Below are 70548 nucleotides of genomic sequence, written 5' to 3' on the forward strand. Positions count from 1 at the left end.
TCCAGTTTTTCTGAAAATAAAACACCTGAATGTGTTTTATTTACGTGAACACATTAGTTGTGGTGTGTTCCCGATTTAGAGTAAATTACATTTACACTTCACTCGTAAAAAGAGTAATCGCTGCTCCTTTAAGACAGCTGTGATGTAGTTAATTAGTACGAATGACATAACAAAACAATAGGAAACAACCCTAAATCCAAAGCATTTGGGGGAATCAAGAGACAGATGTTAACATCTGGCAATTCTTCATGTGTGGAAAAGCTGAGCACAACGAAGTGAGCTCAGAATCCAAACCACCGATGGTCAAATTCAGCTTCAGAGTGCAAACTGTCTCTCAGTGATCTTTAACCTTTGTGACATTTATTTGAATCATTAGAACTGCTTAAAACTACAGTAGAGAACATCACCTTTACAGCTTTTTACCCCTTTTTTTTTTGCAGTGGACTGGCTGGGTTCCAGACACGGGTGTCAGTTAGTTGGAAACCTGGCTAAACATCGCCACCGTGTGTTGAACCTATTGTACTGCGGTGAGATGACATTAGTGCCCTACTTGCATTCTAGTCAGTTGGATTTCAGCTGTTTATTGAGTTGTGAGTATTGTTGGAGATTTCACATGCATAATACGCACAAACATGCTGTATATTTTATTATATATATATATATATATATATATATATATATATATATATATATATATTTATATATTGTGAATTACTGTATGCATAAAAAGGTATTTGCGCTGTGCTCACGATCATGTTATGTGAAGGAGACAAAGAAAGAAGCAAACAGCATTGCATTTGCAGTGCAGCCATGCTTGATAATCAGATACTCAAACTGAAGAATATTACTCATGCAAATATGCAGAAACGGTGAATGAGAAACTGTGGAAGCAGCTGTGTTGTTAAGAACACAACAGAGACCCGGGAGCAGATGATTCCCCGATGACAAACTCCAACAGTGACCCCACTCATACAACTGTGTGTGTGTGTGTGTGTGTGTGTGTGTGTGTGTGTGTGTGTGTGTGTGTGTGTGTGTGTGTGTGTGTGTGTGTGTGTGTGTGTGTGTGTGTGTACCATTTAAATGACAAGAAACGTATACATGTGTATACATACTTCCAGAGCTGTGGATTTTTCAGTCAGTTTGTTGCTTATTTTTTGTTAATTGTTCCAGCATTCAATAAGCTTGTTGACTTTTTTTGCTTTCAAATCTAAAGCAAGTTGAGGTTCAAGTCTTCAAAAAACATCAACGGTTTATTCAAGTCTACAGCTCTGTAACTGCTCACTTGTATAACCTACATATGGTTATTTTGTCCGTTTTCATGGCTTCGGAAAGCATTTCTGTAAATGTTAAAATGGATTACTTGAATAGTAATAGTGAAGTGTGTGTGTGTGTGTGTGTGTGTCTAACAGATTGCTACAGCTCATTACTGCAGGTCAAGGCAGGTTGTGGGAAGGAGGAAACACATCACTGGCCACATTTAGGGCTGTTGATGGCTGGATTTTAATCGATTCATTCCAATTAAATCTGAAAGTTGACTCTTTATTCCATCTTCATGCTTTTTTTCTGAGATCTTATCTTTTTAACAGTCATTGAAATGCTCCATGTGTGCAGTGTTGGCAGGGAGATGCATCACTACTGCGTGGCCTTGGACTATCTCTCACTGTTGATGGCCAGAACAGGTGGAGATGATCTTTATTGTGGAAGCTCCAGAAATCAAGTGAATACATTTTCCTCCCTTTTTAAAGAGACAAAATTCTGTCTGCAAACATACTGATAGTATGACAATAAAAAATATACATGTAAAAACAGATGCAGAAAATAAAGTAGTTTTAGGGACATGCACTTTAATTGAATATGTGAATGAATATGAGATGTAAACAAATAAGATAATTCATATTTAAATACTGGAGAGGTCTAAGCCAAGCACCCAAATTAAATCAAATACAAAGACGTGACACTCATGCTCATTCATAATCCTTTCTGGAAAATAACTACTACAACATAGTCATACATTCTTTCTTGTAATGGATAATTAAAATGTTTAATCCCTTCATTGTTAAATTGAGCTTTTGGGAATCAGCTGTGCAGCAAGCTTCCTGTAGGCATGAACCAATAACGTTCATTTAATTTGTTCTCTTCATGGAATTCAGAGGTTTAATTGCCTGCATGGTCTCCTATCTAGGCTGCAGCTAGTGACCTTCACCACGGTGAAATTCTACACTAACAGCATTATTATTAACGCCATCAACTCATTCGTCTGTGCTGCTCAGTTAATTAAAACAGTTGGTTATTACCATATCATGCAAATACCATGACTTTGTTTCAGTCGCCTTGTAAATAAGCAAGCTTGTTACAGAGCACCAGAATCAACCAGTGGATTTAAGCAGTAATAATTTATTGATCCCACATACAAATACAATTGGCATAGCTTGGAAAGTATAGATTTGATTCAGTGCTGAGAGGGGGGGGGGGGAGTGAGAGGCACAGAGAGATGTGATCAGACAGATACAGTTGAGGAATTTTCACCCAGACCAACTCTTTTCTTTCTCACTCCCTGACTGCAAAGAGAGAATAGGGAAGCAAACTATTGGAAAATATTGGTTAAATTGGGAGAGAGAAAATAATAACAAATGAAGGAAGAAAAGAGTAATGGTAGAAGGACTTGCATACGGAAGAAAAGGATCAGTCTGGGTAAAGATTGCATCATAAAAACTGTATATTTCACAAACTCCTAGTCATTTGCATCTGTATGTAACTGCATGTCAGATTTGAATGCAGCACAACCAATTATTTTGAAAGGTGGTTTACTCACAAAAACAAGGATGAACAAATGTTACAGTTCACAGGCCTGTGTATTTACAGTGCAGACATAGGAGGAGATGGAGGAATGAAGCAGCAAGGACTTTCAACTGGGACCAAACCAAACGCCGTCTAGTGTACTATTTACAAAGTTGGTGGAGGGCCTCATTTATAAAACATCAAAACTGTCTCACAATTTATTTCCTGCAAGTACACTGTTGCATAAACATTTCATAAGAGCAAATACGATCTCCTCAGGATTCACACAACTCAGATGAGTCATTGGAATAAATCATTTTAGCTAAATTGAAGCAGAAATGAGATGTAGCCCATCGAATTTGTAATTCAAATTTTTCAAGAAGCAAATGTTTGGCTTGTAAACAGCCATAAATCAGTGACTGCCTTTTATAAATGAGGTCCCGATCAAAAGCAAGAACTCCTAGGGAGATGAAGGCATGGGAATGGAGGAGAAAAAAGGGCGAAGACAAATGGCACGTCACATTACCAGGGTTGTATCTACAGCATGTGCTGTATATCCAGGCAGCGTAGGGCTATTGTTGGATCTGTGTGGCCTCAGGGCGCTGTGCTGGAGCGGAGCATGAGGGGATTTATCTACAGAATAACTGCATGAGTTGGGTCATCTTTCAGAGACAAACACACAGCGGGAGAGTCTGTCATGGTTATTTTAATTCTGCAGACAGGAAAGACACAGAAACCATTGACTGACAGATGCGTGTGGGAGACAGATTATTTACATTCAGATGGGCAGTGAAGATACTTAAGGGGTCCGATGTTTATGTAGAGATTTTTCAGGATGATGAGGACTGTCCTATGAAGTTGAGCTGTGAATGTTATCAATTACAGATTTATTTTTGTTTGTTTCATTTTCAGAATTCAGAAAACTGACGACATCCATCACTAAGCTGTACGCAATGAGTAATTAATTCTTCCCTTAATTATTTTTACTCCCAATTGTTAAAAGCATCCATCGTTTGGTTTGGTTTCACGCTGAAAACTCTTAATAACAAGATTTTCCAGCATGTCCATGGAGAAATTGGATAGGAAAGTACGGGAACTTGCAAAACCAGTGGCAATAAATTAGGACAGACAAGACAGATTAAAGGGCAATAAGTGCTGTTAGCAGGGAGATAGGCATCAGGGTGGCAAAGAGTAGGGAGAAAAGAATGAGAGATGAAGGTCAGAGATGTTGAGACTTGAGGGGTGAAAACATGGCAGCAAGAGAAACGCCAATAGTGAACATGCTGCATCTATTATATACAGACATCTGTTTACAGATACAGGGAGACAATTAACAGCAAAAGGTAGGAAAAAGTCCCTCACTCTGCATCTCCCCTGCTTTAATAATGTGGTCATTACAGCTGTGGTTAACAAGACACTGTAAGTCACTGCAAATAAATCTGCATATTGGAAAACATCTCATTCCCTTTTCTACAGAAAGTAAAATGTAAAAAAAGTCCATTAAAAATCCATTCAGGGACGAGCAACATTTTGCAGGGCAGCTCAAACATGTCATGCAGTGAGAAGTGAGTAAGATATTTGATACTTGTATCCTAAGTTTTGTCCAAGTTGAGATATTCACTTTAAAAACAAAAACAAAAAAACACCAATTTACAAAATCATGTGCGGCAGAAGGTTAAAAACAAGTTATGGCACATTTTTAACAGCTGAAATGGAAACACATTTCACATTTCAAGGATCAAGTTGAGGTCATTACCAAGATTTATAAATAACATTTTTGGCATAAAACTCTTCATATATATTACTTTCATGCCATTTCATGCATTTCCCAACGTTATGGCACAATGCCCTAAATACTGCTAATGTACTGCTTTTCGTCAATAACTTATGAACACCTGATGCTGAACATTTGTGATTTGTCAAGCAGGGTAACTGTGATTGGAGGGCTCTGAATAATCACATGAACACAGCAATTAAGACTCTTATGCAGAATAAATATTCTGTGCCTTTTTTTTCTTTTTAAATAACTATTTGTGATATTTGTGTGGCACTGATAAATACAATGTGGCTAACATAGTTGAAATGGGACTGAAATGGAACAGTTAAGCGAGGCTTAATAAAAGCACATTTTTTTCTTGATTGTTGAGGCAATTTTAAAAGTTGCTTCAGTTGTTGGAGTTGGAGATGTGGCCTATTTGGCTGCTGCGCAAAAAAATCCTTAAACTTAAAGGAATAGTTTGACATTTTGGGAAATAGCCTTATTTGCTTTCTTACAGTGAGTTAGACAATAAGATCGAAACCCATTTCATATACATATCGTACATATGAGCAGCTGAAACTCAATCATCATGACAACACTATTTCTCGACTAGGACCATTAACTTCCCAGTGTCCAGGAAACTCATCCCCGTCACAAATTGGTCCAACACATATTTTACAATTTCAATTTTAGTACAAATTACAAGATACAATGTGTTAGTTAGAGTTGTTGCAATACTGATACCCCTATCTGCAACGGCTTTGACACAGCCTAAAATGCTGAGTGAGTACGGTGAGTCTATGCACCTATCCGGTATCATGTTATGTCTTTTATCGGCTCACTTGCGCCACAGAGGAAAAACAACTACACGTGTCACTCACTACCCAATCCGACATCCTGCCCGATCAAAACCGTGCATGTGCAAACTACTACTACACACCTGAGAGTAAAAACTTTTGTGTACCCTATCCCCCCCCCCCCCGGTAATGCTACATTGTGAACAACAAATATGTGTTGAAATTGGCAGGAGGAGAACTAGTTAACGTTTGCAGTTGGCTGCACAGTTGGAGCTAGTTAACATTAGCAGTTGGCTGCAAAGCAAGAGCTAGTCAACGTTAGCAGTTGGCTGCACAGTTGGAGCCAGTTAACATTAGCAGTTGGCGGCACAGCGAGAGCTAGTTAACGTTAGCTAGTTGGCTGCACAGTTGGAGCCAGTTAACATTAGCAGTTGGCTGCAAAGCAAGAGCTAGTCAACGTTAGCAGTTGGCTGCACAGTTGGAGCCAGTTAACATTAGCAGTTGGCGGCACAGCGAGAGCTAGTTAACGTTAGCTAGTTGGCTGCACAGTTGGAGCCAGTTAACATTAGCAGTTGGCAGCACAGCGAGAGCTAGTTAACGTTAGCTAGTTGGCTGCACAGTTGGAGCTAGTTAACGTAGAAGTTGCCTGCAAAGCAAGAGCTAGTCAACCTTAGCAGTTGGCTGCAAAGCAAGAGCTAGTCAACATTAGCAGTTGGCTGCACAGTTGGAGCCAGTTAACATTAGCAGTTGGCGGCACAGCGAGAGCTAATTAACGTTAGCTAGTTGGCTGCACAGTTGGAGCTAGTTAATGTGCTAGTTAACGTTAGCAGTTGGCGGAACAGCCAGCGCTAGTTAACGTTAGACGTTGGTGGCACAGCGATAGCTAGTTAACGTCAGCCGTTGGCGGCACAGCCCACACTAGTTGACATTAGCAGTTGGCTGCACAGCGAGAGCTAGTTAACGTTCAAGCTAACCCTAACCCCTATTCAGACTAAATGAGTATTGGCCAAAGGTAAATTATAACAATATCGTGATGTGTTCAAATCTTGCTGTAGATGAGAGTGGTATCAAGCTTCTCCTCCAAATCTATGTAAGAAACAAATAAGTGAACTTTCTAAAATCTCAAACTTTTTTTGTAGCATAGGAGGAGCTTAAATTTTCCAGAAAAATCGATCTGCCTACTACAAGCTGAACTCGCAGCGTGCCGAGTTCAGAGTTAACTTGCATCACATTATTTATGGGTATTGACCGTCCTTTAAATATTTTAGGAGTTAGTGTGCCAAACTACAGTAATCACTGACAGTGGGCAGGTAATACAATATCTCATATTGACCAAATTGAGGGAACATTGAATGTGTCAGTTTAATGAAGTTTAATAAATGTGTATGTGATAAAGCTACCATTGAAAAACATAGGCGAGTGTGTGAGATGGAGGTCGGTGGTCAGTGATCAGAGGACGAGTGAATTGTGGCTATAGTTGCCTGATGGGGGGAAGGTTAAGGGTGTCCAGAGCGCTGTGGTAGAGCTCTCTCAATGCTCTCAACAGATGCAGACGACAAAACATCTGGTTGAAGAGATGAGGCAGCGGCTCCTGTAAAGAAAGGCAGAAAGGGGCAGTTAAGAAAGAGGAAAAAGAAAGGAAAATTGCAATGTTGGCGAAAAAGGAGTTGACATCTCCTGTTCTCATAATCCCTTTTCAGTAAATAATTTAACACACTGTAGAAACAAGACCTATTTTAGTTATGAGCGTATATACACAGTAAATACATCCTCACCCCGAGCACATGGACTCTGTTGTAGTACGAGCTGAAGTCTTTACTGAGAGACACGAGAAATTTACAGATCTGAGGAACACAAACGCATCCGTACGTTAGATAAACATCTTAACAGCTGGCTTACATCTTTGAGCAGTAATCGGCGGTTCTCAACCCTCTGACCTGTTCAGTCTTAATATTGACTCTTGCTCCTCCCCCTTCGCAGTCTAACGCTTGTCCTGATTGGTCCAGCAGCTCGGAGAAGGGAATGAGGTAATTGAACAGGAGAAGCCACTCACCCTGTCAGTCAAAAGACAGAGACGGCACGGTAGGATTAACACCGAAATGTTGCTGTGACGGTTTAACATATTTTTGATGGAAATACCGGTAATATAAAAACAAAGGACATCTAAAGAAATGACAGAACAGAATAAAATGTTATAGAAGAGAATAACATGAAACCTCTTCTTTCAGAGAAGAGAAGTCAAGCTGGGAGCCCTCAGGGATTTCTGGGTATAAACCTGCAAATAAGCAGAAAAAAAATACATTAACAATACAGTATGATACAATCATAATTGTTAAAGCTTCATTATTAAATTCTATTCTTTTTTTTTTTAAAAGGAGAAAAATCTGTGAAACTTTAATTTAAATAATTAATCTACAGAGTCAAAAAATGTAATATTATATATTTTTGCTCTTACATGAGAGAAATCTGGTTATAAATGATCACACTCCTGCTAACTTTTTATGATTCCCGCAATTGCTTGCTCCAATCAATTAAAATATGGATTTTCCTTTATTAAGTTAGTCTAAGGGAATACTGCCAGACCACAGCCATCTGGGTTATTGGTTGATCGAAGACATGAAGCATAAATCTTGTGCAGAGCACAACTCTCACCCTTCTCCACTCCTCTCTCATAGCTGTCGAACAGAGTGTGTAGTCTGGCACAGTTATACATCACAAACACTCCTCCCCTTGGCCCTTTCGTGGACACGCCCCCTTCCCGCTGGACGTCCAGGGTCACCTAAAGTACAAAAACAAGTGTATCAAGTCAAATACAGCCATTTTTAATTAATCAATATGGCCATTTGGGACAAGCACACACATAGCACATCGACAATTGCATGCAGAGTCTGAAACCGTCCACCACTTTCAGACAGACTCAAGAAAAAACGCACAGTTAGGTTAGTATTTGATTACTTAAGGTTGACTTAAAGTAAAATTCAGTTGTAATGATGACTCACAGGACTGGTGTGGACCGTTGACAGCAACTCAAATCTGACAGTGGCAGAGGTCATGACCCTGATGATGTCATCCCACGTCTGACCTACAAGAAGAAAAGAAAACGTTATTTCAAACCAGTTTACTCATTTCATCTGTAGTTAATGGCAAACAGTATCAGTCAGGTCAGTGAGATGAGTAAGGAGCATATAATATAATATAACCATGAATATGAACACGGCTCCACACACCTTCTACTTGATCTCCGTACTTCATCTCTGAGGCCTCCTTCATCTGACCTCTTCTCAGCCTGGAGGAGGAAAGAATACACAGACACCTCAGCTAAAAATACACAGCGATAACACAGAGATGGAGACGGCACCATCAACGCCCACTATTGCTCTTTTGATTCAGCTTAATTAGAACTGTCACTGTGCAGACAAGATGCTACTGCGAGTATCTTTTTGTGGTAAAAAAGAAAAAACACATCGGTTGGTGGAGAGGTGGTTGGGGCCAGTAAGATAAGTGGAGAGAGAGAGTGAAGATGGAGAACCTAAAGACAGAACTATTAGAAGACAAGAGAAGAGACACAAGAGTGAACAATGAAAGTGTCTTACTGCAGATATTGTGCAGCAGTGAGGTGAGAACCAGGAGTCTTAACAGGCCCACACACCAGATGTCTCTGCAGAAACAGAGAGCAGAGCAGGTAAAAACAGGAAGCCGTTGCAATACACGCGTTTGGGTGGTGGTGGTGTTGTTGTTACCTGTGTGTGCGTCGCTCCACTGGCTCTCCACAGCACTGCTATCTGCTGCTGGCGGAACTCATCCTGACAGGAAGTCACATGCAATGCTGTTGCCATGGCTACCTATAAAAGAGGCATCCAAGGCCATATGAATCAATACTTTGTTTCTGTCATTGTTAATGAGAAAAAAAAAGGAAATCATCAGTGTCTGTTTGAATATTGCATAGCTCTGTGTGTGTGTGTGTGTGTGTGTGTGTGTGTGTGTGTGTGTGTGTGTGTGTGTGTGTGTGTGTGTGTGTGTGTGTGTGTGTGTGTGTGTGTGTGTGTGTGTGTGTGTGTGTGTGTGTGTCTTACTGTGCAGTCAGCAGTGGCCAGGTCCAGTTGAGCCAGGTGGGAAACACTGTCTCTGTTTACTGAAACAGATACACCAACAATGTCTTACCAGTAAATATATAGTACCAACTGTCTATTAAAAAAACCCAGGTCAATGGATTTCTGCTGTTCCACTGATCAATATGTGGTGCTAATGCTCAAAAAATATGGTACAGCAATATGCCAAAAAGACTGCTAGCTGGTAAACATGGTTGTAAACAATGCAGGGTTCAAAATCAGCCTTGCAAATGTCTAATGAGGAAAGAAACGCAGCGGCATGTGTCAACCCTGTGATAGACTGGTGACATATCCAGGATGTACCCAGCCTTTGTCCAATGTTAGCTGGGATCGGCTCCAGCCAGGTGTTTCATGCTGTAAATATTTTTTTCTTTGCCTGGCAACCCCATGGTTACCTCACTGGGCTGGCCAAGAAGGAGCTCTAGCATTTAATTCCTTGTAAAAACAGCAACTTGTTTTTTTTCTCCTGTCGAGTTTCTAAAACACCAATTTTGAGTTTGAGCACTATTGGCTCGATTGTTTAGCAAACACAACTCTCAGGCAGATATCTCAAAACATTGGCTCATGAAACCTCACCTACACAGGTACCGAGGCTGGGGTCGTATCCCAGCAGCCCCTCCTCCTGGAACACTTGTTTCAGGTTGACCCTGAGCTCTCCCTCGTCCTCCCCTTCCTCAGCCTTCCTTCCTCCTCCACTGGTCCTCCTGCCTCTCTCCGTTTCCCTCTCTCTGTACGGGGAGTTCTCCAGCGCCTCCTGAATCTTCTCCTCCCGCTCCTCGTTGGTCCAGTTGGCTGGAGCGGTCGGCCATTCGATGCCCAGAGCTCGGAGAAATGGGATGATGTCGCTGTCTTCGGGAAGTGTTGGGCAATAGGACACTGAAAATCTGAGCCAGGTGAGGAAATTGGTATTGATTACATAAGCAGTTTTGATATATGGCTTCAATTCATAAGCAATTTATCACCCTAGTACTTTTTCCAATTAACCGACTAATCATTTAGTCTTTAATTTGTCAGTGTTTTGAAAAATGTCCCATTCAGTTTTTTTTATGTTATAGCAACATATCTATTGTTATAAACAGGTAAAAGATAAAGCACAAAGGGATTTATTTAGGAAGAGAGAAGTGGATCTGTTTGGATTATTTTGACATTGGCAATTAACACACAGACTCACCCCTGTCTTCTCAACAGCGCCCCCATGTGGTCAGCCAACAGGACAGTCCTCAGCTGACCCAGAGTCAGTGTAGCAGGAGTGGGTGTGTTGGGTTTAGGGTGCAGCGCAGGGCAGTTGAGCACCACACAGCCTTTCCTCTGACTTGAAGGCTTCAGGTACTCTGTGGCTCCATCGGCCATGACGGCCCTGAAGGCTGCAGCCCGGTCCACCCTCACCCTCAACCCCTCACCCATTACCTCCCCACCAGCCACGGGGAGAACACCACCGCCACGGAGGGACAGGACTCTGGACATCACAGCTGGAGGGACCTGGGCAGATGGAGGCAGCAATTAGAAACCTGTACACATGTAACAAAAGTGTCTTTTAGAAGGGAAATACATATTTACCTAGAAGCTATGAATAGATTTTTTCCAAGTAGGGTTATGTCATGTAATCCACCTAGCTCTTGCCTTAAGACATGAAACATTTTGCACACACATTTGTGCTTCTTATCTTATCTTACAAACATGCACATGTGTCATGTGTTGGTATCTACTCAACAAAAACACCAGATTATCTGTAAAACCACAATGCTTCCGATGGAAAAATAAATATGAGCATCCTCTTACACAAGTATGCATGAACACACCGGTGTATCAAGATACACAGGACATGACATCATATAATGTATGAGAGACTGACATGTACAGCTATGGAAGAGGTCTCCGTGTGATTTAGTTGCAGCACAGATAGCTGCGTGTTTGTCTGACCCATATTGCATCTGTAACTCATGGGTTAATAATTAGTGCCGCAGGCTGTTAATGTCTGGTCGATCATGATGAAGCAAAGTCAGCGGCCATGGGATTTAACAGAGTTACACTCGATCATCTGGGGGATTTTAAGGATTCACGTCACCTTTTACGTTGTTTTGGAGCCTTGTGAAGCAGGTAGTTCCGTTGCCCTGTTCCTATTGGTCGAGTCACGTTCGAAACCATTAAAAACACCTTCCGACCATTTATATATTACTGCGCTAAAAACAAACCCACACGCACGCCACCTTTTGCTACTGTCCAGGAAGGGACTATATTGCTTAGTGGAAGAACACCACATGGCAAAGCGTGCGGAGTTTTACGTGTTAACCCCAGTAATGTTTAACATTTGCCGTTCACGAGTCAGTCCAGCGATGGCTCTGGTTTTTAAAGATGTCTCCCTCGTGTTCGGTAAGATTCAGGTACAAAACACCGCGAAATTAACAATACAACCCGTGAAAATACTGAACACAACCCCAACAGGTACTACCAACCTGTCCGTCCGCATACAGCGTGTTAAGCATCGTGGTCGGTGACAAGAAGTCCCTGTTACGCAGGTTTTTAGCACTGCTCTCCTTGAACCAGAGCTTCTCCGGCTCGGGGAAGATCCGGTCCCCGTTTAACCGACTGGAATCGGGATTTTCACGCTTGCCCCGCAGTGCGGAGCTCAGCGCCCGGACGGTCGGGGTGATCCGGAGGGGCGAAGACTCCTCGGTGTTCTCCATCGCCAACACGAACGGGTGAGCTTGCTACCAGGCTATCGGCACATCCGCACCCTGCTCATCTTCTGGTCGGACGCCGTCTCGCTGATTGGGGGCTGATGCCGGCTACGACGAGCGTCAACGCTGCCGAATTACACGCCGGTTTCCGGCCGCGCGGTTAATCACGGATCGATGTCAGATATTGGCTGTAAAGGAGGACTGCATTAGCTGTTTTTCCTCTTTGCGGAACTAGCGAAGGGCAGTCCGTGTTTCTTCCGGGATGGATTCCCGTGTTGGACCAGCGGAATGTTTTCTTGTGTTTTTTTTTAGATACATGTTTTAATCCATTTGAACACGTTGCCAGAATGATTACTATCACGATATTTCTCTGTATATTATTTTACTGACCGTAACTGTTAATTAACAAGGAATCTTGAACATTTAATAATTAATAAATATTTCGTATTTTTTAGCTCTACTATCAATTCTTCCACGACTTGTTATTGGTCATTGGTACTTTATTTAAACGACACCAATTAGCACTTTGTCGAAAGCAGGAAACTTCGTTGAACAAAATGTCAATACAATGTGTCATTTAATTGATTAAATGAAAGTTTAACATATTTATATGTAGTGGTGTAAAAGTGTCAGATATCTGGTATTACCACTATAGTCTGTATTTTTTAAATAATAACAAAAATAGGCCCAGAATTACAAATACGGCCAGTAAAATTATTGGGTACGAGCAACAACAACTTGGATGTGTGTAAACACAGGTGAAATAAAAAGCCAGACTCTCCCATCCTGTTCTTCCTCCTAGATTCAACTGCAATGGCTCCCTTTAACTACACTGAGTAGTAACTTTTGGAGCAATCCGTCCCAATCCAACTTGAATTAAAGTGGTCATTACAGTAAAATGATAACCCATTGCCTCTCAGGTATTGTAACAACAGACGTCTGAGGTGTTTTTCAGAAGTTAATCTTCATCATCGGTGTTCCGATGGGCTGTACTGGTCGACCTTGTCCTCTGCCTCCACTGGATCCAGATGCTCTTATACAAACATATTACCGCCCAATGTTTTGAATGAGATGTTCAGCATATGTGTGAGTAATGTAAACATACTTTCTCTTTGTGAGACAGAAATATGTCACCTGTGAGCCATGCCATAACTAAAAGCATTATAGGCTACTACTTATAATAGAAACAGCAGTTTATACAGCTGTGAATAAATAAGTCAATCAACAGAAACATTTGTAATTTTTTAATCATCCAAAGAAAAATTTGGTTCCAGCTTGTCATATATGAATATTTTCTGATAATAATAATTATTTTTGGACTAGTGGACTCAAATTAAATATTTTTATTAAAATTGATTAAAAAACAAAACAAAGCTAGTGTAAGAGTGGCATACATTTTGGACATGATAGAAATAACATTTAGTTCACTATATACATATTGATCATATGTAGTCAATTTTACATAAATAAATGCAAAATTACAAAATGTAACGCATGAAAGGCAATGTATAGTCAACTATAAGAATAACATGCCCTTTTCTTGATATTTATATTATGTATTAACTATATTTGAAATGTATTTATCCCAATTCTATTTACTTGTATTATTATTTATTTAAATTCCTATTCTGTTTCTCTGCAATGTTGTTTTTTTTTTCCTCAATAACGATTAAAAAAACCGCATTCTTCCGGCGCGGACATGTGACGTAAGGGCGCAACTATACAAGGGAGGTGTAATAAGTTGAGCACCACATTACGAATCCTAACGTTTCAGCGGAAAAAGAAGATGCACAACTGGCAGGAGAACGAAATCAAAGAACTTCTGACCGTCCGGGCGTCGGAGTCGATCCGGCACCAGATCACCGGCACGGTGAAGGACTCGGTAGTTTACAACAGGATGACCAAACTGCTGGCGGAGAAGGGGGTGTACCGGACACACATGCAGGTGATCAGCAAGCTGAAGGCGCTGAGGAAGCAGTACAGCAAGTACCAGCAGCAGAAGACCCGCTGCGGGAGCGACCGGGTCGACTGGCCGTTTTATGAGCTGTGCCACCGGGCTTTCGGGAACGCCTACGTGCCCAACCCGGTGAAGCGACACCGGAGTCCCACACCTCCGCCGCTGCCGCCGCCTCCTCCGTCTCCGCCGCCCGTCGTCAGCGACGAGCATCAGGAGGTGGTCGTCGGGCTGTGGGACGACGTTGACGACAAGGAGCTCACCAAGCATCTGGGTCCAGTGGAGGCAGAGGACGAGGACGACACGTACAGCCCATCGGAACACTTACAGCCCATCACCACCAGTAAGCATCCGTGTGTCTGCCATCACTGTGTTCACTCACGACACCAGGACGTCCTGCAGGGTCCGAGACTTGGATCCTTATTAAACCAAAAGTTAGAAGTGCATCTCAAATACAGAAGGAATCTAGTTTCACAAGATGTATTCACTGCTATATGCATTAACGTAAATGTCCTCTTCCTGTATAAAAACAGAAAAGATGATTCCATTAGAGATTTGTAGACCGTGAGATTGATGAAACTGTGCTTCACCAGTTTACACCCAGATCACATTAGCCAAACCGTAGCTCCGGGCTCCAGGGACACCTGGAAAAGTCTTCATGCACTTTAATGTGCTGCCAACCATTTTCACACTGATCAGCCTGGAGCCCATTGACCTGTAAAGATGCTGCACCAGCAATCTGTGTGACGTCTCACACGCCTGGGGAAACGGCACGCTGTTTGTCTGGAAATTCAGCAAAAACAGAGACGCTACCCACCAAATCAATACCAATCAAAGCACCAGATAAGAGGCAGACATAGGCATCATGTTTACATCACTGCCGATAAACACCATATAGTCATTTCCCCCTGGAATTAATGCAGATTGTAACCTTGCCCACGAAAGAAATAGATATTAGTGTTTTGTTTTTGTCTAACAGTAAAGGAACTTTCAGTCTTGTCACATGAAGTCTGACAAATAGTCCACATATTTAAGGTTTTAACCCACTGAAACTGCACTGCTGCCACAAACGGCCACAGAATGAGGACGCATTTGTCACTATGCCTTCTCACAGTCATATGAATGCTGTCTACCCCTCACATTATTATGTATACAGCTAGTCTTAAATGTGAGAACTATGGATGCTTTGGTCTTGTAGGGTTTCAAGATAAAACAAACCCCAAACGTGATAAAATGATTTGCCTAATGTCCGAGACTGAACACTGACTGGCTGTCTCTGTTGTTTTCTAGCATACACGACCCCGATGAAGAAGAAAAAAACCACCGTGATGGAGCAAGTTTCTACGTTAGTGTCGGCGACTGTCACCCAGCTCAGAGAGATGGACGCTTCCATGCAGGCGCAGGAGGACGCCCGCCTTCAGAGGTTGATGGACCATGAGAAGGAAATGCAGAACAATCTAATGAATCAGCTGGTGGCCATGCACGAAAGGATCAGCCGAGAAAACCACGACAGACACCTCGAACTCGTGGACAGCATACTGTCGAGGTTCCCCGCGCCTTCGGATCACTGACCGCCGCTGAGTGACGATGGCGTGCGACGGGGTTATTCAGGTGTAGGGAACACCTCTGTCACTCCTCCACCAGCTGACTTGTGCCTAAGCCCACTTTCCTTTATTTTTAACTGTATTTTTCAACAATGCACGGGAAAATCTTTCCTTTCAACCACGACTCTGCTCACTTTTATCTCGAACAAATCCAGGTCAAAAACAGGACATTTTCACACTGAAGCATATGTTGACAGTTATTACTGTGAACTCCAAATCCTGAAGGTATCTAAATTAGCCAGCAGGATTAGGGTTATTATGGTTTCCATTGAGCGTTTTGTTCTCAACAAATTATCAAATGTACATTATGAAGCTTTTCATCTTGAAAATTGTAAGATTTAAGGGTCTCCTTAAGGTTTTTGAGCAGTGTGTAGGAAACTTTTCCGAAACATTTGCTTTCATTTCGGAGTGCCGTTAGAGCTATTAACGCACACATTTTTTAAAAGAAATTCTAAGTTTCTGCCAACGTTTAAATTTGGCATTTAGAGAAAACGTGACTGTCAAACATCGATGTAAATGTCAGGTTTCAGTCATGTCACCCAGAGGGAGAGGAACACAGAGAAAATGGAGAGTGGCGTATATTGTAAGAAAAAAATATACACAGTAATTGATTTTTAATTTTTATTTTGTTTTTAAACTGACATTTATGAGAAATATACATTCACAAATACTGGAAAATACCCGCGTCTTGTACTAGGAGTCATTCCTGGCTGACACGTAATTCCCGGTTGCATTTACTGTTGTGAGCAATCCGGGAGAAAACGTGTCATTGAGGAAAAACACCTTCTGCATAATTTCACTCCAATAGATCCAGTTCAAAATGGCAACACAGCATCAAACATAAGATTTACGGATCACTCCTTACATTTACTTTTAGAGGAACAAAACTGTCATTCCCCCTTGAATGGACCATCTGAATCATAATATATAAGTTAATAGTTTTTTATACTTGTGGCTCAGTCAGCTGGGATGTTTATTTTTACTGTAGATACTTTTATACTGTTCTCTACCATTACTAGTGTTTTAAATGTTATTTTGTTTGTTTTTCCTTTTTTTAAGGAACAATAAAGTTTCCAACCGAAATCATATGCATCAATTTAAAAAAAAAAAAGGGAGCTGACTTAAGACATGCATGGTAACCCGGGGTTATAAATGATGATCTTCTTGTTGATGGCGTCCACCCGTCTGCTCAGGATGTCCTGTGCATTGTGGGATGAAAACGGACCCCATAACCAGCTGGAGCTTAGATTCACAGCTGCATTATGGGTTCCGTTACAATCCCACCCACCGTAACGAACCTCGGGTCTCGACTCGGGTCTCGTGGCGTTAACAGATCTAGAGTTTACAGTATATGTAGAGGTTAGGTTTGTATATTGCCCATGTAGAAAATGCAACATAACACTTCTATTTTTGAACCAAACATTTAGTCAGTGTTATAATATATTATAATATTTTAATAATTTTTGTTATTTGTGTGGACTGGCCCTTTAAATCCACTTTTATGCAGCAGTAAACGGCTTTCAACATCTTGTTCCTCACCATAACCATAGTCACTATGAATATAAGTTTTCCTTTTACTTTCAGTGCATTTGAACTTGAGCTTTGAATCAGCGGCAAAGGTCAGTTAAATCATTAAAACCCATAAAACAGGTGTGGGTTTTAATTACATTTGGATTGAATGGAAAATCTAGTTTCCTTTGTACAGTAAGTTACGTTTTCTTTCAGTTTAATTGAACACAAAACTTTTTATCATCAACAGCCGCAGAAAAATAACCGCTCTTCTCCAAGTTCACTGGATTGTGGTGTAACGTAAAACAAAATGAACCATTAAATATCATCCGTCCGCTCGGCTGTAACTTAGTGGTTTAAGAAGCGGTTTTGAGTGAAGCCACAACGAAAGCACAGTTAGTTTTTTTTGCTCAAAGAATTCACAGAAAGCAGGACATTACATCCAGCTGCTGTACATATGTTTTCTTATGTTTGCTTGTCAGATTTGAAAGAAATTGTATCTATGAAACTAATGAAAGCTTTTAGCAGGGAGCCCAATTAAAAGTCTCCCGTAAACAATGTTAATATGGAATATTGAAGCTTAATCTGCAGCGCCTTTTTTTATGATGCAGGAATCTAAACAAGCCAAAGAAATTAAAGACAAGTTGCTCTTGAAATGTTAAGAAAACTCAAAATAATTCATGTCAGATTTTGTATACAAAAGGAAATGTTAACTCATCGCCAACATCACACTTACAAATAGCTCTTTGTATCTTACTTGAAAAACCTGTTGTGTATCCTCTGTTTAGGGTTAGGTTTCTATTTGTGATAGGCCAGCCTGACAAGGGAGAACTGATAGAACGATAAAAGGAAGGAGACTATGTCACCATAAAGCCTGATTTAAAGCAGCATTAATTTCTCATGTCTCCGAGGCCTAAAAAAAACCCCAGTAAAAGAGAACTAACCCTTGAATGAAAAAAAAAGACTGCTGATGAAAGAAACAAAGAGGATTTAGATGCACTTTCGGTTTGTCACCCATAGGCTACTGCCACCTAATTGTTGGAAAGAGCGGGCTCCAGAAACAACCAGAGGAATGATGGAAAGACCACAGACAGTTTTAACAAGCTGTAAAGATTAGATTTCATGAGCTGAACGTCAGGACAGTGTTTAAGAAGTGGAAGCAGGGAGAGAGAGAGAGGTGTAATGAGGACTCGGCTCCTCAAGCCATTAAAGTGAAAGTACAAAAAGACACCAGTATAAATCATTCACACGATTGTAAAGTTTGGAGAATAGCGTCTAAAAGTTCTCCAGCTCACCCAAATCTCCAGAGAAGCGTGTCCCTGCCTGCAGTCCCATCCGCCAACAGCTCAGAGGGTCCCAACTTCCTCTTTAAATACCGAAGAGATTCATTTCACTTTCACTTCTCCAGATCAGACGAAACTCCTCCTTTCCTTCTTCTGTCCACTCCCTCCCCCGTTCCCTGTCCTTGCAGGAGACACGACTGCTGCTGCTTTTCTTTCTTTCTTTCTTACTCGACAATTTTAAGCAGTCGTCCGTCCTGTAAAAGTTGGATTTTTATTGTTGTCTTTCCAGGTTATTTAATAAACCTTTACTGATTAGGTGCCATTTGACTTTAAAGTGGCAAAGATGTCATATATTTATGAGATATTCAAACATTTATATATTATTGCTTTAATACCTGGACATGTGAAACGGATCCTGGGCTTAATCGTTTTTTTAGATTTTAGATCATGTTTTTGCACCTTGATTTATCGTTTGTTTGCCCCAATTAACACCAATATTTTAATCTATTGACATTTTATAAAGGGTCAGTTCACGAAAATACGCTACATAATCTGTTTTTATCTCTAAATGTAGAAGCAGCTTTTCAGAAACAAACGACAGAACAAAGTATGAAGAGTTTTCAATGGAGATATTTCATTTTTATCCTATGAAATCAGTTGACGGTGTGTTCAATGAATCTTCCAGACGACAGTTTATGGAAAGAGATGTTAGTGAATCTAAATTTTCAGAGCTGCGAAGCACCACAAACCAAATTCCAGAGACAATATATCAAAACCTGGACAAAAAACAAATGCATCTTGATACTGCTGGAGGTAAGTGAGGGAAATGTTTTATTGTAATTTGTGTGAGCTGCCCCTAATGTTGTTCCTTGCTGCTTTGCTGACCGTGTAGTCCAACGTTCAGTATTTAAAATCCCTCCGGATTCCTTTAAAAACTTCTGATTCTAAAAGTTTTTATGTCGTTTTGGACCAATTCTGCCTTAAGTGTTTTAGTTTTTTTGTATGTGAAGTTATTTTATTTATGAAAACGACACATTTTACCCAACATCTTCATACTTGATCTCATCTTTCTTTTTTTTTTATTGTTCAGCACATTTAATGTTAAGTCGGTCTTTCATTATGTGGCTTACAAAACGCACATATTATTAGGAATCGTAGTAATAGTCATGGTTTTTCCTAATGTAAAAATACTCAAATTTCCACTACGATAAATTACTAAAGTATTCACATCAAAATATTCTTCAAGTATCAAAGTAAAAATATTAATTTTGCAGAATGGCTCATGTCAGAGTAGTGTAATTATTAATGTCAGTTTTATATGAAAAGGTTTTTTTTTTTAGACGTGTAGGTTCTTATGGTTTCAACAACATCACAATATAATTGAGTGACTTGTCAGCAACTGCTTAATGATGAAATATAGTTGATGTCATGGAAAGAAGTTGCATGCAACTTAGATGTTTTTTTTTAAATTATAATGGTGGTTTTGTTGTCAAGGTAACTCCTTGTGTGTTAATTAGCATGATGGATGATGTGAGACAGGTGTGATCAGCAGAGTGTGACGAAGTCCGTCTGGGTTTCAACCTGGAAAGTCCGGTGGATTTGGTCGAGTACCCGATCTTCCCTGGAGACCAGGAGGAAGGTGAGGTAGGTGGAGAGAAGGCGGCTGCCTGAAGATGGGCATCACTCCCACGCTTTGTCCTCGAATGTCCTCCGTTAATTAACAGTTCGACCGTAATGCAAAATAATATGAACTGTTTTAAGGCTATATACTTCAGAAATATAATTAAACATTATTTAAAAGTTATTTTCACATGAAGGGTGAAAATAATAAGTGATAAAATAGGTATTTGATAGCACGTTTTGTCTTTTTTGGGTGATATTTTATTAAATACTATGTGATTTTTAAGACATTTTATGACAAACTATACTCTGACTTTTTATTAAATTTTATTGCATTCTATAGGCCTACCTTGGCTTTTTATATTTTCATGGCATGGATTTTTTTAAGACTTTGTTTTGGCATAATGTACTATGACATGCTTTACCATTATCGTTTTTTAAATATTTCTTTATGGCTTACTTTACCATAACTTTTTAAAAAACGTTTTATTTTATTACTTTTTGAAAATACATTTTATAGCATACTATACTACCACATTTGTATTGTATACTATGGCATTGTATGGCTTGTTGCATCATATTACTTTTTTCCAAGTTACTACAAGTATATTGACTTTTTTGACAGACATTACAATAGCATTTTTATTATTTTTTCAACATATATGACTTTTTTCATCATACTCTATTGATTTCTAATGACTGAGACATACTGAACTATCACTCTTTACTACATTTTTCAAATTTCTTTACAACTATGTCTTATCACGGTATACTGCACTATACTATACAATTACTTTTGAATGACAAACCATACAGACTTATTTTGACATGCTATACTATGACTTTTTTCGGCATACTATAATTACTTTTTAGACAGTCTATTAGATTATATTTTAATTCCTTTTTTTCCATACCATACTGACTTTTTATTACTTTTTTGACAGTCTATTAGATTATATTTTAATTCCTTTTTTTCCATACCATACTGACTTTTTATTACTTTTTTGACAGTCTATTAGATTATATTTTAATTCCTTTTTTTCCATACCATACTGACTTTTTCGGCAAGCTTTTGTGACACACTTTACTATGACTTTATTTTACAAAATATACTATGACTTTTTCATGAACCATACTATGACTTATTTTGACATACTATATCATAACTTTTTTATGCCTTTTTTGGCAAACCATGAGTTTTTTCAAGAAACCATAGTATGACTTCTTTTGACACACTACACTGACTTTTTATGATTTATGACTTTTCACTTTGCTTTTTTTACATACTAGGATTCAATCACTTTTCTGGACTTTATTATATACATATTACACATTTTTTATGACTTTTTCTGCTTATATTATATTATTATCTTACATAGTAACAAGAAACAGAATTTTTCAAACTACTACTCGTGACAACAGCATCTCGTGGAAAAACAAATAGGCTTTATTATTGGACACATTCCTTACCATACATCTATTTTAATCACAAATGAAAGGCATTGGAGGACTCAATCACAGGTGCACTGATTTTATAAATGCTTAGTTTGCCCTTCTTCATACAACAAAACAACAGACAGAATGCATAGATGACACTGGCAGGAAGACTTGATGGATCGTTGAAAGAGTACAGTGGGTGTGAGAGGTTCTCTTTGAAGACTAATTTGTATGTCTTAGTGGTGTGTGAGGAGAGGATGAATTTCAGAGGGTTTGCATAATGTGCCTCTTGGAAGGGAGTTCTCCATCTGGCTCCTTCTCAAAACAGACGTTTCTCATAACTGTGGGAGAAAGAGGAGTCGGTCAGCGAGTAAAAGACAACACAGCCGTCCACGATGCTTCCTATGGTTTCATGCCAATACAGGCTGGAGCTGTGTTGGTGGAGCGAGACATGAAACTAAGAATACAATTATAATTAATACCTTCTTGGTTGAGTGGATCTGTGCTGAAGGAACACCAGTGAGCATTACAGTTTGTGTGATTGTGTACCTGTGCAGGCCGTGGACTCCACCCTCCGTTTGAGCTGAAGCTGTTCTCTTTTCAAACTTCAGATCCCCTGAGTACATCATGGCTCTGCAGGGAGGAAAGACATGCTATTACACAAACATCATACATCAAGGGGAAGGAATACAACACGGCAACATGGAAAGAATATAGTATTGACAAAATATTAGAGACACTATTCAATATAATAAAGTCCAGTACAGATGTAACTGTGACCTCAATAATAAACACCTACACATTTACAACAATGTTTCCAAAACGTGAACATTAGAAACTTTTTAAAGGTAAAATTGACCTAAAGTCTACTTAATAAGTCTACTTAGTGCATTTCAACATTATTTCTGACACTAGTTATGTAAAACAATTAATATACTTCATCACATTAGACATATTATTCCCCGCTTGTATTCTGAAAGATGATGGAAATCTTGCATCACAGAGAAAAATCCCCTAACGTTTTACTATCCAGTGTGCAGGATTATTATTATTTTTTTTCGAGGGTTCAGGTTTCTATAATCATCGGTTTTCCTGTGTTTTTACCTGAGATGTGTGAGGCTCTTGGATCCAATGTCCTGACAGGAGTGCTGAATGCCAGCCAGCAGGTAGGGAATAAACCTGTGGATGGAGCCTTTGTCCTGCACCGCTCCAGAAACACCCTGAGCAATTTTAATCTTATCGCACTCACTGTGAGGGGAGAGGAAGAAAACTATTAGTGAATGATAGGATGGTTTTAGTGGCACAGAAAGAGTGCACACACTCATTGACATTGAAAGCTAATTATCTTATACAACCGGTGTACTGCCACCTTGTGGCTAAAGATCAATAATAAGGTGATTAAATCGATGGAATATTCCCTCTAAAAATGTTAAATCACTAGCAGGGTGCTGTTACCCAACTATACACTTCGATCAACTTGAATGAGTGTCTGTTAGCTCAGTTTTACTTATTTTGTACCTGAAGTATCTGGTCTGGGAGCCCAGGTTTTTGTCCATGGCATCCAGGGAGCCCATGCCACGGTATTTCTTTAGCCTGATGCCGTCGGAGAAGAAATATTCTCCAGGAGCTTCACTGGTGGCAGCCAGCAGAGAGCCCATCATCACTGGATGGACAGAGCGAGAGAGGGTTAGTAAGTGGATGTTAAGTTAGAAGACTGGAATGAAAGATGCATACTGAAGGGCTTAAATGGAGTGAAAGTGGGGAAAAGGCTGGTCTTTTTGCTTTAATTTCACCATAAATCTGGTTTCACATGGAGGGCAAGGAACAACAAAATCCAAATCAGAAAATGTATCGTTCAAACTACAATCCTATCTGAAAAGTAGATTTGAAAAAACATTGACAGATGAAAAATAAAAAACGTATTTACAATAGATGCTGTAGTCAAATTTAAAATAAATGAGTTGTAGTTTGGTTAAGAGAACTCTCATCACTTAATACTTCAATTATACACTTGCAATCTGATTCTATCCATACCTGTGGACGCTCCCAGTGCCAGGGCTTTGGCGATGTGCCCAACAGTCTGGATGCCGCCATCAGCGATGACCGGCACACCAAAGCGCCTGGCGTACTCGGATACCTTGTAGACGGCGGTGGCCTGGGGTCTGCCGCACGCCAGCACTGAAGAGAGGAAGAAGAGGATACAGGAAGTTAGAAAATGTGTACAGCTGTTGAATTTTATCATCTTAACTACATGTTTCTAGTCTTGTGTATTCTCCGGTATGTAGTATAGCAGTCATCACAACTAACCACACAAAAGCTTCACAGATTTAAGTTGGAAACTTTTTCATCTTGAGCAGACAATTATTAATTAATATCAATATGATATGTTTAAAGAAAAATGGCTTCAACATACAGATGAGGTTTGGGACCAGAGTCATCAGGTGGCTGTTTATTTGATAAACTGACAGAGTTCAACTGAGTTTTGATAGGCATGCACAGTTGAAACTTCCAGTGATGTTAAATTTTCTTAAAAAAAAAAAAAAACCTCACACACAGTGAAGGAGCAGACAGGCTGGGAACGTGTCTCGTTCTGTTGTCCAGTTAGTTTAGTAAAATGAGGGAGTTAAACTTGTAACATCAGCAAACAATTCCCACAACACTAAAACTACAAAACCCCGCCTCATAATAAATATATCCTGCCTCTATTCAACTGGAGACCGCAAATCAATTTCATCTCAAAGATATTACCCACTAATCTTTCACACCAAAGTAAGGGACACGTTTTCCATCCTCGGCGCTGCAGCGGCTTGTATGATTTACACAGTAACTATGCAAACTCACACTGGAGAAAAAGGGTAAGGTTGGGAATGGTGGACTCAGTCACTAACAATAAAACTATTACATAGGAAGGTGTTAAAGAACGTAAACACTTTCACTATTGCTAGAATAAAGGCCTTAAAAAAAAACAATATGGATTTGATTTAATTCAAAAATAAGAATTGTAACTGCAGCAGCTAAAAGGGACTGGCTTTAAAAATATAACTTACAACAATGTTTCGTCTTTTTTACTGTTCTGTACATCATTTCAGAAAACATGTGATCAAAGCAAAATAAAATAAAAGACCCACACCACAAGGACGGAATGAAGACACCTCACCCTTTCACAGCCCGATGCTGTTCAGACTACACATAGCAGGTGAGCGCTGATATGTCCCGTCATGGATAAAATACTGTGTTTTGTGAGAAGTGAGAAAGAAAAAAAAAGGGTTGCACACCGTCTCTTCATGCATTTCTCTATTATTCAGGTTCAGGTTTTTGGCCCTCAGGCCTTCCTAAAGATCAACAATCAACATGTCCACTCGAATGTCATTTTCTTACTACTTACAGACTCGGAAGATACGATGTGATCTTTTTGAGAGTCACAGAAATTAGAATATGACACAAAAGGCTGAAAGAAGATGCATTCATCAAGGCTACCTCACCCTTGATAAAGAAGATGAATGATGAAGCAAAGTCGCCAGGAGCAAATAACATGGACAGTTGAATGTTGTTGAATGTGGCTTCCAATGTCTGTTAATACACATTTGTGTGTGCAGTAACAAGAAGGAGAGCTTAGGGAAGATGTTTTTAAAAAAGGTTTAACAACAAATAAAGCAAGTTAATTGTGGAAATGATTACTTCCATCTTTTTTCATGTCGATCACACTTGAAGCAGAGACAGGCGACTTCTTGTGTTGGATTTTGTTCTGAATTTTGAACCTGCACTGTGCTGCTGCTAAACTGGGTTTACTAGACTCGTGGGATTTTCAGACCCTGAAAGCTCTCGCTTTACCGGGGAGGGAATCCCGCAGCATGAACTACTTCTACACCAGTGGCACAGATGAAGCGACACCGCTGTGTGACCCGTGGTGATCCCAGAGGAGCTCCAAGGTCTCTCCAGCCAGTCAAAATGACTGACAGCCTTCAGACTTTCCATAATTTTCTTAAAATATTGGCTAAAAATGGAAAAATATTCAGTTACCACGACCTTCATTTATGAATGGGTGTTAGAAATGAATGAGAGCTGTGGCCTACAACTCATACAACGATGTGAGGGGTCACTAAAATCACATTCCTGTCACGGAAGCTGCACACAGAGAGTTTGGCCTTAAAACAACCACCACCTGACTAATTGTATCCATTGGCAACCAAAGCACACAAATGGATAGCGTCTCAATCTGATGACATCATCAAGACCAGAGACCAAACGGTCAGAAACGTGGGTGGAGGAAGAGCAGCAACCACTGAGGATGACTGACAGGTTAGTGAGGACGCAGGAACAAGCAAAAAACCCCAAAACCTCAAAACACCCAAGGCTAGCTTTCAAATCTAAGAAAAACAAAACAAGCTATGACCACTACCTCTACTACTTCTACCGATGCAAAGCTGTTAACCAATCAATGCAGCAGGCTGTGAAGTGGGGAGGGCGGGCACACTGTGATAGTGGAGCCAATGGGAATCCAGCGCAGGCCAAAGGGGGCGGGGAAACTTACTGGAGTATCCCGTAACAGTGGTTGGGGTTTTGGGGCTGTGGAGCTTTATTGCTGGTGGTACACTGAGGGGAGCTGGACATGGACACAAACATTATCTCACACAAACAACACACACACCAAACAAACACCAGGATGGGAAGTAGTGGTGAGAATTCAAGGAGGGGCGACAGCAGAGAGAACGGAGGAGAGAATAAGAAGGGGAGGAGACAGGTCGAAAGACAATAAGATGAAGATGACAGACAAAAATGAAGAAAACTGTAAGTAAAAGAAAATGAACAAGAACAAATATTGCTAATGATTTGAGAGGAATATTGAGACGAGATGAGGGGAGACGACACAAAAAACTACAGAGGCTAAAAATATCTACTGTCTACTCGTCAACAATGCCAGGCAAATCGCAGCTAAATGACAAATTAGATTTTAAACCCATGTGTATCTATAACAACGCTAACTGCACAATTTAACCATCTACAGTTTATCTGTTCAGGTGGTCACAATGTCACAGTATCTGATGTGACTTGGTAGAGAAATGTCAACAAACTGAATCCCAACCAAACATAGCTGCTGTTGTTGGGGCCTACATAGGGAATCTGACAGGGATCAACACACACAGCACCCCAAGCATTGAGCACATCATGGACTATACAAACCAAGATAGAGTTATTCTAACATGCTCATCTTTCCATCCGAGTCTCCTGATGAGTCTTGGATGCACAATCAGTTGTCACCCACAAAGACACACTACACAACAAATTGTTGAACCAAACAATTTTCTTGCCATTTTCAAGCCGATATAAGCAAAACCAGACACGGCCAAAACTGCCATTCTGCCGAACCAAAGTCAATCAAACTGTTCAAACGAAATGACCACAAAAAGCTGCACCTAATTTTCCCTGCGATTTTCCTCTCCCCCTTTGATTCGCAGATTCAATAACCAGACTTGAGGCTCCAGAACGGCTGGTGGCTGCTCTGAAGGTGGCAGAAATGAGCGACACCAATGCAGTGTGTTGAGTTTCCCCATCAGTCACTCACCTTCCTGTGTTATGCAGATGGAGCCGCTGCCCATCCCCACCCTCAGCCCGTCCACTCCTGCATCTATCAGGTTCTTTGCCTGCGCTGCAGTCACCACTGAAGCAGAGACGGGGAGACAGAGAGGCCATTAGAGCTGGTCAATGATTGGGATGGGAAGCTAGGATCAATAGAAATAACTTTTCTGGTTATTATTAGGGAAAGCAAAGTGTAGTTACCATTCCCTCCGATCACCTGGAGGTCGGGAAACTTTTCTTTGATATATTTGATCATGTTGATCTGGTAGATCGAGTTACCCTGAGATGAGTCCTGGAGGTTCAAAAGAAGCGTGTGACGTGTTATTATTTACAGGGCATCATTACTTTGAAACGGTACTCTTCACATCTTTTTAGACAAGTCAAATGTAGTGAATCCAGAGACACCACACCTACAACCTGTACTAACATCCTCCTTACCAGTACAACCACATCCACCCCACTCTGCACCAGCAGGTCCAGCCGATACTTGTCATCGTTGTGGGTGCCGATGGCGGCTCCGCACAGCAGCTGCTTACGAGAGTCTTTAGAGGCCAGAGGAAAGTCCCTGTTCTTCTTCAAGTCTGTGCGGGCGATGATGGACACCAGGGAGCCCTCTTCATTCACTATAGGCAGCTTACCTGCAGGACGAATCGTAGAGGTCAAACACGTCATGCATGTTAATCTATTTATGTCATGTTATTAACGGAAATGATCAGCAAAAAGCATGCGAGTCTTAAATAATAGATTCAACACCCTTCTTACCTTTCTTACTCCTCTGGAGGATTTCATTGGCTTCTTTCAGTGTCACTCCAGCAGGGGCGACCACTAGATCCTCTTGCTTCGTCATCACCTGTCACCATAGAGGATGCAAGGAAATGCAGAGGTTTCAGAAAATGTAGAAACTTAGTATTTCTGGAGATTTTAATACTTAACCATGCGGCACTTTAACAGTGATTCATAGCTATTACATACCTCTTTTTTCCATTACTATATCAATATCTTTAATTAAACCTTGATTTATCATTTCCAAACATTTGCAGCCAGCACCTTAGTCCTTTTAGTTACCAATGGCTAATGACTTATGTCTAACCTCCACCCACCTCGCTCAGTGACAGGTTGTGATCCTCCTCCTTCAGGAAGTCGATGTCTCTGGAAGAGATGATGCCCACCAGCTTGCCGCCCATTTTGCCGTTGTCTGTGATGGGGATTCCACAGAAGCCGTGGCGAGCCTTGGCCTGGAAGACGTCCCGAACTCGCTCATTGGGGCTCATCACCACGGGGTCTGTGATGAAGCCTTGCTCATAACGCTGGAGGAAGGAGGGAGGGAAGGAAGGAGGTGAGGAAAAGCAGGGTTTGCAAGAACAAATGGGGGCATGAGGAGGACGGTGTATAACAAAAAGAAAGTAAATGGAAAGTGGATTTAAACAGATAGCGTGGAGAAAACGGAGAGGATAACAGCATGGGGAAGGATGTACGGGATTCAACGGGCAGGGCTGGATAAAGCATAGGTTCACGGGAAGCAACACATCTACATCTTTCAAACTGAGAACAGCAAATAAACAGAGAAAGACAAAGAGAAGCTCAAGTGAGACGACAGAAAAAAACAAACGATAAAATGAAGAAACGGAAAGAAAATTATCATGTAAGAAAAAATAACACTTGAATCAGAGACGAGGTGAGCAGATGAACAAAATGAAAGAATGGAAAAAGGGATGAAGAAGCGTAAAGACAAAATATGACCGTACAAATATTCATCATCACTACCTTGACTTTGCGAACTTCATTGGCCTGGAACTCTGGAGTGCAGTTGTGGTGGATGAAGCCGATGCCACCTGTTAGCTGGAAGGAGACAATACATCAGTGTGAGTGTGTGTGTGTGTGTGTGTGTGAGCATCACAGCGTGCTAACTTGATAGCAGGAACAATAAACAATCCAATAATCCATGTGTTTATACGTCGCACTACTCACTGCCATAGCAATGGCCAAGTTGGCCTCTGAGACGGTGTCCATGGGAGAGGAGATGAAGGGAGTTTTCATGGTGATTTTTTTGGTGAGCGCCGAGGTCAAGTCCTAGGAAGATATACGCCACACATCAACACAGCCCACTTTAACAAACCGGGAAACTTCTCCTGGGTTCAAATATAACCATTACACACTAAAATGTCCTACAGCAGATAGATTCACTCATTCACAGACGTTCACTACATGCAGCTTTTTTCAATCCTGGTGATGTCATGACACGTCACATTAAGGAAAAGTACAGTTGTGTAGAAAAAAAATATATATGGCTGACTTCTATTTAGTTGCTTTGATTTCAGGGTCCAGAGGCCTATACTACGAAGCAGGATTTGGGCTGAGCCAGGTAACTTCAGGGTTAACTCTGGGTTTTCCGTCCTACGCTGGTTCACTTCTTACCGGGATACATCGTCATGGTAACTGACGCTGTGGAGCTAACCTGCTCCGGAGCAGGTTATGTTCCTGATAAGAGATCAATGTGGAGAAAAGCACCGCCTACTGACCAATCAGCTCTCTTGGTGCGCGGATAAAAAAAAAAAAAAAAAAAAAAAAAAAAAGAAGAAGCTCGGTGGATCGTGAGGTCTCTTAGGAGAACTAGAGTGTTCAGAGACCTGCAAAACCCCTTTTGTCCGTCCCTGACGATGTTTTATATGAGAGATACAGATTCTCATCGGAGGGAATAAACCACGCCATAAGAATACATCTAAGCAACACATTATTTTTTTTAAGTTATTTTTATTGCGGGAGGACAGCGTGAGAGTTAAAGGGACGAGAGAGAGCGACGACATGATTTAAAAGAGGACCGCAGGGCGGATTCGAACTGAGACCGTTGCAAGGAGCCTCGGTAACTCCACCACTATCAACGCACTTTACACTTTACACATTCATTTAAATCAATCAGATCCGGTAGTGCCCTTATGATGGGGCAGTCACATTAAACGACTATTAATCTCATTTATGCGTTCACACAGTCGGCGACTTTTTGCCAGCTGTCCTTCCTGCATTTGGTAGATGAAACCTTCTTCGTATTTCTGATAGATTATCAAATGCTGCAAACGCCGCCTCTTTCATGTGCACGCGCTCATAGCTCGACAGGGAAACCCTGGGACTTAACGAGGTGATAACCAGCTTCGTGTGACCGCTTATCTCTGATTGCCTTTGTTAGGGGTACTTAAGCTGGATAAGTCGAAGATACCCTGGGTATGTTGAACTCGTAGTAAAGGCCTCTGGTATTGTGCATGATTTTGGTAACTGGCACGTGACACTAGATTTTAGGATTTACCATCCCATAAATGTCATAGCACCATTATTTACTGCTCTGGCTTGTTTAGGTATTGTAGGCCTAAATTCAGGGAATATTTATTATGGGAGACACATTCAGATTAATTCATTCCACAACAGCAGCTCTAATCAGATATTATGCGTTAATATTTGTCCTTCATCCGACTCACCACTTGATCTGACGTGAAGTCGATGTAGCCTGGCAGAATGAGGAAGTCGCTGAAAGACAAGACAAGACAAGACAGATGATGTTAGAGCAGCTCCTCTAAAACTAAGGACTGATCAAGTTGGACCTTTCGGACTTTATTGTACAATTAAGCGATCAAAGATTGTGAAAATGAAATGTGACGCAACAACAGGTACAGTATAGGCACTGATTGCAAACTGTATGTTCCAGTTCAGAAATAGAACACCGAGAAGGTATTCAGGGAAACTGTGACTTAACTTCTCCGAACGGCACACAAAAGGGAATTTCTTTCTTGGGAATCTTTCAGACGGCGTCACGTTACAGAACAACTGTGAGTGACAAACGTTCCTGCAAAGAAGACGGGTGGATGCATGTGGCGTAGGAGTGACAGCGAGGGTCCATGTGGCGTATGAGACCAAAAGGAGACAGGGAGGCATGTGCATGCATGCGCCATGAGTGACTGTCAGCCATTTCTACTGTACTTTAACACACTATGAATAGTATTTAAGAGAATTAAATCAGTGGGGAATCAATACACTTTTGTTTTAATGGTACTGTGTGCGCCTATTCATTGAACATTGCTCTACAATAGAATTTAATTACCTGCATTTATTTCCCCCATTTTCTCAATTTGAACGATGAATTGCTATTTAAGTGTTTGGCAACTTTAAGACCTTACTTTGTAGAACTTATATCGAAATATATTTCAATTCAATGTATTCATATAGCTCAAAATCACAAATTTGCTTCAGCGGGCATTAAAATCTGTACAACACGTGATATCCTCTATCCCAGGACACAGGACCCTTTTTGGATATACGCCTTTTAATGGGGGGAAACTTATATCCAACATATTATCTGGGATTTAAAATGACATGAATATGACCAGGACCAAGACAGAACAACAGAACAACACAGGAAGGGTAAGCCAGGATCTAAATCTGGAACCAGTGTGTGGACACAAGGAATGTGCCCCCCCTTGATTTCATTCCCAAGAGGCTGCAATTCAAACTACAGTAAGTTTTCACCTTTTAAGACACTTACTTAAAAACTATCAGCAACGACTTTGAATGTGCAATTTCAAATTTAAGACACCACGCTTCCTTTAAAAAGGGGTGAATAAAGGTTTATTTTAGCAACGTATGTATCAATTAATCAGTGACTGACTGTCCCCAATATATGGCTGACTTTGGTGACACAGATCCAGTAGCTGAACAACTGGACATTCTACACCAGTACGTTGAAACAGTGAATTGGTCCAGTTAACTCGTTTCCAGAGCTACGCTGCAGGACTAAACTAGACCCGTGTGTGGTCGCGCTGGCCTGGCTGCTCGGGGAAGGGGACTGGGAGTGAGCGTGGTGTCTTTACTTGTATGTGAGTCCGTCTCCACCGTTGAATAGCTGCTGAGCCGAGAGTCCATCATCGGGGACGTAACCGGTTTGCCCGCTGATCAGGTAGTCCGCCATGCCGTCCGAATAATGACCCACACGTGTCCTTCTGAGTTTAGTTATAAAATAAAATAAAAACCGGACAAGCTGCTGCGGCAGCGAGAGGACACACAGACAAGACAACACACACAGGCCCGGGAACGGAGACCGAGAACTTTCTTCCTCCGCCTTGTGTTGCTCTTCTTGTCGGTAAGTCCCACCCGTCGTCTGAGCTGCGCGCGCCTCCGAGGAGCCGGGAAGAGTCCCGCCGTCCGAGGGTCCGTTAACGGCCGCAAACTGGACGGAAAACGCCGATACGAACGCTTAGGTGTTCTTTCTCGGGCCTCTCTACCAACCACAAGTGTGCGGTCATGTTCTTTCTCCTGCTCCCGTAGACACGTGCAGCCCGTCTGACAGCGTTTCCGACACTACGTCACGTCCGGTCGACCCGACTACTCGTTTTTGATCACAAATGGCCACAGACTCGAGATCCGTGCTCAGATCTTAAACTAAAGTAACGCATTCAAAATTAAACATACTTACACAAGTATTACCATTAAAATACATTTCGTAAGTACCAAAGGTAAATGTATTGATTATGCAGAATGGCTAATTTAAGACGCCACTGTTACTACTTTATATACTTCTGGGCAGTTCATGCAATGATAACATGTACGACATTTCTTAGTTGATTGTATTTTGTAATAATAATCTGTAAAGCAGACCCAACTAGTAACTAAAATTTACAAATCAACATAGTAGATTAAAAAGTAAAATATGTTCATCTGAAATGTAGTGAAGTATGAAGTAGCATAAAGTAAAGTCCAAATGAATGTCCTTAATTACTCTCTCCACCATTGTTAAAACAAACAAGCGTTTCCTTGATCTTGCCACTGGGATTTTAAAATGTGCAGCTAAAATATGTTGCATCTTCAAAAATGATATCACACTGTATTCTGGCCTGTCATTTGGAAAGTAGTTAATCGGTTTTTACAGAGGTCATAAATACAAAATGAGTCACACTTTATCAGAACACAACGCATTATACGACCATGAGCTTTTATAATAGGAGCTGCCTCCTTGCCCTGCTTTGTAATAAACACTTGAGGGTGCAATCCACCCCAAATGGGTCACGCACTTGAGGTCAGGCAGAGAAGCAGGGTAGTTAACACCATCTTGGCACACAAGTACACTGAACCATATTAGGCTGTAGCAGACACCCTGTGAGAAAATAGATGCCGATCTGATAATGTCAGAGGTGCCGTGGGTTTCTGCAGCGTGTGCCAGCGCAGCAGTGACTGTCCAGAAAAATAATATGCAACGGCTAATATGTAAAATGGCGTTTGCTCCTATCCTACATGACAGGTGTTGGATGTTGCAAATATAGATCTCCAGTCCCAATACCATAGATAGTAGTTACGAACACAAAGTCAGTGGTTTATTCTGCAAAAATCAGTTTACAGGTGGGTTTTTTTTTTAAAGATGTTATTCCTAAAATTTAGAAGTTGAAACTCTTTATGAAGTTCCCGGAAAGAGGGTTGGAAATATTTATATATTATTAACTCATCACATTTCATCTTGTAAAAAAACACTACTCAAGACAAACACCTATTACTATCTATCGAATTAAATTGGAAGTGTGTATGTGCGTGTGTAATGAACACGCGAGAGACAGGGTCTGGTTTTAAAAACTCTCAGTAACTCTATTTCTGTATTAATGTACAACCGTTGAAAATTACAACATTTTTTTGTATTTTTTTTTCTTCATTTTTTTTTTTAAACCATCTATCTATCAACAGCCATTTTCCAGAAGAGAAGTGAACAATGTGAGCAGGAAGAAAGGAAAAAAATAAAGCGCAAAATAAAGTGAGGGGATGAATGTAGAGAAAGAGAAGAGATCACAAGATGGGGGAAGGAGACAAATCAACTATAAGGTTTATTTTTCTGCAGCGGAGTGTTTGAGCATGAGTGTGTCAACGCGTGCGTGGTATTTGCGTGCAAATGCTATGTCAGTGTCCGTGGGTGGGTGCTGTAGTGTGCATGAATGGCAGAGATCACACTTAAGTTCATCATCTGATCAGTGGAGGGGCAAATGTTAGATTTTTATGGAGAAGGTCTGATTCACACTGGTTTGGATCTATGCTAGCTCAACACAATCAAACAACAACATCAGTAAGAGAATGTAAAGAGACAAAAATGGTTCAAAGTAATTCAGTTAGTTTAACTTCAACCATAATGAATAGCAACTATTTGCTGGCAGTAGTAGTAAGTCAGGTTAGTTACTAACAACGGGAGGGGGAGGTGTGTTTATTGTGAAACCCTGGCAACAAAATCTAATCATTCAAAACACACATTCATCTTCTTCTTTAGTACTTTGTTTATATGAACATGCATGATAATAGGAAAATACTGTGTTTTGTTTAATTCAAGGAGTATTTGGATTGAGGTCACTATTTTTCCACAGTAAACACACCATTTACACGTTTATGACATAGTATTAAAAAAAAAACATTTCCAATGAAAGGTCTCCATAGACTGCCATTGTGAATTTCTCATTGAAGTTGCACATGTCCTGGTTCATGATAAAGATTGTTAAAAAAAAAAGCCACGGCAGTGACAGTAAGACGTTTCCTCCAGAAGTATTACACTCCACTGGCGGATGGCTTCTTCCACTTAACCTTCCATAACTACTTCAAATCTTGTTGTTATCAATGTCCTATTCATTTATGTCAATTAAACGTTTGCAGCCAAGAAGAGGTAACTGAAATTTAAATGTGCTCAGAAAATTTCTATGGTAATTACTAAAGTCACAACTGCCAGCCAGTGCCCCACTAGTCATTATGGTTTATGTGAAACCACCAAATACAGATCCACAATCAGCAGCCTCTTTAAAGAAAACTATTCCATCTCCCACATCTTCCTTGCCTGCTGAACAACAAAGCTTCTGCATCATTTTACCTTTTCTCTCTTTAATGATTATTCCAGCATCACAGGAATAATGTAACAGCTCTGACTCTTTTCAACAGCAAACCTGTTGCTTCTAGCTACTCGTGCCAGCTCGTTAATGCTTCTTAAAGCATACCTACTGTTTTCACACACGCATGACCTCACCTCAAAATTTGACCTTTATGATCAGATTTGAAAAGCTGTAACCATGGAGAATGTGACGCTCTGGAGCCAAAACATGTAAATGAGATGAGGGTGAGGATGAGAGGAGGAAAGAGAGGTACAACCGTGCCATTCTGTGCCCCTGCAGCACTATGGGAGTGAGACGAGGGAAAGACAGAAAGAAAGAAGCAAATGAGCGAGCATAGAGAAGCAAAAGGAGGAGTCCGTGTGACTGCACCGAGGGCTGGTCATGGAAGGAAGCAACGGTAGGAGGCAAGGAAGAAAGGGAGGAACTAAGGAGGGAGATGCTGGTGCTTTGCAGTTGCGATAGAGCTTCAGGTGTCATGGAAATCCTTCAGCAGCGTGCGTCGCCTCTGCTCAGCAATGTGCATCTGATTCTCCAGATCCTGTAAAAACAGATGAAATATTAGTTATTGTTGACGACATTTGCTCAAAGAAAACATTGAGTTTCGTTTTTAAATTTGGAATCCATTTGCTTCCTTCACAATTCCTTACTTTTTAAAACAGAAACGGAGTCTACAACTATGTAAACAGTGGTGCTTAGAGCTAAATGCTCATCGCAGCAAACTAACACTCTCACAATGGCAATGTTATAATAGCTGGTATAATATTTACTATCTTAGTTTTAGCATGGTAACATTTCCTAAATACAAAGGGCAGCTAATGCTTATGGGACCTTTGTTAGTTTTGCAAGCATTAAGTCACAAACCGAGTTATAAATCATCCTGAGGGAGACATGAATGTCTGTATCAAACATCACAACAATAGATTCATTTGATCTGATCTTACCCCTCTGTCACTGGCACTGAGCTCCCCCTCGCCTCCCACCACTCCCCTCTCGTAGGTGTCGGCCCGCTCCACCTTCCATGACAGGTTTTCTATTTCGGCTTCCAGCTGAGCTTGCTGGTACTCAAACTGTAGAGGACAGATGACGTACAAGTTTATTGTCTTGCTTTTGTGTGCCTCTGCCAACCAGTGAAGTTGTTGTTTACATACATGTTTGTCCAAAATGTCATACTTTTGTAATTTGACATTTGTGTTAAATTGTGATATTTAGCATATAAATTCTGGAGTTTTTCAAAAGAATTAGTCGGACTTGAGGTCGCAGTGACCTTGGCCTTTAACCACAAAATCCTTGAATCCAGGTGGAAGTTTGTGGTTAATGTGAAACAATTCTGTGAAGAGATGTTTATTTCTCACCAGTTTCTTGCGTGGGCCAGACTCCATGTAATAGGCGTAAGGGTACGTATACTGCAGTGTGTAGCGACACTGGAAAAGACAAGACAGGAAGTTTGGATAATGTTCAAAGTCAGAATGTTAAAGAAAGGCACATTGATATTCTATCAGTGTGAGAGTACCTTAGCCAGTAGCTTTGCAGCGTTATGCAGGTACTGCCAGTCGATCCAGGTTCCCAGGTTGTTCATCACTCTCTCCTGGATCTTCTCCTGGATCCTCTGGTACGTCTGAGCCTCCAACTGCAGAGACTTGTTGTGATTCTCCCACTAGTGGGATTAAGATTAAAAAAAATAAATAAAACAGGAAATACAGACAAATACAAATATTTCTAGGGCCCGACCGATTATCGGCCGCACCGATATATCGGGCCGATATTTAACATTTTAGGGATATCGGTATCGGCCATACTTTCCATAAATTCCCACCGATAAGTTCATATAATTTTCACAACCAATTTTGCAGCCGTTTCGTTCTGAACGCGCCTTCCGCTCTTGCCACTTGGAATTCATGAGCCTTGCCAAGTTGCCTCGCCCGTCACAGCATCTGATTGGTTTGGCACACGGAATACAACCAATCAACACGCAAGGCTGCAAGCGGGGCGGGGTGCCTTCACGCTCCCTGTGACTCGTGAGCGGTTTCTAGACGGCCACGTGGGGCTAAGGACGGTGCTGCGTGCGGATACAACTTAAAGCAGAGAAAACACATTTCCTTCGAGGTAAGCAGTGTTTCCCCTACCATTGTACAGGCCTGGCGGGTCGCCAGGCCAAGGAGAAAAAATAAAATAAAAAAAAATAAATCAATACTCCAAAAATAAGCTACCTATCAATTAATTCATAAATCAATAATCATTTACATTAGGAGCGCCTCCGCGCAGCACAGTAGACCTGCTCCGCAAGATGCGCGGCCGCAACAATCCTCGCCGCGCGCTCCCGCTACGTTTTTCGTGTACTTTACACGCTTGATGTTGTTCTGATGCTGTTCCGCCTCGTTAAACCACCACGATGTCGCTTTCTACTTTGAAAACACGGAGTTGACACTGTATTTTGACAAGCTGTTGCACTCTTTAGACTCGTGGTGTGAGCGGAACCGGACCGGTACCGGAACCGGACCGGTGCATTTATAAGAAAAATGCCGCTGTGTTTCTCCGTCCAAAATCCGCTTTCCTCGCGCTGCCTGCTCGCACAGATCCGCTCGTGCGCACATTCGCTGATGCAGATCGAGTGTTTAATATAAATATATGCAGAGACGGCGCTCCTTCAAAACAACATCAAGCCATGCATGTGTAGTATTAGGACGTGATGACGTTTGTACAACCGGGCTAACGGGCCAAAGCCCGTTTGGGCTGGAGCAGTGTGAATGCAAAGCCGCTGGGGACCCCCCTGGGGCAGTGCCGAGGCACGCTACTGATCGCGCCCTTAGGCAGCCTATGTTAATAAAATAAGGATTGTTTTTGATAAGCTGTGGAACTCCGAGTTAACCTATTTCTACCTGAATTTCTATGAACTACCAGGCTGTTGAGTAAACCTATAACTTATATTTTACTTGATAAAATAAGACAATATATGCACTCATGTCGTTGTAGTGTACTATTAAAAACACTTAATGGAAGTTCGAGTCAGTGTGTGCCATTTTTAATTTATTCGAGAATTTTTTTCTTCTATTTATCGGTTGCACATATCGGTTATCGGCCTCCCATTTTCATAAATATCGGTATCGGTCCTGAAAAAACCATATCGGTCGGGCCCTAAATATTTCTCCTGCAGATCTAGAGAGCTATGCTGGACAGAAGCTTGGCTGTGTTAATAAAATGTTCTTGTTACAACCTTCAGACCGTGTGTGATATTTTTTGCCCCGAGATTGGCTTTGGACACAAATGTCCCTAAAGAGTGGAGGACAAAATCTGTTATGTGTTAATCTCCCTCAAATCTGAAAATGAAATAATCTTTCATCTGTTCCTAGTTTATATAAAGCAGGGTTTTGAGAATTTAAATCCCATCAAGTTCCACAGATTTCTCCACCAGTCTCAGCATTTGGGTAGAAACAACAACAAAAGAAAGAACGTAAACCTAGGAAGGGGGTTGTGTTCAGAGGGAAGATATAAACACCTTATTTGCTAAATGTTTGCCCTTTACTTTACTTTCAAGCATAACAAGCAGGGATCCAAAAGAACTCACCCTCTCAAAGTAGAAGAGGTATTTCTTGAGGGCCTCTCTGGCCTGAGCCTGCTGGCTCTGGTTGACTATATCAGGGTTTTCTTTGTAGCGGCTGCACTCGTAGTATTCACTGCCGTGAGTCTTCCAGTCACCGAGACACATCCAGCAGAAGTCTTTCAGGACACACAAAGCACACATTCATGGACTCCCTACTACATACATGCATTACACAGTAGGTGTTTGTACCACAGACCGGCCGAAAAAAAGCAGCTCTGTGCTTAAAGGGCCAGTGTACAGCATTCAAAAGTCACCATTCCTCTCCTGCTTTAATTTGCAAGCTTGGAGCGGGAGGGAGGGAGGCAGTGAGGGCGCAGCGGTGGTCGAGTGAGCTAGAGAGGGAATGAAGAGGGCTCGGACTCTGCAATGTTGCACTGCCGTGTTTCTTCACTAGTCCACGGACAAACCAAACACCGGTTCTAGATAGGGCCATTTGCCGTTTCGTGTCAGCCATCGTATTTGGTTGAAATCTGCAACCTCACTGCTAGATATCACAGAATCCTACAATTGGATCTTTAAGTTGACAGCCTGTCTAAACTGGCTGATATGCTGGCTGCTCTTGGTAATATATTCTCCATTTAAACCACATTCCTTATCTCGGTGGCCAAATCAAATTAATGAAGAGGCTGGTGAGTTATTGACTTCTGTTCCTGTGGCTATTAAGCCACTGGGTGGATATAAAGGGCCTTCGAGAACAGTGAGCTCATACAACACTAGATCATACTGGAAGTGTGAAAGTCGGAGACAATCCTCTTACCGTGTTTGCACTTGGAGCATTGCTGAAATTAACAAAGACACAGGAGAAAGTCAAATTAACAAACCAGAAACCTGACAAAACAACCATGTAAGTCACATGCTATTCAATCTGAGCAAATCAGTAGCTGAATATTTTCAAAGAAAACCCATTTACTGTTTGACTTAAAACAAATGCTTTGTAATACATGCATCTTAGAAGCTGCATGATACTCTTTATCATACAATTTCTAAGATGCATGCACATACCAGGTATCACATACCGGTATGTCCAAGAGTGCACTAAACAAGTGTCAAAATATGCAAGTTGAAGACTTCAGCTCTCGGAATCTGAATATATTTTTAGCATTTCCTGTGTTCTGGGAAAAGGAGATTTTCATATCTGGCTCACCATGTGATTGCACCCTCCATTCTTCTCAATGCAGATATTGCACTTGGGACACTAGAGGAGAATTTCACATACAAACATTGAATTAGGTAAAGTGACAGATTATACCCCTTATTACAGATAATAAGTAACATGTATTTTATGCGTTTTCAATTTAACTGTCAAAGTACAAAACTACAGTATGTGTATAAGTATGTTGACACACCGGTGCTTGTGTATGTGACTATATGCATGTGTATAAATATATAGATCCATCATACATCTTTAGTGTGCGCACTGATGTAGTTAGCCGTCTCAGAGTCATCTGCACATTTGATCAGCCATTTCCGGATTGTTGCACAGTCTGTGGGTGCGTGGTACATTTGACGGCATTTAAAACTAAGACAGAGAAAGGGAGACAAAAAAACAGCACTCAAATCTCTCTCTCTCTGAACCAAAACTTAACAGGACATTACAATAATGCCAAAAAGAAAGATACAAAGAGCTGAAACTGCTTTAAGATAACAAATAAACATCAACATTCAGAGTCAATGAGATGAATGAAAACAACACTGTTATAAAGCCAGCAGGCAGGCAATACAACTTGACCATAACAGAGACACAGTAAAACATTATTTTGTGAAATTGTCAGCGTTTAACTGAAACTGTGTGCCGTTTTTGTGTGTCCTACCAGAAAACTTCACTGCAGCGGCTACATTGCACCCTGCGCGCCCGGGGCTCCTGCACCTTGATGACAATGGGGCAGTCTGCACCGGGACACAACTGCAACTGGAAGTGACTCTGCGGGGCGGAGAGAGAGGGACAAAGTAACACACGTCACGATGCATATGTTCATGTTGTCAACAATGAACATGATAATGATCCTAGATACAACTTGCTGGAAGTTGCCTTGGATCAACTTTAGCATTGAGGTGAGTTTTAATAAGGTCAAGTAACCCCTAAATATGAGTTGGGGAAACTGATAAAAACTTAAGAGTGTGTACTGTGGATTAATATCCCTTGTGGTAACAGGGATATTGTTTCTGGAAAGACAACAATACAATATTATTAGCACCACAAACCATTTCTATTCACCTTAATTGTAGGGCGAAACCTCAGACACACTTATCTAAAAAACCTGGGTAAATAAAACTGAAAATGTTTCTCTGAAATTTGAGTAAATGATCCCTAAAGAAAACACAAGTGTTTAATTTGAGATATAATAGCCATGAATATATATTTAGAAGGTAAGCCAGCTGGTGAGACAGACAGTGAAGGGAGTGATCAAAGGGCAAGAGAGGACTCAGATTTAACGTTAAATGAAAGCAGATTCAAATATTCACCTCTTGAAGAAAGACCACAAGGGCCTAATGGGTTTAAGCTCTCCTCCTCACTCCCTTTCCACATGCCTCTGACATTTTCTGTCAATGCAGATCATGACCCTGGGCAAACAAACTTAATACACACACACACACACACACCTCAACGTAGTCTCTGAAGAGGTAGCGTCTGTATTTGTCCTTCAGCTCCTCTCCTGGCAGCAGCGGCATTACAAAGTCTTCTGGCATCTGCAGGGAACACTCCTGAGCCATACACGAGATACCTGAAATAACACACATAGATTAATTACAAAGAGTTAGGAATATCACAGGGTAAAGAAAGGCAACATGTAAGCACACTGCACTACAAAGGCTGCCGTTTGTGTAATAATCCACCAGTAAACAACAGCCATCATTATAAGTTGGTCTGTGAAAGTTCCTCCAGTTGTGTGTGGTTTATGCCGGCTGGTTTCTAGTGTTACAGTACAAAGAAACTGGCTCAGGGTCATTTTTCATGATAAATGTGTCCTTCGTACAGCTGATAGAGACACATTTATCAGGCTCAGAGTGACTCGATTACGTGGACTGACTTTTATCGGGGAGCCTATGAGATGTGCCTCAGGGTCACACATATGGGTTACTACATACAAGTATGCTCACAGACTCTGAAGGACGGGGAGTCTGTAAACTGTATGCACTTTACCACACAGATACAAGCTGTGTCCCGATTCAGCGGCCGCATCGTTTGGAGGCTACATTTGAAGACCAAATGCGTCACAGCGGGTCGTCAAGGCTCTACTAATGCAGCCGAGAAATGTGGCCTTCTTTTCCCAAATTATCCCAAAGTTCTTTTCACACCAGTGAAAATTGGATTTTGATCAACATGGTGTCTGCGAGCCGATCAGCAGCTGGAGATGCAACAGAATTCCCCCTCTCAGGCAGAAATGTAGCCTGCGCCAGCAGTGAAGCATATCCTCTACTATCATAATATAAAATAAAAATAATCAAATCTGATCTCTGGCTCCATTTTAATCCTATAACCTCTTCTATACTCTGCAAAAATAACTGTACATTTATGTGAAAACACGTAAAAAAAAAATCTTGCAAGGTTATTTGATCACAGCCATCGTTCAATGTATTTATGTCACACTGACGTTACGAGTCAAAATGTCAACACTGAAAATAGAGTTTACGAAAATCTTCACCCTGGCAAGAGTTTTATGACAGCTTCGTTTTCAGTGACCTTAAACGCTGTTTGGGTGTGGACAAAACCCCAAAACGCATAGAAAAGGCTACGTTTACAGTAATACCCAAGTAGGTGTGGACATGGCCTAAGTGACCGATAAAGCTTGCCTTGTTAAACTAAATACCAGACTGCAAACACTGCTGGTCTGGCAGGAAAGCGTAGGCTAATATAAACTTCCAAAAGTGTCAGAGGCTGAACCCGAGAGGAAACCCTGAGCCCACCCACTCACACCCACAAATAAAAGGGCAGACAAACAGATACTTGGGAGATCACATCAAACAAAGTGTGACTCACCTGCTGTAATACCAGCTTTGATGACTACACAGAAGCACGCAAACACACACACATTCACTCTGCTCACCCACTCCTATGCCATCTTTAACCAGGACAGTGCAGTGCTGCTCCCAGCATGCTTTGCAGAATGAGTGCTGGCAAGGCAGCGCCAACAGGGAGTCTCTCCGTACGACCTGTAGACACACACCACACTGGAGGGACTGAGGGGCCTGAAACACACGAACATGGCATCAAACACAGACTGCACTGGAGAGCTCGTCGTAGTGCTACATGCAAAGCTTGATTTACAAAAAGAAAAAAAATGACCAGCTAAATCCACAGAAGTAGTGCTGCTAAACATTAATCCAAAATTAAAATTATGTGTTTGCTTAGCATATAAAGTAACAAATAATATTCATGTTACTACATTTTATGTGCCTACACTGAAATTCTTCAACCCTGATGCAGAGAAACTGAGAAAAGCAGAGAATACTAGCTTTAACCAGGATATTCTATTATCCTAATAAATGCCATTAACAGATAAATCAATGCCTATAATGGCCATTCTTTTGTCAATCAACTAAATCGATTAATCACTTGTATTTTTACCACGAGTGGATCTGCTGCATTATTGCAACCAGATGACAACAAGATATGATGAATAATATATTAAAAACTGAAGAGAAATCTTGTAAACAGTATGTGCTTAAGTCCAAGGAGTAAGCCCTCATGTATGGAATGAGGTCTACTCACAGTGACTGATCTGCAGGTGCTGCTGGGCTGGACCAGAGCATCTGACAACAGCAACGACGAGTTGGACTTATATCTGTGTGGGACATGAACAGAAAGAAGGATTATACACGAGCAACATACAAATATGAAACTGTAGTGCAACAGAATGAGAGGGGGAGTGAAAGAAAATGGGAGAGAAATGATAATAAGATAAGGTAAAGAGAGTGAGGAGAAGAAGATATATATAATTATAATAATAGGAGAAATGTAAAAGAGAATTGAGAACAAAAAACGGGAAAAGGGAGGTTGAAGCCGAGAAGGGTTTATGAAAAAGGCAGGAGTGGGGAAGTAACAGAAAAGACATACCTGTCCAGTATTTGTGTAATCTGCCAGTGCAAATGCACCAGGATCAATTTTGCTACCGCTGGCAAAACCTGAGACAGACAGAACAGAGATCACTGAATTGTTACTTCAGTGAAAAGTGATTTTGCCATCTTGAAATTTTGCTTATGTAAACCTACTATAAAAATGCATGGTTTACTTTTACTACAGAACAAATAACTTCCCAACAAAATAAAAACAAAAATGTACTGAAACAATTATTTCATTGTCACCAAAAGAAAAAGAAATCAATGAATTTCCTTTATAATTCAGTAAAAGACTCGTTTGCTCAGCTTTGCTTATGTTAATAGGATTATAAATCAAATATATTTTGCTTTATTGAGCACTGGCAAGACAAAATAAATTTGAAGATATCAATTCAGATTATGATATTGTTATTGACTAAAAGATTCAGGAATCAATGACACAAAGTAAACCATTTTATTCTATAGTCAAATCCATTAATCTGTTCTGATTACCAGCCTAGAAAACTGAAATGTGCTGTATGTCAGGCACTCGCTTTCCGTTTTGATGACTTTGTACTTTCAGCTGTTACTGTACAGTCAATATTAGATGAATGAGGAACATATCTAGGGTTACGTTTGCATATCACCAACAGGCCAGACATCAATGGCTCATTTTAGTCAACGATTCAAATCCATTAATATAACTGGGAGAAATGCTCCCTTGTTTCACCTGCAGCCATCAAGAAACCCAACTGCTTCTCTTGGAGCTGCTCAGCTCTGCTAACAGAGGACACAACCCAACTACAGACACAAGCTCACCTTCAGTGCAGCAGCCACAGTGTTAACCTCCTCTATCAACACCCTCTGACTCTCTTTGTAGGTCAGACAGGTAAACAGGTACTCCTCCGGGTCAAAGGAGTCAGCGCCCTGTTGCTCCACGTCACTGGCCACGCCCTCATAGTAGGCTGCAATGTCGCCCTGATCATCCTCTTCCCCTCCATCGTCCTCATCGTCCTCTTCTTCAGAATTCACCCCAAAGTCTTCCTCATTGCTGTCCGACGCCTGGCTGTTCATGTCCACAGACATCCAGTCAGTTGAATCAACCACCCGGACAGGTAGACAGCCCACCTACCCGTCGGATCCAAATGGTTCAATTGGCTGAAATGGCTCGTTTGAAGCTCCTTTTCCACCTTCTTGTTTTTACTGTTCAGAGACTCCCTGCCTTACCGGCTGCCTGAGGCGCGTAGAGAACGCGCTCAGCAGCAGCGGAAGAAGCAGAAGAAGTCACACTCCCCGTCACTCATTTGGAAAGCTGGTTATGCAGTAATCTGAGGAGGAAAAAAAAGAAGACTAAAACGAATGAAGGAATAAGAAAGAGAGAGACAGACATAGGAAGAGAAAGAATTGGAGTAATTAAGGAAAAAGAGGAGGGAAAAGAAAAAACACATGATCAATGTTGTTGATTATTCATTATTACTTCTTTTTCCCCCCCAATCTCATGTCATTCCCAATCTATATACATCAAGTGTAAGATTAAGAGTGCAATATTAGAATTTATGTCTTAACTTTATGAATTTAGGGCAAACATTTTTTTTAATTATTTAAATTATGCATGAATCTGTCAATAATGTTCTAGATTCACCAATGAATCACTTAGTTGTATAATAATAATTTAGTTTATTTATATACTCCTTTCAAAACCACAAAAGGTAAATGAATAACATTAAAAAACTAGATATAGTATACAAATGCCAGTCTGTACATGTGGGTTTTTAAAAGCACCGACTCATCTAATCTGGCATTGCAGGGATGTTACAGTACACTACAGTACAGTACAAGCATAGTCCACCTTTGTTCTGAGCCTGTACCACAGACATTTAGTTGGGCTTGATTTTCTGGTCTGACGGGTCTCGGATAAGAATAAATGGTTGTAAGTTGTAAAGCGTACTGAAATGTCTCATCTGGTACAAAATACAAAGATAATCAGTTTGCCATCACAAAGGGTTGCAAAATTCCAATATAATCAGGGAAGAAACCTTGTAAGGGAACTAACGAGAATCAAATGGAAATACAGGGTTTATTCGCTCAGGCTCCATTTAACATGTTGTAAGCAGACATACCTGTAAACCCTTCCAATAGAACAGTTTGAGTTGAACTCATTAAACATTATTTAACTTCCATTCAACATAAACAAACAAAAGTTTTTTTATAGCCAGCCTCCCAAAAAAGATCACAATTTCCTCTCAGACCGTCCATATCTTTTTCATGGATTTCCTCAATGTCAGACTCGGGTTTTACATGTATTTCCCCCCCAACTAAGTTAAGTTTTAGCTGGAATGAGATGTGCGTATTTTAATGTGTGTGTGTGTGTGTGTGTGTGTGTGTGTGTGTGTGTCATTACCTTTGAGGAACAATAGCATTTTCAGTTTCAGATCGGTTAATCGATTAATTCATTGGCTGACGTGGTGAATATGGATTTACAGATAGTACTGCAATGTAATGAATCCCCACTATTCTCAGCTGTTTATCTACTGACTTCTCAAACATGTATGGGTGAAGGGAATCTCCAAATAATCACACAGTCAAATAATGTCACAAAGAAGAAAAGACTAAACAAAACAGATGTGGTCATTGACAGGGAGCCCAACCATTTGCATTAAAATATTAAATTCTACCTTTTTTCCAAAGCCAGCCACGTAAAATGTTCTCGCCAACACTGGTGACTCTCTACCAGTCACGGTCCCTCCCAGTCTGTACAATTGATCAGCTCTCAGATACACCTACCCTACCATTTGACTCGTTGCTCTTCAATGCTATGAACAAATTAAAATCCTTTACCGTACTTCCTTCCACACAGCATTTTGTTTAGTCTGGTTGCATCTCTTACTGTGTCTCTACTTCAACTCTGCATTTCTGCCCCTAGCTTTCGACTGAACTTCATAAAAACGTGATTTCAAGCAACTTCTTGCACATATATCCTGTATTTTTTTATGCTATTACAGTGTTGATCTGATCAATAAAACGCCTTGGTGGATACAAGGTATGGGTTAAGGCTTAAGACACGGTTTAGTGGATTAGCTGAAGATGCTTTAGCTTTGAGGGTGAGGAAAACAGACAAACCTCTAGTGTAGGTAACTTGGTGACACACCGAAAAGTAAGATTGGTCAAGTCCTCACCATAAGAAGGCGTATTTCGTGATTGCATCTACTCTGATCAAGATCACTGGATCAAAGTAGTTTGCTGGCACCACGAATCTAACGTGAGTTCGCAAATTACCCACCTGGGTTTTAAAAAAAAAACCAAAGTTAGTCGCGAAAGCATGGCAGCCGGCTCCGGTGCCAGCCCCGCGACAGACGAATGCTCGCATTCCGCCCGGTCCGGGCTAAAAATAGGCAACCAACTGGGTGACACACATCTTGCTAGGCTAATGTATCACCGCGACTCAGCAGCACAGGTTTGATAGCTCATCTTGGGGGATGGGAAGTACGAGGTTCCGGAAGAGATTAAGCGACGTAAAAAATGGCCTGGTTGTAGCTGGACAATGGCATTTCGGTCCGACTCCGACATAAAAAAAAAAACAAATCCACAGAACGGCTGGCCAATTTACCGTTAGCCGGATTAGCTTACTGGTTAGCGTAGCAAATAAATTCAGCAGCAAAGTAACGGCATGCCAAACACATGACTCCAGCGAGTTAAATAGTTGGGTACTTTCAGAGGACATTAGCAACAGATTTTGAAACATAGTCAATTGTGTTCTCTAAGAATAATTTACAACATGAGAGCTAGCACGGTTAGCCACCCCCTTATCGTTGTGCCCCGTTCTGCCGCCGCCTCTCACCCACTCTAGCCCGGGGATTGAGATGTAAACAAGGCCCTCTGGAACTCGGGAGGAAACAGACTAATTTATACAACTGCTGCATTAAATCGAACTGGTTCAAATCTGTGGTATTTACCTCTCAGGGAAGCGTCGGCTCTGCCCGCGTTGACAACCAGAAATGTTTTTTGTGTGGGGAAATCGGAGCGACTCTCAGCTTGGCTGGTAGGCGGAAGATCGACGGTTAGAGGTCTTATCATGACGTCACTTCCGTGTTTCTCACTTTTATAGGTTCCTTGGTTTCCCATGCCAGCTTCTATTACCTAGCACATGCAGCACATTAGTGCTGTCCATTCATACTTCAGCAGATTACAAGAATCAAACATCTTTAAAATACTTACAAATGATTAGACCCACAGGATGTATCATAGGAGTACATGCAATATGAAAATTCCCCTTACAGTAACAAGGATTGATCTTTAGTTTGTTTTTCGTTAATTTATATTACTTTCCAGTGTACTGTACGTGTACCATATATGTACCACGCATATGATAAAACATGAGAAGGAAAAATGTCATTTATCTTCATGAAATTATGCACCTAAATGATGGTGTATTTATTTTAATGTACGCCATTACATTAATACCTCACATAAACCTGCTATGACAACTCAACATTTACCTGTATATTTACTATATATATAAAGATTAGACATTATTTTATACTTTTTTAAAAAAGTGCAGGTATAAACTGCTCTTGGTGTAACTTTGCTCTCCGTCTGTGGCACAGCTTGGCCTGAGAGTGCTGATGCTGCAGCTCTCAACTGGATGGAAATATTGCACTCAAAGTTTATTAGCTATGAAGGTAAAAGGCCAGTGGTTCTATAAACAATGCATTACCCTCGCCTGCTTGAAACAGTGGGCCGGGCCCCCTGGGGTTAAAGCATTGGTAATTGGTTTTGAATTGCTGAGGAGGAATACATATCAGAATCTCAGATAACATTTGTTTTTTATGCACACATAATATCTTTCACAGTTCAGCTGTTACTGGTGAAAAAATACACAGGTTTTACTTTTACAAAATATTCTTTAGTTTACACTGTACTTTGGGTGAACCCTCACTACAAGGTACTGAGCAAATTCCTTGACAAGTCACAAATCCAATAACCGATCCATCCACCCTGGACAGGTCAGTCACAAATAATTTACAATTATTAAAATGTTTACTTTTTGTCATATTAGGGTCATGGTCATACGTTTCATCACAGAATTGGTCATATTTTTTATGCTACACATGATCATTTAAAAATGTGTTTTAAATACATGTCCAGTAAATGTAACAAAAGCAAACAGAGATTAGGAAATCTATTTAATATTGTTTTAGCTTTTTACTGGTATTTCAACAATTCTTAGAAAACGTTCTTTCCACTACAGCGATTTACCATTTTAAATACTGCCATCATCTGCTGTGTACAAACACGTACAGAGACACAAGGTGTGAAACAGTGACAAAACTGTGAAAGAGATGAGTAAGAGGCTGAATGTGAGAGCTGATACAGAAGACAGCAGGAACAAGTGAACCTCCGTGATTGTAGCAGCCTAACAAGGAAAGAGAGAAAAGGGGGAAGTACAGTATTTTTGAGAACTCAAGACAGAGAAATCATTTAACAACTTCATAACTGCACATTTCCTGCTTAAACCTCAAGTGATGGGTTAGATGCTCCAAATGTGCTTCCTTCCATCTCTCTTAGATAACAACAAAACATGGCCGTTTGTGCTAGTTCCTAAAAAATGTGACAACCAGCTGACAGAAAAGAACAACAGAACAAGTTTCTATTTCCGTTGTCAGGTCACACAGTGTACAGTCCAGCCAACAATGGATGTGGTCCAGTTGCTTGTCACATGGTGGCAAATCAAGGGAAACATGCTTGTATGGAATGAGATGAAAGGAAACAGTAGCAGGTAGCAGAGCAACTACAAGCCAATAAAACACGTTTATTAGCCTGTGTTGTTTGTAGTGTTGTTGGTACACGGGGTATTGTATTTACTCGCCACATAAGCCATCAATTCAAGTTGGCATGAGCCGTTTATGATGTCTTGTGGGCTGAACTGAAAGGGAAACCATGCCAACTGGGCTCAAACCAGCACTGATCTGAAGTTTTGGAACACACCCCCACCAAATACTTGCAAGAGGTCTGAGTGTATGACAGCAGGCGAGGTAAATCAAACACAGAGCATCTTTATCCCATGTTTAACATCAGAAATGTTAAGGACACCTGTTCTCACATAAATGTTGAGATTGCTCCCTCCAAAGCACTCTGATGACACTTTTCTGACCGAGAGCACACGTGTTAACTTGACAGATTTTATATTCACCTTGTGTTTTCTTCTCCTTGGCATCTAGGTAAGTACTGTATTTCTACTAAGCTTTCAGAGAAAAAGCTAACAGCAGAGTACATGAGCTAATGGTAGTGTGCAGGTTTAATGCATGAATAATCACCACCGGCAGAAATGGATCGATCGGCAGATCAGTTCACTGCAAAACAATCCACTTCTTCCTCCTCCTCTTCTGTCCTCTGCTGCTTATAATGTTACAGCGGAAGTTCCAGGGATAACTAAACTTGTTCAAGTTGATTCCTAAAGTTGTCCCACCTGAGGCACACTCCATCCTGCTTTCAAGGTATGAGAACATCTTCCAAACAAAATAACATGAGCAGTTGCATATCGTGTAGTTTTGGGTCTCCGACATCACGCTTTCTCAAAGGGGAACATATGCTTCTCTTGTCCTCTCTTTTCTCGCTTTGTCGTTGTCCTTTTCTTCAGTCCGCTGATGCTCCCTGCCTCCTCGTCTGCTTGTCTATTCTGTGGCCAAGACATGGCCAGAGTCTCAGACGCCGTCTTCGCTGAAGGACTTCCACCCGCGACCACCTCCTCATCTGACGAAAGCCCACCAGTCTCCTCAAGGCTCTCCAGTCCCTGTTTTTTATTGCCGTAGCGCTGTTGAAGTTTTTCTCTGATCAGGAGCCCCTTCACCAGCAGAGTCCAGTTGGAGATCACCCTCTTTTCTTTTTTCTGGAGAGTAAAGGAGAAGCAAAGGTGATGTGGTGGTTTTTAAATACTTGTTATGCTTTAACTTGAAAATAAGCTAAGTAAGCATAACTGCATGGTCATAGAACGTCAGTCAGTCAGTCAGTCAGTCAGTCAGCCTTCTACCCACAAACCTCGTGCTCCTTCTGTTTCTGAATATGTTGATCTTCCAACCAGGCTGCTCTGAGAATCTCCTCATGCTCCTCGCACACAACGTAACCATCAGTCCTGAAACACACACACAAAGGACTAGTTTTACCTGAGAGAATGCATGAAAAGGTGGAAACGTTCCTGAGCATGCAGCAAAACTAACAGCAGCAGTTTTTACAATACGTCCTCATCAAATATAGGACGTGAAAACTTGCTCATTGAGAACAACACAGCTAAACTTAGAAAGGAACTGATCCAAGTATGGAGAGTATATAGAAAAAAGCAGTGCAGGCTGATATTACATTTTTCTAAGAAAAGTATCAATACATATGTAAGAAAATATATTTTGTGTTTTTACAGAGGTAACAAAAAAAATCCTATATTAGATAAAAGCAATGTCAAGAAAAAACAAGAATACAAATACAATTCAGCTAAAATCACTGATGTGCTCCTGTACTGATCATTCTTGTGTTAACTCCAAGCAGGAGGTGGTTCTGTGTTGTCTTACACAGCGTGCGAGTATCCTCCATGGAAGTCGAAGCCGGTGACCGCAGGTGCGGCGTCCATGTACAGCTTCCTGGCCACGCGGTTCAGGTTGGGCAGCCTGAGGTGAACACAGCCCACCGGTAACATGCAGGGTTTGAACAGGTAGACGTTACCATAGTCGTTACGGGGAACCTGAAGGGAACAGTCACAGACACACACATTTGACTTCTTCTGAATGTACTGCTTGTTTATTAAATCCATGTTCCAATTTATCTGCTGCAACAGTGACCCCGTTTCCTTCCATGTATCATTCCAGTCCACAAAGGCGGTTACCTTCCCATCCACGGCAATAGGTGGCTGGTACTCTTCAGTCTGCCATTCTCCAAACAGAGCCAAGTCATTCTCTTCCTTCTGCTCAGACGCCATCCGGGCTTTGCGGGAACGATTAGAGAAGCCCTTAACCATCTGAAAGACGGTGCCGCGATGATACATGACATGTCATTATCTACTCAGTTCAGTCATTCAGCAACTAAACACAGTCATTTGAATCCTCCTCCATTTAAGTTTTCATTTCTGAGACATATATTAACTGTGACCTGCTTTACAGTGTATCTTAGTAGTCTAAAACAGCAGCGACTTTGATCTACACTGCAGGGAAACCAGTATATTTCCTCTTGAAACCACATTTCTACAACCTCTCTTTATTGTTTGGATGCAAATCCCATAGATGATTGTGTGTCATTTTCACAGCTCAAATCAACCAGAACTCATCCACTTCAGTATAAAAGTAATATGGAAGAATGGCGGCTGAATGCACATCAGTAGGATGTTACATTTAAATTAATAAACTGTGACCATGTTTTCATTTTGAGGGTTTACACTTCCTGGAGTCGTTCCTCTTATTTTGTAACATTTGCAACCAGTCATGTCAATATAAATTGGTGGACCGATTTGGCAAGAGTGGAATTAAGTTATAGAGGAACAGAAATAACAAGAGGAACAAACACACATAGAAACTAACGGAAAGAGGAGAAGTGACGGATGGAAGAGGAAAAAAATATGAGATAAACAAATTAGAACAGATTTGAGAAAGATATTCTCTTTCACCTTATATGGCTCCTCTCCTATTCTGGCAGTCCGTGCCTCTTTCAGCCAAGTGTCTCTGGAGTGGAGGGTGTGCACACAATCCCTAAAGAGAAAGACGATTCAAACGTGATAAGAATAAAGAACACACAATGTCTGCAAGTAAGTATGAACAACCAACAAACATCTACAGTGAACAGCAGATGTAACTTAATGCTAGCAGATCTATCTGATCACTATTAACATGTGCCATTAAATCTATTTATTTTCAACGCCACAGCCTCGCACATGACAGTTTATCTAATCCAAGAGCACCACCAGGTGGACACTGATGCTCATACCCACTATTCATTCAGACACACGGGGCATCATTAGCTTTGTCAAAATTCAGCTGATCTTCCAGCACACCCAGCCAATGAAGATATGTCCTCCCCCAACCTCCCAGACACCAAAACTCATGCTGCATTCAGGTGCTTCTCTCAACTCCTGAAGTAAAAATAAAATAAAAATGTACTTGATGACCAAATACCAGTGGTAAACTGGGAAATCTTTCATGATGCCTTAGTTTGCAATGCCAATGGTGATATTTAAGATCAGCACGTGAATGCCTATTGTGAAAAACGGTCAGCGTATACACATCCTGCGATTCACATCACATGTCCAGTTTGCTGAGAAAAAACTTGTGTGCAAACACCTAGTGAACAAGAAGACGTGAAAATTGTACCAAAAATTCAAACCAAATAAGGCTGCACTGCATTGCATTGCTGACTGACCTGGAGTAGACCGGCTCGCCCCTGCAGTATCCCAGTACAGTGGCGGTAGAAGGGTAGATAGCTTCATATTTCAGCAGGTGTCTCTTTAAGGCGTACAGCGGATGGTTCTTATACTCGGTTACTGAGATGGGCAGGGGTTTATTCAGCAGCCTGTTCTGGAGCTGGAGCCAACATGAGTGAAACACAGAGAGAAGATGGGTGTTATAAATAACTATAAAGGCGTGTTAAACTGGTTTCTGTCTGGATGTCTACATGTCTCACCTCCTTCTCCTCCTTTTTGTCCCTCTCATATTCGGGTCCAAGGAACGGCTCAAGCGTTTCTTCCCACCATTCTTCATCCACCCGCCTCTTCCTGGACGTGGTCAACCACGTGGGGTCGTACTTCCTCCCCAGGTCCTTCACAAACCCGTCCCCATCCACTGACACCACATACGTCACCGGCGCCGTTGCATTCTGGGAGCACAGGTGAGGCATCCCGACGCCGCACTCCACGTGTAAGCAAACCCAGGAGGACGTTTTCTCCAGATACACCTCCAACCACTCGTCCGCTCTAGGCCCCTCCTTCTTCCTCGCACTCCTTTTTGTTCTGTTGCTCATCGTTCCTTCCTCTTCTTTTTCTTCCTCACACTCGTTTGTCACTTTGGCTTTGCTCTTTCCTTTCCCCTTCTTCCCCGTTGCAGATTTAGCCCCTCCCTCCGAATCCTCGCTGTCTTCCTCACTGGTTGCCTGAAATTGCTCCTCGTCACTAAGCTCCTCCTCCTTTTCCCGTTCACTGTCACTTTCTTCCTTGTAGCTGACTTTTGAGGCAATGCTGCGACGTTTTGAGTTCTTTGGCCTCTGCCCTCCTGATGTTATAGTCTTGTCCTTTTCCTCGGCATCCTCCTTTATTTCTTTCAGCTTTGCTTTCTTTCCTCCTCGCTCTTCCTTGATCTTCCCCCTTCCAGCTGGTCTCTTGGTGCCGGGAGAAACCTTCTGCTCAGGGGAGGTGGTTTTGGAGGTTTGCTGGCTTGTGTTGCTCTTTCCTGGGGCACCGGTTCTACCCGCTTTCCCCTGGAGAAAGGAGAAAGATATTTAGATTATGTTTAAAAGAACAGAAGAAGAACAAACATAATAATAATAATAATTCTCTTCATTACAGACTGATATACATATTTAGAGGAAAAATACTAGGAAACTACAGTTTTAGTCAGCACGACGAGACAGTAGTGGTCTTAATGCAAACTTGACCAATCTGACTTTTACACCTATTACGTAACAACATACCATATCTGTGTTAAACAACATCAGTTTAAAGCAGTCATTGGCTAAGCGTGGCTGCTGCACTGACATAAGTGTTGACGTACCTTGGCTGACGGGGGTTTGAGAGGAATCGGCTGCAAAGAAAAGACCAATCGGCAGAAGAGCTGCAGAGACCTCAGGACCAAAAGGAACAGCTGCAGAAACACAAACACTCAGGAGCTTAATTATTCATCCAGTTTGTTCTACCTTTGAGTGTCTACTCAAAGCCGGAATTTCACTTCATTAATTGGATTATTCTTGTGCCAAAACACCAACATGAGTCATCTCCTGGTGGTTTCTGGCAGACAGGCTGGCCAGCCGCCTCTCCAGCAGAGCCCGGGGGTCCGGTCGCTCCTCATAGGGAAGACTGGGGTTGAGGGTGAACGTAGCTCTAAACCTGAGAGGGAAGAGAGAGAAGAACATGGAAACATAAGATACAGTGTTGAGGACCTGATAAGGTGACATTGATGACTCTGGACTCTGGACACTGGTTTACACATTCTGACACAGAAAGTAGCTTCAAACAACACGCGTGTCATGTTAAGGAGCACACACCATTTGAGCAGTCCAGAGAGGTAGTTTTGGTCGATGCGTTCCTTGGCGACCATGCCGAAGTGGGTGGGCAGCAGCGACAGAGTGATGGCCAGCAGGTCCGGTTCGCTGCACAGATGGCTGCGGAACATCCCACTGGCTATCAGGCACATTAGGTGAACCTGAGAGACCAATCAGAGGTTTGCAATGAGCAAAAAATCCCACTGTGGTGACTTCAGGTCAGTATTATAGGAGACGGCGATGAGAAGCCGGTAGAAGTTTTCACCTTGTGCGTGTCTATCAGCACGTCCTTCTTGTATCGGTTCATCATCCGCCTGAGATACATCTCATACTCAGCCTGCCTCTTTTTTCTGGCCAATGACAAATGATGATTGTTAGAGTAAAACAGACAGACATTTCTCCAAAGTGTATACTCACACACACTTCTAAAATAAATATAAGAAACGTGCATCTATTGGCTGTTGCATACTCGGACTGATTGTAATCCAACTAAAATATCCCATGAAGGTGCAGTGTTTGAAATAGACCGATTCTAGGCGCCGGATAGCTAAACTCGGTAGAGCTGGCGCCTCATGTCCCGAGGCTAAGCCTCCATAAATAAAGGCAAAAGGCCAAAAAATAATACTTAAAAAAGGAAACAAAGAGACCAATTCCAGATTCACGATAAATACAGAAAGATTGGGTTTCACATGGAGTACGTCCACGGAGCCTTAAGATGCTCTCGAAATACAAGAAATGAAAAGAAAATATCCGTCAGGCACTCAGAACATGAAGATAAGCTATCTTATCTAAGCCTGAATAAATAAAGGCTTTTAAAATAATTGCTTTGCTGAAGAGTGTCTGTAGAATGTTTCCTTTTTAAGGCAAAAGATGGTTCGCAACGCTAAAAAGTGGCTTTTAGTGAACTAAAAATAAATAGGTCAGAATAATAAAAACAGATGATAATATAAAAACGAAACTGTATTTTACTGTTTTTACACTACACAAATGTCCTTACCTTTTTCTGACTTCTGGAGTTTCGATCTCTATCTCAACCGGCTGAGAGGGCAGGACGGGTTCAGGTGGTTCAACCGGACCCAGCGGCCCAGAAAGCTCTGATCAACACAGACACACGCATGACACACTAATCCTTGTGAAAATAATATTTTCCAACTTTCTCACCTTCTCTGAAATTTAAAAACTGTTTTAAATGTAATATGAAACACAAATAACTTTTTTTTTTTTGCCGATTCCTCACTTACCTTCCACTTCCTCCCAATCACCCTCGTCTTCCTCACTGTCCTCCTCCTCCCGTTCTTCTGTCTCTGTTTCCTTGACGTCCACCTTGGCTGCAGATGATGCTGAAGTCTCCATGTCAAAGTCATCTTCACTGTCAGGCTCCTCCTCCTTAACTGGCGACCGGAAGTATTTACTGGTTTTGACAGCAGTTGAAGTTGTGGATGCGGTGGAAGAGGGGCTCCCTGCCACTTGTTTTGTGGAGGAACGTGCTTTGGATTTGACCTTCCTCACAAGCTTTTCCTCCTCTGTGATGCCATTACCTAGATGGACCAGCAGAAATAAATAGATTTAATCTACGGGGTGTGAGTAGTCAGTAGTTTATATATAGTTTTCTCACTTTTTATCTCCTTATATAGTTGAAATCGGTGTGATGTAAAGCTGCTGTATTTAGCTTCAATGAATCCCTGCCACATGAAAGCAAAACAAATGCATGATCACAAATAAGATCACCATCAAAGACTATCTGGGCGGCAATCAGCCGGTGCACTGCATTTTATAGTCTGAGCCAACGGGTACTTTTTGAAAGGAAATTTGTTTAGCTTGCCCATAGAAAATGGACCTGAAGCTCAGTTTCTAGTCAGAGGCCACAGGGAAATGTAATTATTTACTAGATTAAAATCTAATATAAGTAAAAGAAATCAACAGTATGGAGTTGGTTGGGGTCCCCCTCAATGCAGGAAGCAGAAACGCTCAGGGGAATTTTAGTCACAGTGTATGAATTACTTGTCATAACACATGAAAGGCACAAAAAGGAATAAAACACAAGCTACCAATCATCACAACCACACTCCCATTTGTTTATAGTACAGCCTGGACTCAGTGATGCTGCTTTTAAACAAGAGCAGAGAGACCGATGCTGCGATATTTGAATTAATTGGCAAAACATCAAACTGAGAGAGGCAGACCTGCTGAGAGACACATGTAACATGCTGTTACTGATAATGATGCAAGTTTCAAGGCCTATTAAAACAAGAATTCATGCATATGCATGCAACAGGTATGTATGGTGTATGCTTTACAAATACACATACTCAGAACAGAAATATTCTACATTGTTATTTATTTCATCTGCTCATAAATATTATATTCGTCTGCTGTGTCATGGCTTTGTTGTTTTTTTGGGAGCACAATTTCAATAAAACAATTTCTTATAATACGATAGAAATGGTCCTCCAGTCCCACAAAAAAAACCTGTTTCTTGTTTTGATGAAGTGGAGAACAGATGTGTATCTGGGCCAACAGATTCCCTCCATCCATGACGCATACCTGCAGTCTAGCTGCTCAAAAGAGTCTTTTTGGTGGCAACGACAACAATACAGCCACATGTAAGAAACCACAAGGACTGGAAATGAGCCACTGAAGACGCTCTTGAAGATAATTCAGCACTTACAAAGATAAACACCACAACCTGAGGCCATAATGAAGTTGGTGAATTCTCTACAAACTCAGTGAACCATCACGTTCTGGGGGCTTTCAGTGGAATCATATTGTGAGGATATATGTATGTCATGTTTTCATTACACATATTCTTGTCCAAACAAAAACGTGTTGAAACCCCCCCAAAAATTACTTTTTGAAGTTTTTGTTTGCATGTGTGAAGGATTTATTTTTCTCATCTGTTGTGACAACATAATTGTATTATTATTTATTGATTGCATTCCTCTGTATTTTCTTCCTCTTGTATTATTCATGTGTTGTTGTTTAATATATATTTCCAATATCACACAATATGATACTAAAACAGTATATCAGTTTATTATATCAGCGTCGCAACAACAGTTCATGTAGTAATATCTCCAGTACACAATGACAATCAGCTCTAATTCATAACCTTAGCACCTTCGTGTGTATTTAGGAGGATACACACACAATAAAAACTTCATTGTATGCATAAGCTCAGAGTTACAACTGAAACTTTCCCTCCTTACTTCACTATCTGGATCTGATGTCATTCCACACCAACACTAGTACTTAGCACGCTAAATGTGGGTTTTCCCATTCATTTTTCCCGGATGCACACTTCGCACACATGCTTTGCAGCCGGCAGGGAGGCTGAGCGGTTAAATGTGTCCGTATAAAGCGGGGCGGTGATGAGGGGAGCGTCCTGTTCGTACCTGCGTCTCTCTTCTTTCCTCTCGCCGTCGCTCCGCCGCTCTTCGCCTTCAGCTTCGCTTTCTTTGTGTCGGCCTCCGTCTCCTGGCGCTCTCTCCGCTTGGCCATGTTGCCGTTAACTCCTCCAACTCGCATCAATTATAAAAAGAAATCACCTAACTGAGCTGGAAGTCCTCTCAGCTGTCCGCGCGGTGTTGTGTAAGAGCCGGGGAACAGCAGTTATTCAACATTTCACTCAGCAGCTTCCATAACACACGAAGAAGAAACTACACTTGTTTTGGAGGCGGGGCTCCGACGTCACGTCCGCTCATTCTTCTTCGTCGCCACATATTTTGCAACTTGCCTTTCCACATTTTGGACACTGAGGGGCGATGTTGTGCTATATGAGTCAAATAGCTGTTCATACATAGCTGATATTACAGTGTGATCTTGAGCTTCGATGGCGTCGCAGTGAAACGTAGCCTGTATAACTAAATAAAATCTCTAGATCCACAATATTACTTTATATAGGTCACTTTATAGTTGTAATGGTCACTTTATAGTTGTAATATATTTTATAGTTGTGTAAAATAAAACATTTTATTTCTAGTCACTTTCTATTTTATATAGCTTTTGTATAGTTTCTAATGTATGTTTAATGTATAATGTATGTTCTATGTATGTTATTGCTACTGGATGCTTGAATTTCCTTGGGGATCAATAAAGTATCTATCTATCTATCTATATTAAAGACAGCGGGTCTCAAAGGGTCATACCAGATTTTGAAAAAAGTTTTTTTTTTAGGTATATAGGTATAAACTTTACATCATACAATGTAAAACCACCAGTAAAGTAATTTACTGAGGTCATGGTCAGAGTTGCATTTCCATGACAGGTTTAATCCAACAAGTGGCGGAATATGAGGATGTAAATACAGATGTAGTCTTTTAAATCAGTGATTTTTCTTTTGTAATTTTCTCTTGAAATATGAATGCTTTGTTTTTACCACAGAGTCAGTCTGCCAGATTTTTTCATATTATAGAACTGGAGCATCTCGATGTCTGAGTCTCACCTCATTAACAAAAAGAGCTTCAATTTAATTTGCATCTCATTAACGTCGGTTTCCTAACAACTATGTCAGGAGGACCTGAGACTCTCATTCACCAGCTCCAGACGTGAGAATAATGTGGCTATATTTGTTTCTCTGTGTCAGCCATTTCCTGGGAGTCGATGCCTTCCAGCTAGTGCATGCTGGGATACTCTCTCACTCGGACCTTGAATAAGAATTAAGTGGGTAAAAGACCACGGCTGAATGAATGCTCTGAGTTCTGCCTCTTCACTCCAAATCAATGTGGTTAATTTCAGTTTCATCCTGCTCCGCCGTGATCTGTATCGATCTTGTTCTTATTCTGCAGCAGATGTGTGTGTTTCACTTCAGAGAGCCGTCTGTCAGCTGATACAGTCAGACAGCTTCAGACTGACTCGCTGCAGTATCGGGGCCTGATGGGACCAGGGGAGCGTTTAAATCCTGAGTGTGTGTGTATGCATAACGGATGCACAAAACATATGCGGACCTACTACTATATATATACACACACACACGTACATGAATGCGTGTCTACATTTGCAGTGCGTGTGCCTCCATATTTCCATGTGACAGGCTTTTGCTTCACGGTCTCCTGGATGTGTGCATGCATTTATTACCTACTGTAAGCATGTGGGCTCTTGAGAGTGTGCTTATACATATTGTTGTGATGGTGGGTGATGGGGCATGAGTCCACGGTCCAGTGTGGTGTGCTCCCAGCGCCGTGCATGGCTTCCATCCCTATATGAACCATCAGTACAGTCAGATAGGAATAAAAAGCCATACAGCGCACTGGGCATTGGGAAGACTGGATTTTGAGAGAAAGGACACACACACACACACAGAGAGTCAGATGATAGATGGAAAGCCATTCAAATACCCCTGGGGCCTGCAATATACTGGAAAATGACAGCAGGCAAAGGACACTGACACCCACAGAGGAAAATAAAGAGCTGGTGGAAGACGACGCTGGGCCCCTTGCATTGGGTGTCCTGGGAATACGGCATTATACGGGGCCACTTACTGGTCAACGGACTGACCAGAAGACAGATAACGGGACAACATGTGACGCCTCATCAAAGGATGGGTGACGCCACCCGGTGTTGAGGCGTGGCAACAGGTGTTGCATCCTCCACCCCACCCCCCCCATCAGTGCCTCCAAGGAAGCTGGACTTCCAGCTGTGCAGCTCATGATGATCAGACACTCCTATTATATGATGTACATGATGTTGTTTTTTTTCTTATAATTTGGTGAATATGGATTTATTAACCATACACACATTGTCATGTTTTAGATGGTGCGGTCACAGAAAGTCCCCTTTTGGATACACACTTTGTTAGTACAGTAAAACGTCTATCATCCACATACCTGTTTCCCTTATGGATGTCTAAACCTTGGAAAGAAAGAAAGAAAGAAAGAAAGAAAGAAAGAAAGAAAGAAAGAAAGAAAGAAAGAAAGAGGAGAACTCATGCACCTGTCTATGCTAACAGAAAAAAAATGCATCCATACATATTCATTTCAAATCTGTCAGTTGAGTTTCATCCTTGGCAACAATGCAAAGTTCAAATATAAACCCATTGTTATCCAATGTAGTTTATTTGGAAACTCTCCAGTTTCACTCGGCACATTAACTTTATGTGATATGTACGCTTTGATGAATTTAATTCAAATGTTCTCTTTGTGCATTAGAATGAAAATGTCTTAACACAGCTGTAGCCTTTCCTTTCCTGCAAAAAGATTGAACCTGTGCCCTAAAGATTAAAAAATCTAATCAGATACATATTTTGTATCAGTGTAAATTCAACAGGAAAGCTCCCTTGTAATAATAGGAGGGGTCAACTCTTCCACGAATGAGCTCTGTGGCACCTGTTTTCCCCTTGGATAGGAACACATGCTGCAGACTGAACCAGATCAACACACTTTTATCAAACCGATGAAAAGAAAAACCCTGTCAGAGAGAGTGATAACTTCACTTTTCACAGCACAACCAAATTGTTTTCCTTTAATCAAGGGTCACATCTTTGTAGTGGAAAAACCTCCTCATCAGTAAACTGAAAAACATGATAAGAGACGCTATAAGAGAGACCGTGGTGAAGGTTATGTTTTTGGGCAATATATTTGAAAATATAAAATAATCCCACTCTTCTGTCTGAAATGCACATCTCGTTCTGCATTCTTGGGCCCCATAAGCTCCAGGAATGACATGGATAAGGTATTTGGCAAGTGACTGCATTAAAACTACCACACAAAAAAACAAGTGTAGAGTAACTATACTATTATTATTGTTTTTCTACCGAAATAAAGGCTGAGAAATCATTCCTGCCTTGAGAGGCTTTACAACTTCAAGGAGCGGATATGAAATAAATCCAATTACCGAGCTGTCAATCAAGACGTTAATTAGTACGACTCTGGCAGACTAAGTGGCATCAGAGCTGGAAACTTAAAATAGAGGCGACAAGGCAAAGGCGAAAAATAAAATCACACACACAAAAAAAAACCGGGCAAATTCATTGCTGAAAACAGAACAACTACCGCAAATGAACCTCGTCAGACGAATTCCTCGCACAACCTCGAGATCGGCTGCTGCTATTTCTGGATCGCCACGGACGAGCTACTGAGAAAAAAACAAAAAATCAATCTAAAAATGAAGGAGCATCCATGCATCCGAGCCGGGACACCGCGCGGGTCCTCCTACGCCTCTGTACCCCTCCGCTCCCTGCAGCCTCCGGCCGGGTGATCCGGTGATCCGAGCAAACAGGGTCCGGCTTCAAACAGGTGGGCTCCAGGCAAGTGCTTCTGGTCTGCATGAGGGCTGGACAATGGTAGTTTGTCCCCCTGCTCGGCCCTCTTGTCCGATGATGAGGGGTCGGTGACGGTGCTGCTGCTGCTGCCACCGCCACCGGTGGATATGTGGAGTTTGATCGCCCCTTTACGCGTCTGTGCGTATTTCCATTCAGCGGCAGAGGCAAACAGACAGAGAGAGAGGGAGAGGTGGAGAGAGAGGGATGGGAGGGAGGTGTGGTGGAAAGGGGGGGGGGGGGGGCGAACAAAAGCCCCTGAGTGAGGAGGAGCCAACGGAAAAGAGGGATGAGAGAAAAGCGAGAGAGGGGGGGGGGGGGAGCAAGAAGGGGGCATCATCATACCTGAACAGGAGACCTCCCTCTGCTTGAGTGTGTGTGTGTGTGAGGAGACAGACAGGGGGTGTGAGGGAGGGGAGGCTTATGTCGCCTCAGTGACGTGCAGTGTTAATAAAAGCCGGGCAGAGGGGCTGAATAAGGCTCTTTTCTGTCTCATTCAAATACCGCCAGAAAGCACTTTCATTCTGCTGATAAAGTAGAGAGAGAGAGAGAGAGAGAGAGAGAGAGAGAGAGAGGGAGTTTGTGTGTACGGTGGCACAGTGGAGCGAGGGAATGTGTGACTGTGTGTGTTTGTTTGAGTGTTCGTCCATCTGCGTCTCCATGTGTTTGCCCTCCCTCTCCCCCTCTCTCCCTCCCTCCCTCGGTCTCTTTCACTGGCATTTACATTGCGAGCAGCCAGACAAACAGACGTCTGGGTGGACGGCCGATAAACACAAGCCCCAAAGTCGGACGGGAAAGTGGAGGTGGTGGTCGAGAGCATGTGATATGAGGTTGAATATGAGGAGAGAGAGGCAGGTGAGGCAGTCGGGAAAGAGATGGGGACACAAAGATGGAGAACGACAGTCATGGGTGCCCCGTGCTTTCAGAGGACAAACAGCAGGGACGCAGCTTTAAACGTCTACAGACACACAGAAAGACATGAAGAGGGAAACAAAAAGGTGGTGAATGGGACGCGAATAAGAGAGAGCATTTGGGAGAAACACTTTACAGGGATAAAGTGGAAATACTTGCTCTCAGTCCTCCTCCTCCTCCTCCTCCTCCTCCTCCTCCTGTTCTCAGGGGCTCGGCTGGAGTTGCATTCCAAAGCGTCGCTCTCAATCCCCGTTACTCCCGGCAACACAGTTCCTTGATCTGGTCCCACGTCATGCCGGGTAGAGGAGGAGGAGGAGGAGGAGGAGGAGGAGGGAAGCATGAGGAGGAGGTGGTGAGGCGTGGAAGACAGGATTGATGGTCAAATGGTTAAGGGGGGGGGGGGGGGTGAGAGGTAAGAGGGGTTACTTTGAAGAAGGGAAGGATAGAGGATAGTAGAAGAAGAGAGAGAGCTGAGGGGAGGCAATGTAGGTGACAGAGGACATGGGGGGGGGGGGGGGGAGAGAAATCCAAGATATGAAAGAAGACTGCTGAGAGAGAAAGAGGGAAGGATGGAGGGGTGAGAAAAAGGGAGGAGCAAATACGTGTGGGAGGAAGACATCGGAAGAGGAGATGCAAAAGATAGAGAGAAAATGAAGTATCCTCACAGCGTTGAAGTCGTAACGCCCCCAACCTTTACCTCCACGTTTTATATTCTAATCAAATTAAAAAGTGAAACCACTGTTGAGGATCCTTCTCTGAAGGCCGTTAAAATCCGATGGGTGTGTTGTGGACTGCCTGCTTGTAACGCTTGTTTTAAAACGGCAGACAGGTGAGATGTCAGGCCAATAAAACACCCCAGAATGTTTCATTGATCAGAAGAGTTCCTTGGCACAGATTGATAATAATAATAATGATGATGATGACACCGTCATCTAAATGTCCATGGCAATCTGGTTGATTGCGTGAGTTAAAGAGCTGTGCTAATCACTTTTTATTAACAGTTGACTATTGATGAAGGTGACATTTATGTAATTATCGAAGTAGGAGTTCCATAATTCTGCAATCTCACATAAATTTGGCAATTTTCCAACTCCGGCTGTCTGAGATCCAACTATATGATGTCGTATTTGTCATTTGTTACACCTGCAATAACAGAGTTTTGTGGCCACTTGATGGCAGCGCAAACAAGCTGTGGACATAACACTGACATTTTACCACGTTTTAAGGCGGTATGGTCAACTTGTTAGCAAAACAGAAGCCTATTTACTCCTCCAGTAGACCAGGAGCAACATTATCATTCATTTGGAGTCATGTTTGGCCACGTGGGGAATGTAAGTCGCTCTTAGCTTTGTTCTTAGTCTCCTGAGGGAATGATCTCTCGCTGTTCAACAGTTATTCTCAGTTATTCTCTTATTTTTTTGCTGAAACAATGCTGAGATGTGAAACAAAGCGGTCCAATTGTGTGCCGGAAAACAAAAACAATGAGTTGTGATGCTCTGTAGAGCATTTTAACGTCGAGTTAAGTGATATTTCTCGCCTTTTTGGAATATGTGCACAGAATGCCAGGTGAACCAGTTCAAAACAGCGTGGCCCTAAAGAGGTGCTTACTACCGGGGGTCTGCAGGTTTTCATTTCAACGCTCACTTCAGGTAGAGGAAGACCTAAGCAGGGAAATCACCTGCAGAGGTGCTGACATGGATGAAAACCTGCAGACTGAAGAATCCTGATGGAAAATGACCTCAAAACCATGAGAACGACTGCTTTGATGTTGACCAATGAGATGACAGAAAAACAGGGCAGTACTGTGGCAACTTTACAGCCAATTTGAACAAGACTGGAAGCGTCGTAGATGATCTGTGTGAGGGTATGGACTGCTTTGAGACACAGCTACACGCTGCACTGGTCAAATGCCTTGAGGATGACTCCGGAGGATGCACAGAACAGAAACGTAAGTAAACATGACGCTGTGTCACACTGTCCATCGCTGACGAGGTACTGGGTGAAATAGGAAGGAAACCACCAATGTCACTCAGAGGAATCATTTTCAGGAAAGTCCCGAACACGTGAAAATAACAAGGAAAGACAAAATACAGGCAGAGGGGACAGTCTCGGTGGATACAGACACAAAGCACACACTCCGAGTGAGTCATACGTGATGATTGAGAGGGATTATGTTCTATAAACATTGTTTTCCCTGCTTAATCTACCTTCAAGGGTAGAGCAGATTCAGCATTCATGGACATCGTGTACTTCTGGTGAGGATGGTAAACCTATATCTGCTACTCCAAACAGGGTTACAGCAAACAGGGTTACTGCAAATGCTATTTATTGATCCACGATTTTACAAGAGGAGGTTAAAGGTCAACTCATCTGAGGTTTTGAAGGCCTATATATCTCACTGACTTTAACGTTTATCATCGATGCCACCAACAATAACGCCATTCGAGTCTGGTTATAATTGATTTCTTTTCAGAGCTGGCAAGTTTCTTAAAACCTTGCCAGCTCTGAACAACTGGGCCGTAAGCCAGACTCATTTTATAGACAAAACCCTTTTTAAATAATAAGTGATAAAGGCTCTATAAGGTACTGTGACTGACAGATGATGTTTAATTACAACGTGGTCTAATTGGCACATGGTGTGTAGAATAGAGGAAGGATGGATAAACCAGACATACACAGGTTTGTACGTCTTTAAGACTCTTGACTGTAACTTTAAACCCTCACAACTACAGTACTGATGTGTTACACATTGCTTAAAATGTTGGAGTGTCGTTCTTCTAGTTGCTGTCACAAGCAGAGATGTGTATGCATGCAGCAACAAACCACAGCACTGAAAAGGCTGCAGACAGATTCCATTTCTTTCACAACTCAAACGTCACTCTAGAGCAGTAATGGAGATGTTGGAGTGCCCTTTGCCTCGGCTCATCACAACAAACGGCTAAGTTGCCCTTCACACATCAACTGCAATTAGGAGGAACAGGGCAGAGATAAGATATCAGTCACCGTAGCAGTTTGTCCTGATTATTTGTAATATGAAACAGGCTTTTGTGATGATCCCAGCGGCTGTTTCACTGTTTCACAGTAATACAAGCTTTTACATTTTACCTCGAGCTGAAAGGGAAAATGCCCTTTTAACCGCACCTTTTTAATGCCAATCAAATTCCAAAAATCGATATCTTCATATTTTTTAACTCAAAAGGCATAATTTCCTTCTATCTGGGGAAAAAACAAAATATGACGCACACTTACATCAGCTGGTAGCAACCAGTTTCAACCAATAATATCATGACATCCATCAATCAGTCTGAAACTATCCTGTTTCTTCCTGTTTCCGATCCTTACCAGAACCTAATCAGGGTTTTTTTGTGCCTAAACCCAACCCGACCACATCTTAACCAAGGGATTTGTAATGGTTTAGGAGAGCACAGCACAGACAAATGATGCTGTCCTACTGATAATGGCGTCAGATCAGAAAATATGTGTGTCGTTCTAGAGAGCCTTGACAAACAACGTATTTCGACATTTCATTTAGAGGACTTGTTCTCTGGGAACCATGAATGTCGGCAAAAAACTTTGAGGTAATCCATCATGTAGATGTTGAGACATTTCCTATTGAAAGGAAAAAGTTGGACTTTCCGGTGGCGCTAGAGGAAAAGTCAGGGGATCATCAAAGTTATTTCACTCCATCCTCTGGGGACCATGCATGTTTATACCAAATCACGTTTCAGGGCAATCCATCACATAGTTGTTGAGATATTTCAGTGTTGACCGAAGTGATGGGCTGACATTGCCATCCCTCGGTAGCGTGGTAAATGAGACAGAGATCGTGGTTTGGCACTTTAAGGCAAGCAAGCTGAAGGATCAAATATGTATAAAGCACGGTTAGTCATTTTTCTCATTTCCTTCTGGTTTTGTGACTCTAAACATGACTTATTAGTTGGCACACATGCGCTGGCAACTGTTGTAAAAAGGCCATAATGTGCAGGAGGCTGCTCCGTACTGTGAATATGGATGTGATGCATCAGTCGGCACTGAAGCATAACCAAGATTTTACAGCTATAATCAAACATGGAGCAGTCGGGAATGATGAGAATTTTAATTCCTCAGCAAATAAAAATACTCTCACATCTTAGCTGAGACACGATGTACTGTCAGATAAACAGATTCTTCTCTGCGAGTAATCGTACAAAGTGGTCCTCAGAGAAGGAGAGGGAGGTCAGCTCACCTCATTAAAAGACATATTTCATATATGTGTAAACACATAGGTGGGTAAGGCTGTACATTACATTTATATCTACTATTATAATGATCAGTGAGTGGAAATAATCCAATTAAAAAAGGCAGAGAACGGGGAAAAAAACAAAGGATGTGCCTTTTAATTATTGTTATAGGTGTTTGTAAAAAAAAAAAAAAAAAAAGGAGAAATGGGTTTTTACGTTTCCTACAAACGCTGACAGCTTTGTGCCGGACTGTGGCACGCTCTGTGATTACACACAAAACATTAGCGGGGTAAGAAGAGAAGGTGAGCGAGGAGAAGTGAGAAAAGATTGAAAGAGGCGAGGGGGTGAAAAAAAACACAGCAGAAAATGAATAGCGCGAGGCAGAATTGAACACAACAGAGAATAGGCTGCAATAGAAAAAATATGAAATCTGAATAGGCCCTTGATGATATTCCCACTCTATCTGACTGTCAGTGGGACTTCATTGATATTCAGGGGAGAGCTCCGCTTCTAGCAGCACATATCAAAAGGCAGTGTTATGATCAATAAATATGCCATGGGAATCTAAGCCTTTTTCTTTGATAGCTTTGGTCATTTGCCCAGAAACTGTTTGGAAGTGGAAGCCAGCTTTGAAGGCAGTCTGATATGAGTCACTGGTTACATTTACAAGAGAGCAGAAAATCTGATATTTAACCTTTTGGGGGTCAGCCGAGACGCTGATCCTCTTGACGGTGTCTCAACGGTGGAGAACGAGAGGGCGAGCGGCTCGTCCTTGAAAAGAACAGCGGTAAAAAAAAAAAAAAGAAAGTTGGGATTGATTGTAAAAAAGAAATGTCTATAAACAGTTTGAACCCTCTGACTTTTAGAATGATAATACTGCAGTTATAACAGTAGAAAACAGTGAACCTGTGGGTTTAGGACAGATTGGATGTTTGCTGGTTTATATAAAATCTAGGAGCAAAGAGTGAAACAGTGAAAATACTTCCTGGACCGGCGCCGTGTCACACTCAGGTACAAAAAAAAATGTATCAGCAAAAAAGAACCTACCAAGTATTTCTTCAAATGAAATAATACAGTTTTATCAGGTTCCACAATGCACAGAGACTTTGAATGCTCGTCTTGGGTAGAGCGTTTAAGGAAAGAGCTGACGCCAACAATTTGAGAGTTGACAGCGAAATAGCGTTGATCGACAGTTGCATTCAGCAAGTCTGTTGTCAAAAAAATTTAAAACCCGGGAGTCAGAAATGGAAAACTCCATCTGCTGAGGGAGATTGCCTGATACGATTTAAAGCTCCAACATACAGGGAAACACAGGAAGCGTCCTCCATTCCATCTATCACTTATCTTGGTCCAGCTCGCTGTGGCAGCGAGATAAAACCAGGCAAAGCAGCACAGACGTCCTTCTGTCCAGCGGCTCCTCCCGGGGAGGACCAGGTCCAGGATGTGGCAATCCTGATGAGACGCCCAATCTACAGTATATACATTGGTTCTTCTCAGTTGGTCCGAGTTCCCAATCCTGTCTCTTAGGGTGACCCACATGGAAGCTCATTAGGGCAGCATGGAACGGTCCATTAAAGCCAAAAAATAAAGTGAAGTGTTTGCAACTCCATGGGTGGTTCATTACCTCTGCCAAGGAGGTTATGTTTTCAGTCGGGTTTGTTTGTTTGCCAGCAAGTCATCCTGGTCTGATTTTCATGAAACCCGGTGGAAGGCTGTAGCACGGGCCAAGGAGGAATCACGTGGCGGATAAATGCATTATTTTTCTCCCATTGAAATGGACTGGACGGAGGTCTGCAATCTTCCCAAATCAACGTTGTGATTATACCGCGAGTAAATGCTCATATGTGTGACACATGCCTTTATATATCCATTATTTTGTCTTGTAAATCCTTCATCCTCTTCCTCCTCACAGATGAGCTTTCATTGAAAATAACAAAAATAAGACGTGAAAACCGCAATTACATGTCGTTTTTTTTTAAAACAAAACACTGCTGCTGAGTCGTATAAACGCATTACTGATGTCCATTTCTGAAATGGCGATCAGTCTCGACGGCTGCCCGGCTGCTCATCACACTTCTATTAGCGGCGGGGCCAAATGCTGCTGCAATTACTATCGCTGTCATGGCAGACACGAGTGGCACACTCCTGGTGATTAGAGTCGGGCTTTGGCACGCTCACGTGGAAATGCAGACATACACAATTGGTAGTTGTAACTTGGCTAAGTGGATGCTCCATCGCTGTGCTCCACTCAGCCACCTGCTGCTGTCTCCGCACCTTTCGCTTCAGGCAGGAACATAACAGCGCCTGAGACATTAGACATTACTCATTAATTGAGCTTAATCGTCTCATTGTTTAATTGTCTGAGACCGACCTGATGATTACACCAAACTCAAGTGCACTAAACACCTGGCTGCAATAACTTGAAGCCATGAGTTTCTTAAGCGAAGGGTGGGGACTGGAAATGGGTCAAGGGCTCTCCTCCGCCGAGCCCAGGTGTGACAAGAGCAGGTAACTTTTAATGAGCACAGCACAACTTTATACGTGTGTATTCAGAGCTAACGGAAACGTATCCTTAAAACGCCCACGTTTACAGTTACAGCTGCTGCAAATTGAAGTAATCTAAGTAATTTGTCTATTAGAATAATTTCGGGTTAAATTTAGAATCAGGATTGGGATAAAGGCACACATTGCTATTGTCCTCACACTCATAGTAAAAACAAACATGTATGTGTGTGTGTGTGTGTGCCTGGAGCAAAACTCCAATTACCACAACTACTTGTTTGGCAGAGCAGTGACAGTTGGCCAAATCTGCAGGATGTATTGGGTGAGTGAATGCACACTTGCATGCTTCAGTCGACCAGTTGCTGCCGCAGCCGCTGACGGCCAGATCCAATGGGAGGCCCGTGCGGGTGGAGGGATGCCGTGTGGGGCAGTAAGAGGAGGGATGTGTATAGCAGGGCGGTGGGGGTTTTCAGGGTTATTGGGTGGACAACTGCCCACCCTTTGTGCTCCAAATCCGGGGGAATCTGCTGGCCATTGTGGCTCCCTGCTTGTTCACCCGCCAGAGAGCTGAGAGAGGGGATTTCAGCTCCACAGAGCCGATGACTAGAAGTTTTTTTTTCAAAATCATCCTCTCTCGGTTTCTCTCTTGCTCTTTTATCCCTCTCTGTCTTTTCTCGCTGTCTCTGCTTTGTTGTGGATGCAGTGCACAGTCAGCCTCTGCCAGCTATAGTGTAGTAATCTGTGCGAGGCCGAGGTTAGTGATCCGGTTCTCGGGTTCGCTTTAGGCTTCAGAGGCGGCACCTGTGTCTA

General features: G+C 41.7%; 5 protein-coding genes across 9 annotated transcripts; 1 reads left to right on the forward strand and 4 right to left on the reverse strand.

Moving 5' to 3' along the window:
* Window positions 1–2796: 2796 nt before the first annotated feature.
* On the reverse strand, window positions 2797–12954 carry dalrd3 (DALR anticodon binding domain containing 3). The gene is made up of 13 exons (XM_084014891.1): window positions 11897–12954; window positions 10615–10922; window positions 10020–10327; window positions 9408–9466; window positions 9075–9176; window positions 8928–8992; window positions 8562–8620; window positions 8334–8416; window positions 7987–8113; window positions 7551–7609; window positions 7272–7388; window positions 7110–7178; window positions 2797–6925 (listed from the first exon to the last, which is right to left on the reverse strand). Exons 1-13 carry the CDS (start codon window positions 12125–12127, stop codon window positions 6806–6808), a joined length of 1707 nt encoding a protein of 568 aa, XP_083871017.1. The 5' UTR covers window positions 12128–12954; the 3' UTR covers window positions 2797–6805.
* Window positions 12955–13162: 208 nt separating this feature from the next.
* Window positions 13163–17216, forward strand: LOC311016892 (uncharacterized protein). Its single transcript, XM_084014892.1, has 2 exons — window positions 13163–14418; window positions 15366–17216. Exons 1-2 carry the CDS (start codon window positions 13908–13910, stop codon window positions 15644–15646), a joined length of 792 nt encoding a protein of 263 aa, XP_083871018.1. The 5' UTR covers window positions 13163–13907; the 3' UTR covers window positions 15647–17216.
* A 4301-nt stretch (window positions 17217–21517) lies between these two features.
* Window positions 21518–32446, reverse strand: impdh2 (IMP (inosine 5'-monophosphate) dehydrogenase 2). Of its 2 annotated transcripts, XM_084016294.1 has the most exons (15): window positions 31959–32446; window positions 30573–30621; window positions 29074–29175; window positions 28870–28944; window positions 28206–28412; window positions 27868–27955; window positions 27544–27743; window positions 27307–27397; window positions 27092–27187; window positions 26060–26131; window positions 23563–23706; window positions 23047–23191; window positions 22633–22776; window positions 22078–22161; window positions 21518–21869 (listed from the first exon to the last, which is right to left on the reverse strand). In XM_084016294.1, the coding sequence occupies exons 1-15, from the start codon at window positions 32054–32056 to the stop codon at window positions 21848–21850; spliced, it is 1617 nt and encodes a 538-aa protein (XP_083872420.1). In that variant the 5' UTR covers window positions 32057–32446; the 3' UTR covers window positions 21518–21847. The 2 variants fall into 2 exon arrangements, with proteins under 2 accessions (XP_083872420.1, XP_083872421.1); XM_084016295.1 differs by lacking the exon at window positions 26060–26131 and having other exon boundaries at window positions 31959–32445.
* Window positions 32447–33696: 1250 nt separating this feature from the next.
* On the reverse strand, window positions 33697–47693 carry arih2 (ariadne homolog 2). 2 transcript variants are annotated; one of them, XM_084016309.1, is made up of 15 exons: window positions 47583–47693; window positions 44449–44957; window positions 43649–43716; window positions 43304–43376; window positions 42639–42780; window positions 41194–41315; window positions 40404–40513; window positions 39994–40111; window positions 39737–39787; window positions 39350–39371; window positions 38557–38708; window positions 36505–36648; window positions 36347–36415; window positions 35936–36061; window positions 33697–35532 (listed from the first exon to the last, which is right to left on the reverse strand). In XM_084016309.1, exons 2-15 carry the CDS (start codon window positions 44713–44715, stop codon window positions 35461–35463), a joined length of 1536 nt encoding a protein of 511 aa, XP_083872435.1. In that variant the 5' UTR covers window positions 44716–44957; window positions 47583–47693; the 3' UTR covers window positions 33697–35460. The 2 variants fall into 2 exon arrangements, with proteins under 2 accessions (XP_083872435.1, XP_083872436.1); XM_084016310.1 differs by having other exon boundaries at window positions 44449–44979; window positions 47583–47679.
* Window positions 47694–48350: 657 nt separating this feature from the next.
* On the reverse strand, window positions 48351–58608 carry xpc (xeroderma pigmentosum, complementation group C). 3 transcript variants are annotated; one of them, XM_084014817.1, is made up of 14 exons: window positions 58245–58602; window positions 56094–56390; window positions 55850–55946; window positions 55118–55202; window positions 54856–55013; window positions 54577–54697; window positions 54366–54455; window positions 53284–54072; window positions 53023–53183; window positions 52274–52355; window positions 51500–51631; window positions 51189–51358; window positions 50665–50758; window positions 48351–50515 (listed from the first exon to the last, which is right to left on the reverse strand). In XM_084014817.1, exons 1-14 carry the CDS (start codon window positions 58375–58377, stop codon window positions 50192–50194), a joined length of 2733 nt encoding a protein of 910 aa, XP_083870943.1. In that variant the 5' UTR covers window positions 58378–58602; the 3' UTR covers window positions 48351–50191. The 3 variants fall into 3 exon arrangements, with proteins under 3 accessions (XP_083870943.1, XP_083870942.1, XP_083870944.1); XM_084014816.1 differs by having other exon boundaries at window positions 53284–54058; window positions 54346–54455; XM_084014818.1 differs by having other exon boundaries at window positions 50286–50508; window positions 50657–50758; window positions 53284–54058; window positions 54346–54455; window positions 58245–58608.
* Window positions 58609–70548: the final 11940 nt, after the last annotated feature.

Source organism: Eutrigla gurnardus (genome assembly GCF_963514095.1).
Source record: "Eutrigla gurnardus genome assembly, chromosome: 8".
NCBI lineage: Eukaryota > Metazoa > Chordata > Actinopteri > Perciformes > Triglidae > Eutrigla > Eutrigla gurnardus.

Bases quoted from the DNA above. Each gene is read 5' to 3' on its own strand.
- dalrd3 (XM_084014891.1), bottom strand. From the start codon at position 12,127: ATGGAGAACACCGAGGAGTCTTCGCCCCTCCGGATCACCCCGACCGTC. The intron at 8,114-8,333 runs GTGAGTCATCAT...TTTGTACTTTAG, and splicing joins CAACGGTCCACACCAGTCCT to GTGACCCTGGACGTCCAGCG. The intron at 7,610-7,986 runs GTGAGAGTTGTG...GCTTATTTGCAG, and splicing joins TGAGAGAGGAGTGGAGAAGG to GTTTATACCCAGAAATCCCT.
- LOC311016892 (XM_084014892.1), top strand. From the start codon at position 13,908: ATGCACAACTGGCAGGAGAACGAAATCAAAGAACTTCTGACCGTCCGG. The intron at 14,419-15,365 runs GTAAGCATCCGT...GTTGTTTTCTAG, and splicing joins CTTACAGCCCATCACCACCA to CATACACGACCCCGATGAAG.
- impdh2 (XM_084016294.1), bottom strand. From the start codon at position 32,056: ATGGCGGACTACCTGATCAGCGGGCAAACCGGTTACGTCCCCGATGAT. The intron at 27,956-28,205 runs GTGGGTGGAGGT...CTATGGTGACAG, and splicing joins ACAACCTGTCACTGAGCGAG to GTGATGACGAAGCAAGAGGA. The intron at 23,192-23,562 runs GTATGGATAGAA...CTGTCCATCCAG, and splicing joins GGCACTGGGAGCGTCCACAG to TGATGATGGGCTCTCTGCTG.
- arih2 (XM_084016309.1), bottom strand. From the start codon at position 44,715: ATGTCTGTGGACATGAACAGCCAGGCGTCGGACAGCAATGAGGAAGAC. The intron at 41,316-42,638 runs GTGAGCAGAGTG...GTGTTATTTCAG, and splicing joins TAAAGATGGCATAGGAGTGG to GTATCTCGTGTATGGCTCAG. The intron at 36,062-36,346 runs GTGAGAAATAAA...TGTCCTCTACAG, and splicing joins CTGGCCCACGCAAGAAACTG to TTTGAGTACCAGCAAGCTCA.
- xpc (XM_084014816.1), bottom strand. From the start codon at position 58,377: ATGCGAGTTGGAGGAGTTAACGGCAACATGGCCAAGCGGAGAGAGCGC. The intron at 52,356-53,022 runs GTCAGTCAGCAA...CTTTCTCTTTAG, and splicing joins GGCGAGCCGGTCTACTCCAG to GGATTGTGTGCACACCCTCC. The intron at 50,516-50,664 runs GTTTGTGGGTAG...TTTACTCTCCAG, and splicing joins AGAAACAGAAGGAGCACGAG to AAAAAAGAAAAGAGGGTGAT.